The sequence below is a fragment of the Hyaena hyaena genome, unplaced genomic scaffold (assembly GCF_003009895.1).
Source record: "Hyaena hyaena isolate Hyena2069 unplaced genomic scaffold, ASM300989v1 scaffold_511, whole genome shotgun sequence".
Taxonomy (NCBI): Eukaryota; Metazoa; Chordata; class Mammalia; order Carnivora; family Hyaenidae; genus Hyaena; species Hyaena hyaena.
Window position 1 is genome coordinate 195,250 of NW_024081144.1, and position 65,225 is coordinate 260,474.

Here is a 65,225-nt window from a genome sequence, read left to right on the forward strand (position 1 = left end):
GACCATGGTCAAGACTAATTTGTTTGCAAACCGAGTCTGGTTTTCAATAAACTCGGCCTGATGACTGATGTAAGGGGAGTATTATTTAAGCAAGAAGAGTGACTGATCATACAGTCTCTTTTACATCTGCTTTGCCGGAACTTTCCAGAAGGAATCTCAGACTGGACTTGGAAAAGCCTCCGGAGGCCGGGAAGTCAAGTCAAGGATCCGTCCAGCTGTGTCCCCTTCTAGGAAGACAGATACTTCTTGGCCTCCAGCAGATCCATAAATTGTGATGAAGAATGAGAATACTAAGAGTTTCTGAGTGCTAGAGGGACCAGATAGGGAGAGAAAGATGAATGCTTTGACCTCCGTCAACGACTCGCTCTGCCAGCTGGCTGTGAGTTACAGAGGGAGGAGAGGGGGACCCGAGGTCCTTTAAACATGGAGGCAAAGTGCTGAGGAGCCAGTGACATTTAAATGAATCCCCTTCACAGAAACCGCAGGCTCCATGTCTGACCTGGACGTTCATGAGAAATCTCAGTATGTTGCGCAGGGGGCTACCTGCAACAGGGTCACCTGGGGAGGCCGCTGGAAGGGGTCCCTGGGCCTGGCCGGACTCTCCTAGTCAGAGCCCCTGGAGGTGCAGGAGAGTCTGTGTGTTTAATACCCTCCCCCTGCCCCAGGGGGGTCCTACAGCCTCTGCAGCCTGAGCCCACGACCTGGTCTAATCTCAGTTCACACTTGGGGGAAGGAGATCCAGCCCCCAGGGCTCTCCCGGGTGGGAACACAGCCAGCGCTCACCCCAGGGCATTCCTGCCTGGGGACTCCTCTGACCTTTGTAGGAAAGGGGACACTGAACCGCTCATCCCCGCCACCGAGGCTGCACAGCTCAACTCAGCTGCCCGGAGGAAAGGGTGCTGCCCTTGAGGATCCTGGCAACGCGCAGCCAGAGATGAACTCGCGTGCGTTCTGTCCATCTCTCCTGAGGCAAGCATGGCTGGCCCCTCGACCCCGGGTGAAGCCCCTCCTGTCTGTACCCGTCTGCCTGGGGGGGGGGGGTAGGTGTGCACACACGAGACAGCACACTAGCCCATCCCCGGCCCCCTGTGCACGCGCAGGCTGCTGGAGGTGAAGTGGGGTCAGGACATACTGTATTGAGTGGTTAGCACTGTCGTCTCTGGAGACAGCTGCTGTGTCTCTTCTAGGCGCTCAGCCTGGAGCTGGAGATCTCTCACATCTCTGTCTCCTGGGAGCCACGCAAGAGCCCCGTGGGCAGGGCCTCGCAGCCCCCACCTTGCGGAACCTGGGCTCAGGATGCTGCTAGGGCTTGTCCTGCATCAGCTGAGCCGGTAGGTAGGTGAGCCGGGAGCCCAGGTGTCCTCCCCTCCCTCCTGCAGGGGCGCTGACCGTGGTGCTGACACCCTCCTGCATGGCCGGGAGCCCAGGTGTCCTCCCTTCCCTCCGGCGGGGGCGCTGACCGTGGTGCTGACACCCTCCTGCATGGCGGGGAGCCCAGGTGTCCTCCCCTCCCTCCGGCAGGGGCGCTGACCGTGGTGCTGACACCCTCCTGCATGGCCGGGAGTCCAGGTGTCCTGCCTTCTCTCCGGCAGGGGCGCTGACCGTGGTGCTGACACCCTCCTGCATGGCCGGGAGCCCAGGTGTCCTCCCCTCCCTCCGGCAGGGGCGCTGACCGTGGTGCTGACACCCTCCTGCATGGCGGGGAGCCCAGGTGTCCTCCCCTCCCTCCGGCAGGGGCGCTGACCGTGGTGCTGACACCCTCCTGCATGGCCGGGAGCCCAGGTGTCCTCCCCTCCCTCCGGCAGGGGCGCTGACCGTGGTGCTGACACCCTCCTGCATGGCCGGGAGCCCAGGTGTCCTCCCCTCCCTCCGGCAGGGGCGCTGACCGTGGTGCTGACACCCTCCTGCATGGCCGGGAGCCCAGGTGTCCTCCCCTCCCTCCGGCAGGGGCGCTGACCGTGGTGCTGACACCCTCCTGCATGGAAGCTCGAGCTCTCCCGTCTGAACTTGACGTCTTTAACTTTCCACTTTTGCTAGTCCCCCTGCTAAGGAGGGAGCAGCCTTCAAAGGTGATCCGCAGAGCCCGGAGGGAGCCTGGGTTTCTCCCGCCTGACCCCGTCCCCCAGACCTGGCTGGCCCCACCTAGCCTTAGGCCCTGGTGGTGGTCTCAGCGGGCACAGTACCATGAGGTCGGAGTCACTGTGGCAAAGGCCATGCAGAAGGGGGAGGGTCAGAGGGAAGAGACAGTGATTCCAACACTGGATGGCAAACACAGCAGTGACAAGCCGGCTTTTGGTGGAAGGGGAGGGGAGACGGCCAGCGAAGAAGTAGGGCAGGGGTGCGGGAGGGGGAGGGGCCCACGGGCTGGGTGGCCTGGACCCTCAATCACAGGTTGTGCCTGGGCCACTGCGTCACTCTGCTTCCAAGGTCAGCTTCTCTGAGCCACAGACAGGAGCAGGGGCCTGACGTGCTCTGAGTCCAGAGAGGGGAGTGGAGGAGGGCCGGGGGGGGGCAGGAGAGGCGAGGGGGGGCCGTGGGGAGGCAAGTCCTGATGAATGGAGTGCACGCTCCATTGTGGAGGAGGGAGGGGAGGAGAAAGGAGCCTGGGCTGGCTGGAGCTCCTCCACTCACAGCACAAGAAGGGTGTTCTGCTCCGAGGATCAGCCCCAGGGGGTGTCATCAGGGCCATGGTGGGGGGGCCATGGAGGGTGTGGGGTCCAACCTCAAGATATGCCCCCCATGCAGATGAACCACCGGCTGCAGCTTCTGGGGATCTGCCTTCACAGCACCTGAAGCACCTAAGTCTTACACCTATACTGATTTATTTATTTATTTTTAAATATTTTATTTATCACTTTTGAGAGACAGAGCACGCATGGGGGAGGGGCAGAGAGAGAGGGAGACACAGAATCCGAAGCAGCCTCCAGGATCCGGGCTGTGAGCACAGAGCCCGATGCGGGGCTAGAACCCATGAACCGTGAGATCATGACCTGAGCCAAAGTCGGATGTTTCACTGACGGAGCCCCCCAGGCGCCCCTGCATGGCCTGGTTTATTAATTTAACAAACACGGAACCCCCTGGGCCAGCACTCAGTTGGTCCCTGCGCTTAGTCCGGGGAGTGGGGCACAGGGGGTGTCAGGGTGAGCTTTAGGGAGGACCTAAGCGGTTGCCGGAGGAGGCCTTGAATGTCTGCACCCATGGCCGAGGCTCCCCACCTCCCAGGTGCTTGCAGGAAGGCTCTTTCTGGGTCCCTGTGAGGGATCAGGCCATGTGACTGCTTCTGACCAATGAACTCTGAGTAGAAGAGGGTGTGGCATTCCATCGCAGGTGCAGGTGTGGGGCCCCGGCCTCCAGGACCAGCACTGCCCACGGGGCTTCCCAGGGGCCTGCACCGGGAGTGGGCGAGCCCTGGGGTGAACCTGGCGATACCTGTGCCTGTGCTGTTTTAGGCCCCTGTGACCTGGCCAGACCCCTCCTGACTGGCTCAGGCACTGAGGCCTAGTGGGACCGTGACTCCAACGGGGACTGCAGATGGAGATGTGTATTCCCCGCGGGGATCTCTGAGAATGGGTTTCAGGGACCCAAGACCCTCACCTACAGGAAGGATGGGAAGGGGCGGGGGTGCGACCGAGGCAGGGGCTCGTCTCCCCTGGGGAGGGTGGGGCCTCTCACAAGAACCCCAAGCCAGGGACGCAGACAAAACTAAAGGGCAAAGTGCAAGTGGCCAGAAAGGGGAGCACGGCAGCTCTGAGTGCCCACTGGGTGGGAGACTGGCGACCTTCCCTACGAGGGCGAGCAACGCAAGGGTGGGGCAGGGTGGGAGGACCCCGTGGATGCCCGTGGAGCTCACCAGTAGTCAGTTCTACTTGGAACAAGACATTCTTGTTTCCGATCTGAGGCTGTGTCTTTGGGCCACGTCTGAACATCAGAGGTCTGGGATTCAAGGAAGGCTCCCTGGAAGAAGAGGTGCATACGCTAGTAGCCAGCCTCAGTTTGCTGAAGGGAGGCAGTGGCGGTGGGGGTGGGGGAGCAGGTTCTGGCATCAGGGGGCTCGGGCTGGGACCCCGGCCCGCTCCGAGTGACAGGCCTGGCCCCACTGCTCCGCGGCCCGGTCCCTCCGCTGGGACTGGGGACCAGGCACCACTCGAGGGCGTGTCCTGATGTGACAGGAGACTTGAGAGCAGGGGGTTCAAAACAGGCGCCGTGGCCCTTCCCGCTGCCCCGCCTGGGCTGCCCCAGGAGCCCGCCCCGTCCCCACTGGCAGCACCCCCGAGGGGCGCAGTGCCGGGGGGGGCAGGTGGGCGTGGGCAGGGGCAAGGCCAGCCTGACCAGAGCTGGCGTCTGTCACCCGGCCAGAGGGCAGCAGGCGTGGGGGCCTCGGGAACCAGAGGAGGGGCTTGGGTTAGGCCCTGCCTCACGACCCCGGGGTCCCAGGCTCCCAGCAGGTACGTGGGCACGGTGGCCGCGGAGGGCGGGTGACAGGGCTCTGGTCGTCAGCGCCTCCCTGGCTGCGAGGGGTGAAGGTGTCTGTGCCCCATTAATCTGGGTGAGAAAGCACCGCGTGCTGCTGTAATTAAGCCGGTGCATCTGGTTGCCATGGCAGTGGGGCTCGTGCCGGGGCCCGTCAGCCGGCAGAAGTGGGTCACACGTTCACCTCCTCCTCGTTTTTGAACTTCTGTAAAATAATGATGAGTCCGATCCAAGCGTGCGCCCCGCCCGCTGCTGTGAACTTGCCCCTCGGCTGCCGCCTGAGCTGCCTTAACGAGCTGCCGGCCTGACGAGTGGCTGACACCCACCCGCAAGTCACCTATGGTGCCAGTTTACCTCTGTGCTCCCAGACCTGCTGGCGGTCCCCGAGGCGGAGGCCTGGGCACCTGCCACCCCCCGCCTGCGGGCCCTATGGGGAGCCTGACCTTTGCGCTCTCACACGGACAGAGGAGCCGCTGGGGGTGGCTCGGTCCAGTCCCCACCCTGGATTTCTGTGTGTCCGGAGCGGGGGTCCAGCAGGGACTGCTGCGCACCACCTACACCCCGCCTGGGATTCCTCGGAGCAAACCAGAAGCCTTTAGAGTGTCCGCCTGCACCAGGCACGGAGGATGATGAGACGGACGGATGGGGCACTGCCCTGGGAAGGAGGGGTTGAGGTGAAGCTTTTGCAGGTGCAGAGATGCTCAAAGATGGGAAAGACAAAGGACACACTCCACTGGGGTGAATGGTGGTCCCCAAAAGATATGCCTACTCAGATCTGTCCTTGTGACCTTCCTCAGAAAGAGTCTTTGTAGATATAATTAACTTAAGGATCAGGGGATGAGATCATCCCGGTTTCGGTGGGAACAAAATCCAAGGGCAAATATCCTTAGAAGAGAAGGAGAGAGGAGGCCAAGTGAGACCAGAGTGGCTCTTAGGGACGCTGGGGTCCCCGGGAGCTGGGGGCCCCAGGCCGAGGGACGCTGGGGTCCCCGGGAGCTGGGAGAGGCAGGAGGGACCCTCCCGAGGAGAGGGAGCACAGCCCTGTCCCACCTGGATCTCACACTCTGGCCTCCAGAGCTGGGGGAGAGCAAGTTCCCTGGTCATGGCCCCCCCTCCCGGGTATGGGCGTTGGTGCGGTGGCCTGGGACACTAATTCACGCTGGGCTGAAAGTGGTGGCCTGGGCACAGCGAGATGGACGAGGAGCCAGGAAGAATTTGCAATCGCGGGGGTCGCGGGCGACACTCGGCGACATCATGGGCTTGCTCAGGGCGTGGGGCGCGCCTGTCCCTGGGAAAGCTCAGATTCCAAGGGAGGGGGCGGTGAGTAGAGAAACAGGAAAGGTGGCAGCTTAGAGCAGGTGTGGGTCAGAGCAGGCAGGACGGAGAGGAGGCCGCGTGCGAGTGGGGTTCAGGGGTGCCGCGTCCCAGGCCGTGGCCTCAGGCTGAGGTTAAATGACAGGAGACAGGTCGCAGGGCGTTCAGCCAGGTGAACTTCCCACCTGAACCCCGGGGGGCAGGAAGGAGCTCTGTGGACAAAGCCAGTGAGTGGGCAGGAGCGGCGGGCGGGACGGAGGAGCCCACAGCCTGTCCAGCGACGGGTCACCGAGGCTGGGCGGTGGGGCAGCGGCAGGGGGCGGGCACCTGGGGGCATCTTCTCAGCCCCAGAAGGTGACGGTGGCTCCCGTGAAGGCGCGAGGACCTGCGGTGCTGACAGCTGCGTGTCCAGACACCTGTCGCCATTAGCCGGATATCGGGGGAGGGACGGCGGGGCCCACGGCTCATCCTGGGGTCCTGTCTGAACCGCTGGAGGAATGTGGTGGCACGTGGTGAACGGGGCGGCGTGGGGGCCCTGGGGGTGACGGGGACACACTGCGTGGACGTTTCCACCAGACGTCCGCGCGCGGGTGTCGGCGGGTGAGTCTGGAGTGAGGAGGAAGGGCCGGGGCCGGACCGGCCTCTGAGCGCACTGCACGCCCCGGCCTGGAAGGGCGCGGCTCAGAGCGGGTGCTCAGCGGATGCCAGTGTGCGTCTGGACTCTCTGCCCAGCCAGCGGGGGTGCGGGGGGCAGGGGCAGCCCGGGGGAGGCTCCGGAGAGGACGGCCGCCACGTGGAAGATTCGGGAGGGCGGCGGAGGCCTCCCGTGCCCGTCCTCCGGGTCCTGCTCGGAGCCTGGGGAGCCACGTGGAAGAGCCACACCGCCACCCGCCCAGGCCTTGGCAACCCTCCTCCCCCAGGGATGGGGAGTGACGTCAGCCTGCGGTCAAACTCGCCCCTGCGCACGGCCCGAGCCCCCGGCGCGGCTGCCCCCTGCCGGCGCTGACGGCCCCTCACCCTGCTCCCCAGACCCTGGGAGCCAGGAGGGAGGACAGGGCTTCTCGTGTCTTGACCTTGGGAAGCCAGGAGCGCGGAGAGGAGCCGCGGGCTCCCGAGAGCCTTCTTCTCGAGAAACACAAGAGATTTCGCTTCCAAAGCAACACCTGGCGCTCGGGGCTCCTGGCTCCGGGCAGGGCTGCTGGGGATCCGGAGGGACTCGGCCCAGGGTCGACTGTCTCCTGCGGTGGCGCGCTCCAGGCTGGCGCACCTGTGTCCGCCGGGTGGGGGGCACGCGTCCCCCCTCCTCCCTGACCTGTGGGTTCCTTGGGTTCCTGCTCTGTCACCCAGACAGGACCCCTGCCCTGGGCTGGACAATGGGGCTTTGCAGGGGCTTGGGCGTGGCTTCGGTGGAGGAGGAAACGTGCGCCACACATTCTGGAAGATTCCTGAGGGGCATCCGAGGCACTCCAGATGACCCAAGCGCTCCAGTTTTCAGGGGGTGGAGGGGAATATTTCCCAGTGTCGCCTGCGTGATAGCAGCTGTGTGACGAGGTACTGACCGATGGGATACACAGAAGTGTTATGTGGCAGCTGTGGGAACTGTCCCTAAATGGCAGTTGGGTGAGCCCCCTGTGACCTGCCTCTTCTTTGTCCTATCCTTCCTCCTGCTGCCTGGGACAGAGATGTGATGGCTTGAGCTCAGGCCACCATCTTGGGCCATGAAGACAAAGGGGAGGCAGAATGGAGGCCAAAAAGGTCTGGGTCCAGGAAGCTGAGCTGGCAAACCATCCCTGGCAGGCTGAGTCTAAGGGAACAGAGAGAGTGTCACTGTGACTATGACATTCGCCTGAGGCCTAGGACGAGGAGGCCACTTCCCGCAGAAGGAATGGCCGTCGAAAAGGCCTGGCTGTGAGGCAGGATGTGCGGGCCTGCAGTGGTTGGGACACGGCTGGGAGGGCATGAGGCTGGGAGCGTGTCGGGGGCAGAAAGCAGGGGCTGGGGGGCAGCGTGCTGTCCTGTGGTCCCGCTTGCCTCCTCCCTGCCCACCCGTCCTCAGGAAAGGATTCCAGACCGGTCCAGGGACCAATCCCTCCTCCCCAAACTGAACGAGGGCCTCTGTCCCCTGCTGAGGGGCTTCAGACCCTGAGCCTCATTACTGGCCAGGACCAGGGGAGTCCCAGGCCTGGGGGAGTCCAGCACAGCCTCTCAGAGACTTAGAGGGAGTCAGCCCCGCCTGACCCCGAGCCCCCGGATGACGTGGAGAAGCTCCACAATCAGCCTCCGCCACCTGCTTCTGGGGAGGACCTTCCAGGCACGCGGGGCTCCCAGCGACGGTGGCTGTGTCATCCCAGCGGAGACGGGGTGGAGGGCAGGGAGGACCTCAGGACCTGGGCCGGGCAGCGGGGGTCTGGCCCTGGTGTCCCCGACAGTGCTGATGACGAAGGCTGTGCGGTGAAGCCTGGAAGCCCGGCCGGACCGGGGAGCAGAGGACCCCGCTCCATGGCCCGACCCTGCATGGTAGCGTTCGAATGGGCACACGTCCCCTGGACTTGGGCTCCTTGGGGGCCGGCAAGGCTTGGTCGGTCCCTGTACCAGCGTGTCCCAGGACGGGCGTCCCCAAATGTTTGCTAAGTGAGCCACTCAGAGTCAAAGGCCGAGTCGTTTGCTCAGACCCGGGCTCCAACCATCCCCTCCTTCCCCCTGCAAATGGCTGCCCTCGCCCTCGGCAAATTCGCTTCCTTGGCACCGATAGCGGCCGGCCACCGGATGCTCGGCCCCGCTGTCCCCCACACAGGTCCTGGCACCCGGCTGTCAGCTCTGATAGCAGGGCTCGCTCAGGCTCTACCCAGCAGGGAGCGAGTGCTGGGGTGAGGGAAGAAGGGTGCATGTGGGGGGAGGGCTCTGGGGGTCTCATCTCCCCCCTCCAGGAGCCCACCCTGCAGGGCTCAAGGCGCACACACCCCAGCTTTCTCCTGCTCTCCCTCAGGGCGGGGGCGGGGCCAGCTGCTCCCACTGTCCCCTTCCTGCCCTGGCCCAGCCGCGGGGCGTCCTGCCGCGGGAGGGGGGACTCGGGGCTCTCTCTGAGCTGAGCAGGTTTTTTCCACTGCCTCCCCTGCTCCCTGACACTAACTTAATTAGCTCTCTGTTTTCCAAACAGGCAACGTGACTCAGCACTTTCACACGCACGGTCTAAATTTGTCCCTAACCCCCAGGTGTCTCTTAGCTCAGTCCTTCCGTCAGCTTCGATCACCGGGGTAGAGCCCACAGTGGAGGGTGGTTTCCAGCAGGTAGGGTCCTGCCAGGCAGCCCTTCTTCTGACCGCCCCCCCCCTGCAGCCGGGAGGGGGGGGGCACGGCCACATGGCCCAGGTTCCTTCCCTGGGTTTGCCCTTCCTCCTGGGGGGCGGGGGCTCAGTGCCTAGGAGTTGCTGGAAGTTAAAACGCAAGGTCACCCTCCGCTATCCCTCTGCAGGCATCAGGGCGGGAAAGCCGTGTAGACCTTTGCCCCAGCTGCTTGGGGTGAAGGGCACGAGTCTTCACCAAGGACGGCCAAGGGTCCGAGGCCAGGGAAGCCCCCTCCCGGCCCCTCTCCTGCTCCACTGCTCCATCTCCGGTCCCCTTCTCCCCCCTCCCCCTCCCCCTCCCCCTCCCTTCTCTCCTCTCCCTCTCCCCATGCCCTCCCCTCCATCTTTCCCTCCCCCCCCCTCTGTCTCCTTCAGTGCCAGGCTTTGCTTGTGCTGGGGGTGGGGACACTGTGGTTAGTGGTTGCACGTGGCCCTCCCCTTCATGGATGTTAGCAGGAGGCTGGGCACTGGGACCTGTGGCGGGGGGGAGAAGCCGTCTCCCGCCCACGGCCCCGCCCCCTCCCCCTGGGACAGGGGCGCAGCAGTGACCTCCCTTCCCCCGCTTGCTCTTGCAGGAGGTTTTCCCCAACAGCCAGACCCAAGCCCAGTGCCCTCTGCAGCACACATCCCCTTTCTCTGCACCCTGAGAGTCCCGGCAGGAGAGACAGCCCCTTCCTGGGGGCCCACCTATGGCTTGTTCTGGGCTGGCAGCACTTTTGTGCCTGTGGACAGGGCCCGCCATCCCGCCCCCCAGTCCACCCCCCGCAGGCTCCCTGAGACCCCCCCAGACCCGAGGGGCAGTGGGAGGCTCCGGGCAGCTCTTGGGGGCCCGTGGGGGCTCCCTGCTCTGAGGAGCCACGCAGGCTGGCCGCCTTCCAGTACCAGGCTGTAAGTCCCAGCACCCAGGCGCAGGGGTGCGGGGGCGGGTGCACTGCCCATGGAACCTCCCTTGCCCGTCCTGGTGCTGGCGGGGCCCCACGCCTCGATTCAGGCCTCTCTGGCTTCTTTAAAGCAGTGTCTTCTCCCCCCGACCCCAGCATCCCTCAGGTAAGGACCCCTTCACGACCCTGGCTCACCCCTCCTCCTCCAGAACCTTCTCTCATCTAGCGTCTCCAATGCTCTCCTGACCTGTGAGGTCACACGTCCGCAGGCTCTGGGGTCAGCACAGGTCATCCTTGGGGGCTGTGACTTTGTCTCCCGGCTCCTTTCCCTCCTTTCCCGTGTTCGTCTGACCCCGCCACCCTAGCTCCAGCCCCGCCTGAGAGAGCAGCCCCCTTGGGGCCCCAATAAACCTCCCGGCTGGGGCTGCAAGGGGGCCCGATCCTCGTTAGGGCTCGAGGCACCCGGCTGCCGCGGTCACATAAGCTGGGGCACGGCGCGCATTCATTACTGGCTGCAGACCATAATTACGGATGTAGAATAAATTACATGTTAACACGGATGATTACTCTCTGCTTTTCCTGCCATCATTAAGCAGCTAAATGATACGGCCAGATGCTCGAAACAGGCCACTGCTGTCAGTGTCAGCCCCGTCGAAACCCACCGAAGCAAGCAGGTGACAGACGAGCCCCTCGCTTCCCCCGGATCAGGGGCCCCTCCTGCTGGTTCTCGGGCTCTTCCCAGGGCACCAGCAGGCGCAGCTGCCCATCAGGGGCTTCCGCTGGGGCCCCAACTTGTCCCCAGGGTCTGAGCCTGGGCCCCCACCCCACAGCACACCTCCTTTGCCCTGGTCTGACTTCCCCAGAAAATGTGTTTGCTATTTTCTGGAGACACGGGAGTGGGACCCCACTCGCTTGGGCTGCAGGCTGCTGCGGGCACCGGGCTGAGTCCCTCCCCACCTCCTGGTCCAGCCGGGCCCACAGGGGAGACCCTAGCTCTGGCTCTGCTTAAACCCCTCTGTGTGACCCTGGGGACTCACAGAATTTCCATCCTCTGGGTGGAAGCGGAAGCGGTGACCTCGGGCTGGTGACTTCAGAGCCAGGCCTCATCTGCTCTGGATCTGTCATCTCAAAATCCGCCAGCGTGGCCTGTACTCTGCTCAGAGCCCTCCATGGGCCGCTCTGGGTCCCACTGCCTTACGGCCGGGCGCCCGGATGGGGGCCTGAATCACCCCCAAGTGCACTGGGTAAGCAGGGTCCCCGGCCACAGCCCGGTGGCAACGGAAGGGGCACAGCCAGCGTCCAGGGAGGTCCTCTCCTGCCAACAGGCAGCGTCCGTCAGACCTGGCCCCTCCGTGAGCTGGCTGTGTCCTGAAAAGGGCCCACGTGCTCTCTGCAAGGACCTCGCTGACCGATTTACCCATGTGTGTGTGCTGATTGGAGCTAGTCACCTGGCCAGCCCCGTCCTTGACAGAAGAAGGGATGCAGGGGGCAGCCCAGGATGCTGCAGGGGTGAGGACGGGATGTAGGGGGGTGAGGACGGGACGTACCGGCAGCACCAGTGCAGTGCGCTGCTGCTCTCGCTGGGCCGGGCGCTGCGTGCACGTTGTGTCCAGCCCTCGAGGCCCTGCCAGCCTGGGTGAGCCTCTCCACCGGGTGCCGAGGATGTGAGCTCAGGGAGGCTGAGGCACCCACCCGAGGTCGCCCAGCACTGCGGCCGGGCGTCTGTGCAGCTCTGCCCCGAGAGCTCCGCAGAAGTGTGCTGTTTATTTTCACCTCTTCGGAAGGTCTGGTCCCTTCGCTGGCTTCCCGCCTGCGCGTGTCCAGGAAACACCCACCCCCCCTCCCCCGCCCCCGGGTGTCCCCAGCACCCCCCCAACCCGGGGCCCCCGCGCGCTGCCTGGAGGAGAGGAGGAAGCCTAGTGCTCACTCACTGTTGCTCATGATGTGTCCCACGGACCACGGCCTGTCTGACAGCGGCCAGAGGCCCCGTGGGCACTCAGGAGGCCGGCACCAGGCCCCACAGCTCCCCCAGAGACGCGAGGGTCACACGTGGCCGCCATCCTCCGCCCCGGCAGGCGCCTTTTAGCACCTCCGTCCCCCCAGGGCGGGCCCCCTGCCCTCTGGCAGCCTCAGGGACAGCTTGGCTGGCTCCCCCCCAATTTCAAGGGAGACCATTTTATAACAGAAAGGGAGACCAAGGCTCCCCTGAAGCTCATGTCCCCAACGTCAGCGGTCCCAGCAGGGCGTGGGGGCCAGTGTGTGGCGCGGCCCTTTACAGGCACAAGGCACCGTGCGACTCGTGGAAGAAAGCGGCAGGAAAGTGCGTGCTGTCCCCTGCGCGGGGGTCCGACACGCCCAGCGTCTCCGATCAATAACATCGTATTTTGCTGACTTGGAGATGTCACCTGGGGGGTGCGCTCAGGCTGTGGGAGCGGGTGGGGCGTCTGGAGCGGATGCTGGGGCATGCAAGCCGGGCGGGCGCGGTGCCCGAGCAGATGGCCTGGGCGGGCGGGGCCGGTGCCCACCCTCCCTGCGGCCTGCGGATCCCCCGTTAAGGAGGGCCAGAGGGTGCAGGGAGACTCAGGCCTGCCCCCCATGGGGACCGGGGACAGAACGGGGGTCGCTGGATCCGGCCCCTCCCTTCACACAGCAGGCACCCCACCCGGGGTTTTCCTCTCCTCTGCTTGCATCTCGCCAGTGATGGGGAGCTCACCACCAAGGGAAAGTTCTTCCTGCTTCTGCTGAAAACCTTTCCCTGGACCTGCCCCCTTGGTGGCTCTGCCTGTTGAGATGGGACCCTTCTCATCCAGAAGGGAGGCCGCGCCTGACACCAAACAGGTGGCAGCACCAGAGACACCCGGCCTGGCGGGCCACCGCTCCCGGCTGCCTCCTGGAGTCTTGACCTAGGTGCCAACAAGTTTCTCCTGGTCTCTGCCCCACGCCTCCCTCATCCCACTCCATGCAGACCCTCGCCCCCACGTGAGCTCACCCCTGCCTCCCCGACACACTGTGAAGCCCCTGCATTCAGGGTCTGCCTCCCACAAACGCCTCCCTCCTCCCTCCTGCTGGGACACGGCTGGTACGCTGGGGGCTGGGACCTTGCTCCCCACAGCACCCCCCTCTCGCCAGTGGCGGGCTCTTTGTCCATGTTGCTCAAACCCTGTCTTCCCTCCCCTCTGTGCAGTCCCAGCCCTGTCTCCTGTGGAACCTTCCGGCAGCATTCTGTGTGCCGTCCTGTCCTAGCCGCCCCTCAGCCCCTTGGCTCCACTGGCCTGCTTGCCCCCCACGGGGGCCACCCTGGCAGTAAGTCATGGCCTTGACCCGGTCACCCCGATATCTCTTCCTCCCGAATCCTGGCTCCAGTCTCCCTCTCTCCAGCCTCCAGAGTTGTAACTCCTGAGATGGGGCCATGCTCCCATGACACGAGGGCCACCCGCCTGACCTGCAAGGTGACTCTGACCCCTCCCGGTCGCCCCACTCCCACTCGCTCTCTGTGGGGTCTCGGTGACCTTCTCACTGCTATTGACTGGCCTGGCATCCAAGTGGTTAACGCATCGATCCGTTGCTCTGTGTGCCTGTGGCCGCCCAGGGGCCTTCGAATTCCAGCTCGGCCTTGAGACCCGTGACTCTACTTCCCCTCGCCCCAGCCCCCCTCACCTTATGCTGACCTCCACTCACTGCACTGAGAACACAGGGGCAAAGAGAAGGGGGCCCCCATCCTCCCAGCGGGAGGGGCGCCCGGATCCACGGCGGGCCCCGTTTCCTTGAGTTTCTTTCTCCCCCTGGGGATTCGTGTCCTGCAACTTCCCACCGCCACCCTGGACGCCCCCAGCTCGCTCCGGTGTCCCCCTCTGTGCAGACCCGCCCTCGGCCCTGTGCCCCTCCCCAGCTGCCCCATCTTCCCAGCGGAACTTCTCAGAGAGCCTCCAGCGCCGGGCACCCCACCTTCTCCCACGACCCTCCCCTCCTCCCTCTGCACCCCTGTGCTTCCCTCCCTCGGGTTCCAGCCACACCTGCTGGTCACACGCCAGGCGTGCGTCCGTCCCGGGAAACTGGGTCCCGATAGACGGTGCCTCCCAGGAGAGGTGCTGACCAGTGGTCTGCATTCTCTCCCGTCCCTCAGCCCCCCTGCTGTCAGCGGCGTGGGCTTTCTGACCTCTAGCCGCCGCCTGCCCCCGCTCCCCGCCCCCCAACATGGTAGGCCTGCTGGGGGGGGTCTGCCTTCACTACCGCATTCCCAGTGCCCAAAGCAGCACCCGGCACATAGTAGGTGCTCAGGAGATTCTGGATGGGTGAATGGCTGAATGGCTATTTGGTTGCCCGAGCTCACAAGCCGATAGTTACGTCCCACACCAATGCGTCAAAGCAGCCCCAGACAAAGTGGGTCCCTTTGGCCATTTACGAGGCCCCGAGGTCCCTCACCTGTGCGGACACCTGGGTTCATGGGTCTCTGTGGTCCCCATCGCTGCAGGGCCCTCCACACAGCGGGCGCCCGTGCGTGGAGCCCCAGAACGTCAGGTTTGAGGAGACTTAGCTCTTTGAGCATCGAGTTCTGGTAGCTCAGAAAGGGAGGTGAGTAGGGGAGAGCCATAGCCTCACCCAGGCTCAGCGAACCTGGCAGGTCAGCCGTACCCGCAGCGCCCGCGCCGGCGGGACACCTGCCTCGCTCTTCTCGTGCTTGTGTGTCCCCCAGGAATCCCTGAGTGAGGCCCCCCCAGGCACAACGTTGCAGGTGACCTTGACGAGCAAGGTCCTTGTCCACGTCCCAGGGCTGCCAGCCCCAGTGCCCTTGCCACCAGGGAAAATTCTGGACCAGACCAGGTAGCCCCACCGCCATGTCTTGCCATCCGGGAAAATTCTAGAACCCCAAAGCTTTTGCCTGGTTTATTTGTTATCTGATGGTCTTAATGTCCACACAACAGCTCTGCTCCCACTTCTCCCACAGGGGCTGTTGCATCTTGGGCCAAACAAGCCTCACAGAGAAGCTTAAATGAGCAGCGTGTTTGGAGATGGTCTGAGGGGCCCCAGACCCGGAGCCAGCAGAGCCCGGTTTGTGATAATTTCACAATGAGGGGAATGGCGCCATTCCAAGGAGGCGTCCGTCCCACCGGCTTGAGGCCCATGGGGGACACAGGCGGCTGGCGCCAGTCCAGGTGGGTGGAGGTCACGGCTCAGGGACACCGTCTGGGCCCACAGTGGGGACGCACGTGAGGGGCTCAGGTGCAGACACACTAAACGGAGACGGAATAGGACAAATCCACTCCCTGGCGATCTGCCGCAGCCCTGCGCTGTGTGGGGGCCGGGCGGTGGCGAGTCCCAAGCCCCTGCCCCCCGGGAGCTCACGTGATAAAGCAGCGGAGGTCAGCGAACATCACGGGAAAGACCGGGGAGCGGCGCAGGCGGCCTGTTTGCAGAAGCACAGCTGATGGGGACTGCTCTCCAGGCAACTGGCCGCATCTCATCAAATAATGTTTCTGTAACTCACCGCTAATTGGTTTTCACCATCAACCGTATGCATCCTTTGGAGTAGGATCTATTTTCTGACTCTCCGTATCTGCACGCGGTGCCTCATTTCCTCATTTCCTTTCGGCTGCTCTGAATAATTCACACACACACAAAACTGCTTCTAGCTCCTTCCGCTGAGATGTCGGAGGGGGAGGCCACGCTGTCGGGCGGGCTGCGGGCTGTGGGCAGCCTCCCCTGATGAGGGGCCTGACAGCCGGGGCACGGACGGTGTGACCTCCACGCCCACAAAGGGACTGGGGCTCGCGGGCCTTCTCGCCCTTCCCGCGTCCGCACAAACTTGTCAGGTATGAGCAGCAGAGAGGCGGCCAGCAGTGCGGGAGGGCAGAGGCAGAGCCAGGCCGGGTCCTGTCCCAGAGGGACGGCGTGCCTGAGGGAGCGAACAACCTTGTCTCGGCACACGGCGGGCACCTCGGAGGAGGTCTGGAAAGGTTTGTTCCATTGGAATGGAGAAATGACCTCAGCCGGAGTTTGATTTGCGTTCCGAAGGCTGGCGCCCAGCCCGACCCGGCCTTCCTCCTAGACGCTCTCACGGGACAGCGCGCACGCCGTCAAGCATTGTTGGGCAGGTGTTTACTGAGCACCTGTCCCATGCAGGGGCGGAGCTGGGCCCTGGGGACACACGGAGGCTCGCTAGCGGGTGATGGCTGTGTTCCCGCAGGCCGGAGTTCGCCTGCGGGTGGAGAAGAAGTCGGCTCTGTGAGCGTCCGGGACAGCCGTGCTGGGCGGAGGGCACACAGGTCCCGCCACATGGCGTCCGAGACGAGCAGACCCAGCGTTTGCTGTGTGGCCCCCAGGAATCTCCTAGAGACCGTGTGGCCCTGTGGCTCCAGGAGGGGGTTGTCGCCATGGCTGCCCATCTGCGGGCTGCGAGGCTGCTCCGTGAGTGCGGCAAGGGGGTGGCCACGCCCAACCTGCCCCCGAGGGCGCTAGAGGTCACCCACTGCTCTGGCCTGGGCTTCCGGGCCCACGTGAGAGGATGGCCGTCAAGAAGAAATGTGTAATGAACTCCCGGGGCTCACCGGGAACCTAGCATGCTGTGCTCAGGAGTCAAGGGCACCGATGAGCCTCGAGCCGGACCCAGCCCTCTGTCCCGAAGCCCCAGCCTCCATGCTGTGCAAGGGTGGGCTCGGGGGGTGGGGTCCTCACAACGGTCCCAGTGGAATGCCTCCCGACAACTTTGGAAGCTACAGCTCTAGAGGGTCAGTTGAGGGGCGCCCGGGGCCCCACCCGCAGCAGGGGTCTGACCCGGTGACATGGCCTCCAGCACGCAGCACCTCCTCCTTGGTGTTGGATGCCTGCGTGTCCCTATGGCTTCCTTTGTGAAATGGCCTGAGAGCCCGTGCGGGGAGCCGGAGAAGGCAAGGGGCTCAGACCGGGTGTTTCTTACCAGAAAATCTCCTTTCAGATTACATGAAGCCTGTATTTATGGAATCATTCATGGCTCGAAGAGGCTGCCTATTTTTTTTGTTATTTTATTGCCTTTCTGTGGGCAAAATTAGCTGCTGGATTTGTAACAGAGAACTGGGGGCTGGCAAACACCTTCTGGAACTCTCTCCATCTCCTGACTCCTGACTTGGGAACTCCCTCCTGACTGAGAGCCCCTCGGCATCCAGTGTCACGTGTGGGCCTTCAGCACAGAGCTCGGCGCACGACACGCATATGCAGGCGATTTTCCCACCAGCCTTCCCGGGAGGCCAGTGGACAGACAGCCTCCTGGAGGCCAGACTCAAGGAAGCACATCCCGTCTGTCCCAGTCATTTCTTTATTTTTTTAAAACTTTTTAAAAATGTTTATTATTATTGTTGAGACAGAGACAGAGACAGAGCACGAGCAGGGGAGGTGCAGAGAGAGAAGGAGACACAAAACCCACAGCAGGCTCCAGGCTCCGAGCTGTCAGCACAGAGCCCGACGCGGGGCTCGAACTCACAAACTGCGAGATCGTGACCTGAGCCGAAGTCAGACGCTGGACTGACCGAGCCCCCCAGGCGCCCCCGTCCTCAGTCATTTCTGAAGCCCCTGAATGTGCGGCAGGGCCTGCAGCCTTGGAGCTGTAGTCAAACATTAATCGAATGTCTCCTTTCTGGGCCCTTCCTGGGCAAGCGTCGGCCCCTCCCCTGACCCGGTGCAGCCGCTGTTCGTCTTCTTTATTATGGCCTCTGCCACAGTCACTTTGCCGGGACAGCGGGCGCTGGCCTAAGTCAGACAGGCAGCCGGGAGCGGATAGCAGAGCCTCTCCCGATAATTAAAGGAGACAGAGGCGGCGGCCGAGGGCGCTCGAGTGGGGGGCGGGGGGGCGGGCACAGGGCACCTCCTCCTCGCCCATGTGGAGGGCCAGCCGTGTCCTTGTAGCAGGAGCTGCTGGAGGGAGAGAGAGGGGACGTCCCCCCAGGACGACATGGAATCCGATAAGCAGAAATGAAACAATGCAGAGCGTGAAGAACATCACTCTCGGAGACCTGATTTCCAAGCCCACAGCGGGCGGGAAGATCGATAAGGAAATTACTGTTTTTTTTCACGGTGTCAGCCCCCTGCCAGGCCTGACTCGGGGAGGAACGCGGCCCGGGGTCGGGATCGGGGCGCCGGCAGCTGACACCCTGGCGGTTAGGGGACATCTGGATGACACAGCTCTGCCTTCAGCGGAGGCCCGAGCCGGGGCAGCCTGTAACCAGCTGTGCCGGCAGGTTCAGGCATCGGCTGGGCTCTCTGCTGCTCAGCGTCTCTACCTGCTTCGTGAGGACAGCGGTGTCTCTGACGGATTCCCTGCCAGGACACAAGCTTCCCGGAGCAGGAAAGGGGGGCTGGAGAGGGCCAGAGGGCTCCTGGCCTGGAGGTCGCGTGGGGCCTGGCCACATAGCATCCCTTCCTAGAAAGCGGAAAGCGACGGGTGGAGCCCTGAAGTCGTCTCTGAGGCCTGGTGCTCTGGCCAGCTGGGCAGGGGTGCCGTGGAGCCACGGCCGCCTCCTGAGAATGGGGACCATCTGCCAGCGTCAGGTGGGACACTCCCCAGGACCCCTCCCCCGCGGCCCGTGGCAGGCCAGGAAGCTTAAGCCTGAGGGGGTGCGTGTGGTGGAGGCAGGGGGGAGCCTGTCCCTCGAGGCGATGGTGCAGGGCTGGGCCGGGCTGGGAGGCTTGGAAGGCGGCCAGTGGGATGAGGTCTTTGGGCTGGAGGGTCCCCCTGGACGTGGGCTGGGCGAACGGCCACTCCTGTTTTGCCAGAGTGGAGACGGGTCCTGGGCGCAGAGATGGGAACCTGCTAACCTGCAGGTGCTCTGGGCCAGGCCGGGGGCTTGGAATTAACCAGCGTGCGTGTGTACGTGAGCTTTGCACACCCGCGTGTGCACGCCGGCCATTGTGCTGTGCATACGTGTGTGTGCGTGCACGTGCTGGGGCCGCGGGACGGGGGGCACCCAGAGGATCGTCCTGCGGCCCCACCTGCCCGCCTCCCCCCAGCGAGGCCAGAGCAGGGCTGGACCCCTGGCCCCGGGATTCCAGGGCCTCACCTCCCCTGCCGCGCTGCTCCGGGCCCTGCCGCGGTGACTCACCGGCACCCGGGGCCGGAGGACCAGGCACGCCATTCTGGCACCTTCCGCTGCCTGCTGTGTGATGAATAAGCTTCCGGTGACTCACCAGCCGGAGGACATGCTGTGTGCGCCAACGGGCTAGCCGAGGGCGCGGAGAGCGGCCCCAGGGTCGGCGTCTGCGGAATGGGGATGGCGCCACAGCACACAGGGCGAGGGCTTTGCCTGAAGGTCCCTCAAAGACAGGCTCGCACGGCGCTCTTAGCGTCCTGGCAACACCTCTGGATTTAGGCGCTTTGTTTAGAGCAGCAAGTAACTGTTTCACAGACTATTACCCAGAAGCCACTTCAATCTTCGCTGATGCAGCGAAATGGGGAAAGGCAGAAATCCCACTCAGATGGAGGGACTAGGCGTCACTGCACACGGGCCTTTCAGAGACCCCTTCAGGGGCGCCGGGGGGCTCAGTCGGTTAAGGGTCCGACGTCGGCTCAGGTCATGAGCTCACATTCGTGAGTTCGAGCCCCGAGTCGGGCTCTGTGCTGACAGCTCGGAGCCTGGAGCCTGCTTCCCATTCTGTGTCTCCCTCTGTCTGTCCCTCCCCTGCCCCTGCTCATCCTCTCTCACTCTCTCTTTCTCTCAAAAATAAATAAAATTAAATACATTAAAAAAATAATAAAAGTCATACAGTGCCTGCCTGTGTCAGAGAAGTCAGAGACACCCCCACTACAGGCAAAACCCCACCCACACTATGGAAATAAACCTGGGGGCTTCGCGTAGAATTTCCAGTGACAGCATCAAACAAGGCTGAGCAAGAGAAGATTCTAGAAAGAGATCCAAGCACACAGACACTCAGTGTAGGATTCAATGGGGGACATAAATAAATTTAATAAATAGTGTTGGCAGAGCTGGTAGCCTTTGGGAAAAGATAAAAGTGGACCTCAAAGATAAATCCAGAAACCCCAAAGCACGGTGGGTGGCAGTGTCGGGGGGGCGCGCACGTACGAGGGGAAGAGGGCTGAGTACCGCATCACTGTCTTGTGCCTTGGAAGCCAAAGCATTTAGAAGAAGGATTGATGATTTTGACTATAAAACAAAAAGGGGCACCTGGGTGGCTCAGTCAGCTGAGCATCCAACTTCGGCTCAGGTCGCGCATGATCTCACGGTTCAGGAGTTCGAGCCCTGCGTCAGGCTCCGCATTGACCGTGTGGAGCCTGCTTGGGATCCTCTGTCTCCCTCTCTCTCCGCTCCCCCCTGCTCGCTCTCTTTCTCTCAAAAACAAAGAATAAAACAGAAGAAGAAAATCCTACTATTGCTCAAATCAAGGGACCCTGTTTACAACAGGCCAAGGCTGACTTCCTGCCCATAGGAAGGGCTCCTGATGTTTGTAGGGACGAAGGCCCCCCCGGCTGAGTAGGAAGAAGTGGGCAAAGCAGGAATGGAAAGATCACAGGTAAATACTGCCCGTGACCTTGAGGCGTCGGAAAAGATGCTGCCTGAGACTTAATACGAGAAATAAAAATTCAGCCAGCCAGCCCAGAAACACTGCATCTTACCTACCTGACTGGAAGACTCCCCAAACTTCCAAACGCTCACGGGGAAACACGCTCGAAAGAAAGCGAGCTGCGTAAACTCTGTGGACGGGAATTCAAAATATCAGGCAAAGTAGGAAACGCATCTGCCCTCACACCTTTATTCCAGACACAGACATGTGCAATCTCAGGTCCCTCACGCGGGACGGGGTCCAGGCACAGAGTACTGGACACACCCCGACAACCCCGAGGGACGCTGGTCCCACGTGCCGTGCCACAGCTGAACCGTGCGGCGCCACCCCGCAGGGCTCAGTACCAGCGCACGGCTCCAGGCTCCCAATGTCGCCTTCAGGAAAAGGCGCTACGTGAGGAAAGCAAGGTGCAGGGGAATGTACAAGTGGGGTGCCTTGTGTAGAAGAGTGGGGTGCGGCCATTGATCACCGCCTCTCCTTGCTATTGGCTTCAAAGGGACTCCCTGTGTCCCTCTCATAGCCTGTGAAAACAATCTCTAATAGTGGATTTATTAAAACAAAACCTTGCTATAGGAGACCCTTTTGGAAACAATTCACTCAGGAGACGGGGATTGTTCTCTCCAGATGGTCTCCTCTGGGCCACCAAGGGAGGGACACCTTACCCGATGGTGAGCAGATCTGCCGTGGCCCCTTCGCAACAAGAAAGCTCCGCGCTCTGCATCGGGTGGACCGTCTGGCTCCCGGCTCCGGCTCCGGGGCGGCCCCCTCCCGAGCACCTGGCAAATCCAGCCTCCTCCCTGTGGCTCGTAAGTTCCCTGGTCTTGCTTCTTCCAGTGAAAGGTGCCACGTCTCTCTGGGCCACGCCCACACAGGTGGCCAAGCGAGGACCTGACCCAAATCCTGCGCCGGCCTCTGGGAGCTGACTCTGGGGGTTCCTTTCCCCCAAATCTCTGCTCAGTCCCGCCCAGGCCTCCACTCACCGTCTCCAGGGACCTGCAAGAGTCTGGAACATTCTGCCTCTTCGCCGTCTTGTGCACGTGGACACCATTTCGCGGGTTGGAAGATCAGCTGCCCCGGGAGACAGCTGGGCCTCCCCGAGCCCGAGGTCGCTGATCTGGGGACAGGGAGTGTCACCTCATGTCCAGGGTGGCGTGAGGTCAGAGGGGGGCGGGGGGCAGGGCGGGGCTACCACTGCTTCTAACGTGGTCTGTGCTCAACCTCCAAACAGAGCGGAGTCAAACGACCCAGTAAGGGGCCGCCCCTGTCTCGTGTGCTCAGCAATCAGCGGCCACCACTGCCCGCATTTCTGCGCCTGCTCACGGACGTGGCCCGGTGTCTGCCCGGCGCCCCCGCCCCCCCCCCCCAGGAGCCGAGGTGACCGCTGCGCCCACAGCGGCATCCCTTGTCCAGCTGGCTTGCAGGAGCGTGGGCAGGCGTCCTCCCCTGGCCGTGGCTAGAGGACCCCGTGGCTCTCCGGGGCCACAGCTGATGGCATGGACAGCCACGTGGGGTCAACCATCACGGACTTGGGACGGGAAAGCCCCACGCCCACCACACTTAGAACCGAGCCTCCCCTGCCCCGGCCTCGAGCTCCCCGGAAGAGCTGTGGGTTTTGATTGCACACCAGACTTTTAATAAAGAAAATTCATCCACAGATGTTCTGCCATCAGCCAATATATTCGGTTATTGGGATCTGGGAGATTTAGTGGCCGGCCGGTTGTTTTATTTGCTCTCTGGATGGAGCCGTTTTTCTTGTGTATTTAATATCCTGGAGGAATATTTTCCCTAGCAAATACTCAGTCCGAGACAGCAAATCCATTCTGGACCTCTCGGTCATTATTTAGTTCCTGGAACTTAGAACAGGTATTTGTACATCTGATTCGGTCCCAAGAAGCCGGCCCATAATTGCAGCCATAATTATGCACCAGCCCCTGCCTGGGGTGCTTGGACATGGTCCTGTCACACCGGGCCTTGGAGGCTGAATTACTGCTTTCCTGAAACGTGGGGCTCTTACGTGAATGACCGGCTCCCACCTGTCACCGGGACCGCTTTGGATGCCACACTCCCAGGAAACTTGTAAAAACGTGGAAGTGTGACCCTGCCTCCCCTTGGACAAGTTTTCCCTGCAAGCGCGTCCTGAGGTGGTGTGACATCCCTGTCTTGCTCACGGGGGATGAGGCTCTAATTAAGGAGTGGGCATTCCCCCCTGCCTGCCCCTCCTCTCCCGAGGTCAGCGGTCAGGGCCTCTCTGAGCTCTGTGGCAGAAGGATGCTGCGGTGCCGGCAGCAACAAGAAAGCGGGAAAGGATCTGGGGTCGGGGGTCCCCCTCTGCATCGATGGGCACCTGTGAGTTGGCCTGGGCTCCTCGGATGCCCCTCACTGTGTCCAGAGCCGCCCAAGGAGGAGACCCCATGGGGGAGGTGCGACCCCGGATTCGGATTCACCCCAGGAGGCGTGGAGCCCCAGCCTGGTTCTCAGGCTTTCGGTGGGGTGGGGGACGGACGGGGGTTAGAGACCCGGCGGAGAGTACGTGTAGGGTGTGACCTCGCGGGAGGGGACCGGCCGGACTCTGGACTGCATCACAAGCGGCTGGAGTCTCTGTCACTTTCAAAGACTCAGAAATGACAAAGGAAGCAATATCTCCTACTATCTTTATTGTTCCTTAGATAACTGGACGGTACAAAGTTCCCCTCGTTTCTACTGAAAACCTGTACTTCCCGTGTTCTGTTACCCTCAGGAACGTTCCTTTCCCCGTGGAAACGGAGTTTCCCAACAAGCCCTTCCCACCCATGGTTACATTATTGACATAATTTAACAGGAGGAGAAGAATTCCTTTGATTACTATCAGCATGAACTCAATTACCTCTTTCTAAGGGTGAACACTGAATATTTTTTTTTCTTTTTGGAAACAAAAACCATCCACTTATTAACCCAAACTACAGCACTGCATTTACAACATTCACTGCATCAACTGAACACAGAGCTACCACCTCAAGGAAAGGACAGACAGACGTGGCACAATATATCTACGGGGGACACGAGCTCGAACAAGTGGGCGCTGCGGCTGTGCGCCCCACGCGGGTCCGTGGGGACGCGGAGCCTCGCTACGACAGGACACGCGGTGGAGAGAGGGCGGCCGTCTCGGAGGAGTCACACTAGCCTATGTCGGCCCCTGCGGATGCCCGGAGCAGCCCGGGGTGGGGGTGTGGGGGTCGGGGAGCCCTGGATGGGACATGGGGGGGGTCACGTCCGCCAGAGCTGGGCACGATCTCGGGCGAGGCCCGTGCGACCTGACGGTGGTTGTTCTCGGCCGAGCACCGGCCAACAGTCATCGCCTTGCTGCTGTGGCAGGTTGTTTGACCAGAAAGGGGGCCGGGCGGGGGGGACGGTGGTGGGGGGTGGGGGCCAAGGAGCCCTGGACTGCAGTTCCAGCTGCAAAGACGGGGTGGGGGGGTCTCTTCCCAAGGGTGTCGCCCTCTTGCTCGGACCAGAGGTGCACGGAGGTGACGCTGCTGCTGCTGGTCCGGAAGTTAGTATATTATTAGTATCGTCAGATTATCTTGGCAGCTACTTGGCGGAGACGTCCACGCGGGCGAGGATACGCCCCTCGGGCCCCCGGGCGGGGGCGACTACAACTCGTCAGACCGGATGACGTGGAAGAGGGTGACGTTGTAGAGAACCTGGTGGCCATTGTTCCAGGCGTAGAGGGCGCGGTCCTTGGGGTTGTAGTCCAGCATGGAGATGTGCGAGTACTTGTTCTGGAAGGGGATGTCGATATACTCGTAGGTGGAGGCGTTGGTCTGGTAGGCATAGTGCACCTTGGTGCCCCCGGAGTAGCCGTTGGTGACGTAGAGCGTGCCGCAGATGATGAAGGCCTCGCCGGCGCTGCGCTTGGGGTAGCTGGTGTTCCACGTCTGCAGCACCTGCAGGGATACAGGGTCCAGCTTGCTGATCACGATGTTGCCGGCGTTCTGGTTGGTGGCATAGACGGCCCACAGCCCGTTCTCGTCCACCATGAGGTCGATGTCCGAGTGGCCGCCCCAGGCGTAGTGGTACATGTTGTTGTAGCCGGCGTAGTCCAGGCTGCGCGTCTTCAGGATGGCCTCTGTCTTCAGGTCGAACCTGATGACGATGTGGCTCTGGAACTTGTTGAAGTAGATGGAGCCGTTGTAGACTACCTGGCCCGTGCCGGACCAGGGGTGCGGCAGGCGGTGCGACGTGAAATTGTCCGTGCTCATGAAGTCGGCCATGGACTTGTACTCACGGACGAAGCGGTTGTTGTGGTAGCCGTCCATGTACCAAACCTGTGGAGAAGACACAGGGGTCAGCGGCGGGGCGGGGAGTGTCCCCTCTCGGACTCGGGGTTCGATCCACCGGGCATCGGCCTGGCACCGAGAGCCAGGAGAGGATAATGAAGACCAAACGGCGCCCTGTCATGTCCTCCCTCCCAACCCGCGGGGCCCGCGTCAAAGGGGACAGGGCTGCAGCCGCTGGGAAAGAAGGGTCCGGTTCAGGGAGAGGTTGGGGGAACACACTCTGCACAGCGGGCCTGGGGGCCAGCGAGGCAGCGCTGGACGAGAAGGCTCACAGCCCCAGGCGGCTCCTGTGGCATGGGGGCCCATTGCCAAGGGCACCAGGAGGGGCCATCCCCGCGTGCAGGGGCCGCCCAACTTCGTGCCTCTCGCCCTTCCTGGCTGTCGCCTGGGTAACCCTGTCCGCTGGGCAGAAACACCCTCATTTGGCATCTGGGGCGCTGCGTGCGGGATCGCTGTGTCACACCCACAACCCGGGGATTTCTCTCCAGGGAGAACGTGGGCTTCGTGCAAGGGCCCCGGTGTCACAAGCCACCAAGATAACAAATCCAGTCGTGGCCCACATCTGGGGCTACGGCGGAAGAGATTTCCGATCATTGCTTAAATGCCAGTTGACTTGAAAACAGTCTAGACTTTGTACAAAATGCTTTAGTCATTTTCAACTGATATGGGAGCAAATTAGAAAGCAATGCAGTTAGTCAGAGGGAGTCTGCCGGGCGGACGCTGTTCCCAGTGAATCTGTGGGGCACCCAGACCACTGCGGCATCTGGCACGGGCTCTGCTGGGTGCGGGGGGCGAAGGACGCAGGGCTCTCAGACGCGGCGTTAACAAGCGTTAAAAATTTACAGAAAATCATAACCTTGCTCCTGAGGCGCATGCAGATGTTTAGAGGCAGGTGTGCTTTTGGTTTTTAATGAGATTTTTTAAAAAAACAACCTGGGTCTCATTTGGAGGCTTTTATTACCCTCGCCCCCTGCAGACCAGCCCACGCAATGTGGGTCTGGGATGAGAGGCAAGTGCCCTGCGTCAAGGGGTTTCGGAGGCCACGACCTCGCTGCTGAGCGGGGCCCCTCTGCTTCTGCTTGGCTCTCTCCTGGGACGGGGAGCTCAGTGCTTCTTCTAAGATGCGGCTCAAATGACACCCCCCAAACCCTCTCCGGACCCGTGCCTTCAGGAACTGGCTCTCTCCCTCCTGAATGTGCACAGGCATCTCCTCCCCGATGACCGGGCCTGTGAACCTAGAGGGTGCCCCCTTCCCGCGGGCAGAGATGGGGGCACTTGCTCAGGATTTGTAAATTGCCGTTTCTTCCTAGAAATTAGCAAGCTGGACGCAGGGCACCACGCTTTTGGAAAATGCAATTTAGGCTGGGAGGGAAAATCAGCACAAGGGGCTAAATACTTAACAACAGAGACCAGACACTCTGTGCAGAAAGAGGCCCACAGTCGCAGCCCCAAGGGCCCTGAGAGGAGGGGTCCCTTCCTTCACAGAGGCCACCTCTTCCTCACTCTCATCTCCTGATCAGAAGGCCTCTTCCCTCACCTCCTGTCCATGTCCTCGGGCTCACACAGAACCCCGACTCCCCGGCCTCGCCTGTAACGTGGCTGCCCTCCGAGCCCCGGACACGGCCACCCCCCAGAGTGATTGGACTCCGGGGACGGAGCAGGGCACGCATCCGGGTGAGGCCGGAGCCTTGAGCTTGGAGCCCGCTGCTTTGCCGCGGACCTGGCCCTTCCTGGCTCTGTCTGGGCTCTGCACACTTGCCCCCCGCCCCCCCCCCCGTTCCTATGTGACTAGTTTCAGCTGGGGCCCCGGCACCAGGATGTTTAAGACTTATTTCTGGATTATACAAACCAAGCGGGAAAATGGGACCCCAGCTCCACAGCAGAAATGTGGGGCCAGACGGTCTCCCTGTGTCCCCACCAGGGAAGCCCAGGGGCCAGTCCCGAGCAGATAAGCTCCTGACACACTGACTCCTCAAGAGTTCTTGCTCCCAGCCCAGGTCCAAGGCCAAGGTTCCCGCAAGGCTGAGCTTCTGCGCACCTGTAGGGGTGGTGGAGAAGGGTGGCCCAGGCCCCGGGTCCCAGCTGGAGGCCAGACCCCGCCTGGACAGGGGCTCCGTGCCTGCTGTTTCATCTCTGGGCACTCATGGTCTCCGGAAGGACCCCTCTTCTGTCAGACCCGCGGCCGGCCACCAGGTAAAAGCCGGGGCAGGCTCTGCCGGGTCTAGAAGCCCGGGCACTGGTCTGTCTCCACACGGGGCTCTGGCCGGGACGGGCCCCCGCTGTTTCCGATCTCACGTGCACCCGCATGCCTGTCACCCCCATTCAGACAGGAGGCCAGAGGGGTCTGGTGGGTCTGCCGGGGTGCAGAAGCTATGCAGGTGACCAGGCCCCGGGCTCCCAGCCAGGCGGGGCTCTGCCCCAGGGATGGGGGTGCCCCTGACATCTGGGGGTAGAGGCCAGGGAGCTGCTGGCCACCCTCTGCCATTCAGCGCAGCTCCGTCCCTGGTGTCAGCAGGCAAGGCTGACGAGCCACAGGGGTGCTGGCCCGGCCTGGGCGTTACTGCCCGCAGGGTGTCAGGTCTCTGCTTGGAGCCCTGAAATGGCCCTGGCTGAAGACCACCAAGACGCCCTTCCCCTCTTAAGAAGCCCTCAGGTGCAGCAGGGAGAGAGGAGAACGGGGGCGGGCGCGGACGGCCCTGGCATTGAGGCCCACACACCTGTGTGGTGTGTTTGCAAGCGGGTGTGGACAATGCGCATGCCTCTCCTGCGTTAGGAGCCCAGGGCGAGGCTGCTTTCCCAGGGCGAGGCTGAATTTAGAAACACACCACCCTTGACCTTTATAGGTGCCAGCGATCTTGAGGAAGACCCTATGGACGACCAGAGATTGTCCCAAATAAAGGCGTGGGCCCTTGGTTTCTGCCTGGCCTCGCTTTCCCTTTCACAGAACGGGGCATGGACAGCGTGGCCCCCAGGGCTCTCCACTGGCTTTCTATGTCAGAGGCTCAGAGGCAGCTGAGGCCACCCAGGCTGCTTCAGAGCGCATCTCACAATGGAAGCCATGGGCCGTGCCCATCGCTCCCTACTGGCCCTGGGGCCTGGTGCCTCCCTCCGGAGCTGCCGGCCAGACCACCAGTCCCCTGCAAATCTGATTCCTCAGCTCCAGGCTCCTCCCCCCAGCTCTGGCTGCCTCTGCACCTGCGAGGCCAAATCCCTGGCTCTTGGGGACCGAGGGCTGCTGCCACCGCGATGCCCTCTTCCCCACTGATCAAGTTCACCTCCCAGAGGGCATTTCCCACACCCCACACCCTGGATCCCCCAGGCAGGGAGGTGAATGGTGGCCTCCCAAAAGGTATGTCCACATTCAGGGACTTCTAAATGCGATCTTATTTGGAAAAGACAGTTTTGCAGACGTTGTTAAGGATCCCAGAAGAGAGCCTCTGGACTAGGGTGGGCCGTAAGTGCCATGACTGCTGTCCTAAGGAGACAGACATGGACACAGAGGGGCCGACGCCTGGGACGTCACGGCAGAAGCCAGCCAACAGGAGGGAAGGTGCTCTGGACTCTAGAAGGTGGTCCACAGAGTGGGCAACGGGTCTCAGATTCAGGGCAAGGGCTCTCCTGGGGCGGGAGACACAGCCCGGCGTCAGGGTGAGAGCTTCCGGAGTCCCGGTGCCACCTCCCGGTCACGGCCAAGAGAAGGCAGCATCTGGACTGGGCAGAAGAACACCAGAGGCCGGCATAGTGCCCGGCACACAGCTGGTGCTTAATAAAGGAGTCAAGGAAGGACACAAAGGTGCCCCCAGCTAACCTTGCTCTGGCAGCTCAGTGCAAGGGCGTCGGGAAGCAGCCAGCTGTGGCTTCTCCTCCACAGCCCCCCACGCCCCCCACTGCCTCCCGTCAAGGACCCCGTGTGCCGTCCCTGCCCCTGGCTCTGGCCGCACCCCTCTAGGGGCGCCTCCTCAGCAGCCTGCCCCCAGCACTAACGTGGATTCCCGTTTCCCTTTGCAGCACGTTACTGGTCTCCTGTGTGTGTGTGACATGCCAGACGGGAAAATGAAACAGATTACACAGAACAGCTCTCTCCCAGATCAACGGCAGGGCCCGGGGACGCTCGCGTGGCCGGGTGGCGGCTGGCGGTGGCTGCGCTAAGCACGCAGCTCAGAACAGCCCGATCCACCCAGGTGCGGGGCTCTGGGCTGCCCTCCGCGCCGCCCCCCGCTCCCCCCGAGCCAGCTCCGGCTCCTCCATTCCCCTTGCGGGGGGCTCCTGGCCAAAGCCTCCTCCCGCCGTCCCTCTCTGGCTGCCTCCGTCCATCACCAGGGCCTCCTTTCCTGGAGGGCGATCGAGTCATCAAGCAGAAAACAGATGTCTAATTAATCATCAGGAGGCATCTTCACCCCCACAGCCTCACGCACCCGCTTCCTCCCTGTTCAGGGTGAACAGCTGCCAGGAGCCCCGCCCCCGCCCCCAGGAGGTCCTCGGCCCAGTGCTCTTTGCAACAAAGGAACACGACTTCCAAAGGGGGGAGGGGCAGAGGCGCAAGGCTGCAATGTCAGATACGGGCTTACCCCCCCTCCCTGCCCTCCCCCCGTCGCGGGTGCGCTCTCCACAGCACCGAGGGCACTGGCTCTGGCTCCGGGCTCCCAAGGGCCTGTCTGGGGGGAGCGTGTCTGGGGTGGGGGGGAGGTGGACTGCAGGCCGGAGGTGGGGAGGGTGAGCTCTACGGAGACTGCCTGGAACCATGCCTGCTGCATGTTTGTTAAAAAACCCACAGACCAGCCTTTCCTGAGTGAGACCTTAGGCAAGTGAGCAGCAGACGTAAGGGTAGTGGCCACACTGCAGGCACGCAGCGCGGCGGCTGAGGGGCAGGCACACGTGGTGAGGCGCGAACATCACCTTCTCTTGCGTTAATGGATCTCCGCGCACACCTAGTGCGTGAGCGGAGCCACACGGGGCCCTGCCTGCACCTCCTCGTTTTTGTTTCCCAGGCGCCACACCAGAGCAGAGCTGGGCTTCGCCACGAGGGATGTGGGCCAGAAGGCCAATCGGGATGACAATTAGTCAGTGAAACTGTTAGAAAACATGCAAATACCAGCTAGCTGTCCCGACTCTGTACACAGAATGGAGCAGCCGCAAACACCTGTCTGCACCCATATCCCGGGTCTGCAGACACGGACAGGCCCCTCCGGAATTCTCTGCAGCAGAGGCTGGAATGCCCTCCAGGAATGCGCTCCAGGTGGGAGGGGGCGGAGACAAGTCTCGGGCTCCCAGAGAGCCCATGGTCACGGTCAGGGTCACTGTCCCCCACCGCCTTCCCCAGGACAAAGTGTACCAGCAGCACGGAGCCACCTCAGGTCCCAAATATAAGAGATGGTGCCTCATGCTTTCTGGCAGGCGTGTGAATGGGGGAGGGGAGCTGGGGGGGTCAGGAACCTCAGGGGAAAGAGAGTGACCCACCCCTTCCCATTAGAGTCCTCCATCCAAGGCTCAGAAGGTCTCAGATTTCTAAACCACCCTCTCAATCCTGTCTGAAGGAAGAGAAGAGTGATCAGTTTCTAAATGTTCTGCAAGTCCCTCAAAGCAAGGGGGCAGGAGGGTAGGAACCGCCCCCGACGCAGGCCTGTTCACAGGGGGCGGGGCGCATCGGCACAGGACAGTGGCCCAGACTGCGACCCTCTTCCCCTGGGAGCCCCAGCGACTCTTCCCTTGGTGGAGGCCATCACAACCCGGCTCAGCCGGTCAGCCCTCGCACCCTTGCACCCCAATGGGGCTCAAACACCGAAACCTACGCCCTGTGTTTCTCTCCTTTTCTGAGTTTCTACCCAGGGGGAAAAGTCTAGAAAAAAAGAACACGGCCTCTTCCCTAAATCAAAAAGGAACACGAGTTTCCATCAGTCTTGAAAAGAATAACAAATGAAATACAAATGAGATATCATTAAAGTAAGGAAGGCCAGACGGATTCTCCTCCTGGAGCCGAGATGGGGCTGGGAACGTCTGGGGAGGCTTCGGCCACAGAGAAGGACGCTGAGCACCCCTGCCCCCTCCCCTTTCTCATCTCCCTGGCTCCTCCCCCTCTCCCCTGCCCCTGCCCACCCCCCCCCTCCCCAGCCAAGGAGACAGAGTCAAGCCTGGGAGGCTCTGCAGGGGTGTGTCTGCTCTCACACATGACGACCCATCTCACACAGTGACCCACCCCTGCGGTCTGGGACGCTGGGTTAGCACAGGGACCTCGGGGAGGGAGCTGGGCCCCTCTGCAGAGTCGCCTGGGCCTGGGAACGCACCCCGGGGGGCACCAAGCTGCGCTCAATTCACGCCCCCTGGGGTGGTTTTCCAGGTAGGTGGGCACACAGGCATGGAGTGAGGGCCAGACACATGGGGGATGGGCAGAGGCGCACCAAACAACCCTCACCCCAGGCCTGACGGAGGAGGCACTTACCCTGTTGTCCCCTTCTGGGGCCAGAGGGTCTGTCATCCAGGACCCGAACCTCGAGCCAGAGGTCTTGATGGTCACGGGGTCACTGATGCCCGTCAGCTTGCCACAGGCTGGAAGAGAGTGTGCACAGCGCAGAAGGGTGAGTCCCCCGGCCCGACCCCGACCTCCTGCCGCGGGAGGACGCGGGTCCCCTCCCCCCCTCTCGGTCCTGGTGCCCGTCTGACGGCTGCCCTTGCCCTTGTTCCGCCTGGGCAGTGCGCTGGAGCATCTGCAGATGACTCCCTGCAAGGTGCATCTGTCTGGGAGGAGCCCGCAGCCCGGCGCCCCTGCACCAGTTAGAACCAGGCCAGGGGAGAGGCCCGCCGCGCCTTCACCGTGAGCCTGTGAGCCTCTCCTGCTGAGGGAGAAGCTCCCTTCTGCCTGCAGGGAGCCCCGTGGCCTGAGAGCAGGGACCCAGGAGGCACTGATGGAGCAGGGCAGAGGGACAGACGGGCCGGGACGGACTCAGGGCTGCAAGGCCACTCGGCACGCTGAGGCAGGGACCCAGTGCCCTTCCCACGCCCCTCGGGGCTCCCAGGCTGCACCCGATGGCCCAGCAAAGAGTCCGCTCCTGGCCGCACACCAGGCTGTGCACGCAGCCACTCAGATCTTCCAGAATCCCAGCCAACCTGGAGGGCAGGGCGCTCTTGGGCCACAGGACATGCAGACATGCGGTCTGCAAGGCCCCAGGAAGACCCGGGCGTTTTCAGAAGACGGTCAGTGACTTAACCCGGGGACTCAGTTTAGCCAGGATAATCCAGCAAAGCAGACCAGGCCCTAGAGGCTGGTCTCTCTCTATGAGCTGAAAGCGGGCTGAGTATACACATTAGCATCATCGCACAGACTGCAGAGACAGGCACCTGACATCCCGGCCTGGCGCCTCGCGGGAGCGCGAAGGCCACTGCGGGGGTAAGAGCCGCCGCAGGCAGCAGCAGGGCTGGCTTCGCACCCACATTCCCATCAGCGCTGCTGCCTTGAGTCCACACCTATTTTTACCCGCCCATCCCTTCCCCTTCTCCAGATTTCCTGTCTGTTCCACTTTCAGGAGCAATCGCGAGCTCTCCCACGTAAGTACTGGCCCCTCACAGATGGAGGCTTCCGGGAGTCACGGCTCTCAGGGCCGCAGACGGGCCAGGCCCCTGCCGAGAATCACGGCAAGCTTGCCGGGCTCGTCCTCCATCTGTGGGAGGAGTGAGGTTGGGCAAGGGACCTGGGCGGCGGTCAGGGTTAGCCAGCGCGCCCAGGGATGAGAAGTAGGAAAAAGCAGGTGGGTTTGGAACTCCTAGGAGAGCCCCAGACCAACTTTTCACCCCGCACGCCTCGAGGATTCGAGGGCTTTTGGTCTGGAGGAGGGGAACCTGGGAAAAGCAAGACTCAACGCTGGGGTCCCCCTGCCTGTAGGGTCCCTGTGACCTGGGGGCTCCGGGCTGCCAGGGGACGGCAGCAACTCTGACCTGGGTGGGAATCTGGAGGTGCTGACTAGCGGCCACCTGCAGCCTCCCCACCGCAGAGCCCGGGGACAGCGGGCCTGCCTGGAAGGAGGCGTCCAAAGGGGCCATCGGCCTCAAGGACGTCACGGCTCGGGAACCTAGTGGGCCTGTGGGTTTCTGTCCAACAGCACACCGTGGGACCGGGCACCGCACGTCGTGACGTGGACTCACACTGAGGTTCCGGCCAAGCCTGCGCAGCCATACCCCCTGCGCTGGATGATGGCCGCCCCGAAGAACAGATGTCTGCCCCCACGGCATACTCCGAAGGAGAAGAGGGCGGGCCAACGCCCCAGCTCAGCTCAGATGCCTGGCCCTTGCTGCCTCCGCACCTTCGCTGGGGCTGTTCCCTCTACCTGGAACACACCCCCCCCCCCGGCTCCCCCCCCTCCCCCTGCCCTCCAACGCGTCCTCTGTGGCTTGGCCCAAACCCATGCCTCTTCCCGAGACCTCTGCCTTCTGAACGCTGCCCGCCCTGTCCCCACTGACTCATGCTCACGACCACACGTTTCCTGGGGCTGTGGACCCAAGTGTCCCGGACTTAACGCCCCAGGCAGCAAGCCCGCCGCGCTCCCGCTATTTCTGCCAAGGCCCAGCCAGGGAGCTGTCCATGAACGAGTGAGTGAGTGCTGATCACTCAGGTACTTAGAGGTGACATTATTGATCTCAGAAAATCCTCATCAGTCTACTGCTTTGCTCCATGCCCAGCACAGGGGACAGCAGGTGAGGGCGGGTCACCCTCCCTGGAGTGAGGCACAGACATCTTCCTTTCCCATGAACGCGGAGGGGAGTAGAGGAGACTGAAGGGCTGACCAGGGGGATTCCAGGAGGGCGGCTGATGTGAATCAGTGTTCAGTGGAGGCAACAGCCATGATCGCGACTGTGACGTCAGACTAAGGATGTGGAGAAGGGGGGTTCGTCCCCAGTAGGGTCGGGGCCAGGGCTGCCCTGAACCACCCACCACACTGCGTCCTGCCCACGGTGAGCCTTCTGGGCTGGGCTGTGGGGCAGGGGTGCTGGCACTTCAGGAAACAGGTTGCAGGTCAGGGCTGGTCTGGAGAGGGTGCTCTCTCCACTCCACCCTCCCTGCACCACGGTCTGCACCCCCCATCACCCAGATGCGCCCTGGCTCCGTGCATGAAGCACCAGCCTCCCCAGCCCCTCGGAGGGAGCCCTGAGATCACGGATCTGAGCGTGCAGAGAAGGGTCCAGCTGGCCCGGGAGCCCTGCTCTTCCAACTGCTGGCTGCGGGCTCAGGCCTCCAGGGCCTACTGGCTGGAAGCTGCCTGCCTTGCTGGAGTCAGGGAGTTATTTTTGGTTTTCTGTCCAGACTGGTTCTGCCAAGACCTCGGGGGCTGACACGATCTAAAAATGCCCCACGGCAGAGTCTTGGCACATTCAGTTCAGGAAAGTGTCCCTTTCTGTCACGAGGGCTCAGGATGTGCGTAAGGGGGGGAGGCGGCTGGGGGAGCACCCCTGCGCAGGTGCAGCTCGGAGGAGGCGGAGCTGCTGGGCCCGCACGGGCGCCCTCGAGAGCCCAGGACAGGTCTCAGGAGGGAGGGTGCGCACAGAGCTGGGAGCCTGGACAAAGCAGCATCCTGAGGACGAAATCATTTGCTTCTTGCCATTCCTAGAAGGAATTCCCTTCTGACCACAGCCTGTACGGTCTCCATGAGGAGCCTTGCGCAGGTCGTGGCTGACATGCCCGCCAAGGAATCAGGCCAGAGACCAGACTGTGGGGTCGACGGCCCGCAGCAGGCAGGCCGGCCCCCCGGGGGCTTTTGGTCTCCCTTGCTCCCAGCTGAGGACTGGGGACAGTTCGCAAAGCCGGGGATCTGGGCATAGCCCTGTCCCCCCAGGTAGAAGAGCCTGAGGATGGGCGGCCCTCCTCAGGCCACTTTAGGCATCACCCTTGCCAGCAGCTTGCTCCCCCAGCCCTTCAGGCCCCTGGGAGCGGGTCAGGGCCGATCCCTCTGCCTCTCTGAACCCATCACATCTCCAGGGCTAGAGAACAGGAGGGAGGCTTCAGGCTTGCCTTCCCCGGGAGAGTGAGGCACAGCGCCATGCCCAACACCCCAAACTGGCAAAGACGTCTATGATCTGATGGCTATCAACATGCACACTGCTGGTGGGGACACTGAATCCCCTGGCGCTTCATTCAGATGTGTTCTCAGTGGAGGTGAGAAGATCAGCCCACCAAAGACTGTAGTGCTCTGGGTGTCTGGTATAATGGGGGAAGCCCTAAAATCAGCTATCCCTCTCCCCATCTTACAGACAGGAAAACTGAGGCCTGAAGCTAACAGGTGCGTGGCATGCTCAGGACGTGTGGACGTACGAACATTTTGCACTGGATCCTGAGTCTCTGGCTCAGCGGGTGAAGCTGCCGGGTCGTCATACTCTGCAGGCTGCCCCCGGGGGTGGTGAACTCTCACACCCCAGCTCCGGGGAGGGGGGTTCAGGGCCGCCGGGCAACTATGGCACTCGCCTGTCTGGGAACCAGGGGCCGCAGGCTGCCCCCCTTGGAGAGGATGCCCAGGGATGCTGAGCCCCACTCCCTCCAGTGTTAGAAAAGGAGTTTCCGAGTCATCTCTGGCTGGGCCGTTGGGAAAAACACACAATCCCCATGAGAGAGGAATCTTTACAAATAGAAATGAAACAAACGGAATCTTGTTTTCTTTTCTCCGGTGTTATGTTTTGGGGTCAGGAATCACCAGCATCGTCGGCTTAAAGAGAAGGCGGCCGCAAGGAGAGACCTGATGGAGAGCACTGCGCTGTCACACCAGGAAGAGGCGCTGTCACCAAGCCAAGGACCAACAGAAAGACTGGACACCAAGGAGCCAAGGCTCCGAGGGGGCGGGGGAGGGGCCCGGGAGCCGCGGGGAGGTGGGTCCTGCAGGGGCCCCAGCCCCCCGCCCCCATGAGGCGGAGGCCTGTGCTCAGCGCTCGCTGCCGCCTCCAAGCAAGCAAACAGGCCGCCAAGATGGGGCCCCTTTGCAAGGAGGAGAAATAAAGACCAAATCGGCAGCCGGAGGACACGAGTGCCGTCCTTAAGTTGCTGAGCCTAAGTGACAGCGCAGGGAAAGGGGACAGCCACTGCTCACTGTATCATCGCCCGTTTATCTATCCCCACACCTGCCCACCCACCTGTTCCTTCATCTATCCACTGACTGGATCGGTCTGATCGGTCTGTCTGCCTGCCTCCCTTCCTACCTGCCTGCCTGCCTGTCACCTACTACCTACTGCCTACCTATTCTCTACTACCTCCCTCCCTGCCTAGCCATCATCTACTACCTGCCTACCTCCCTACCTACCATCTACTACCAACCTGCCTATCACCTACCTCCCTACCTATTATTTATCGCCTGCCTATCTACCTACCTATGATTTACTACCTACCTGCCTATCTACCTATCACCTGCTACCTGTCTACCTAACTACCTACCATCTACTACCTACCTACATACCGATCACCTATTACCTATCTGTCTACCTAACTACCTAACACTGACACCATCTACCTACCTGCCTGCCTGCCTGTCCCCCCTACTCTGCCGGGTGTGGTGTGCGCATGATGGGAATGGTGTCCCTGGACTCCCAACACCAGCCCAGGGGACAGGGACTCCTACACCCTCACCGTACAGATAAAACAGGGGCCAGGGCCCTGGAGGGGTCACCGAGCCACAGAGCAGCGCTCGACTACTTTACAACACTGCCTTCCCCAGACCAGGGTCCTCCCGCCTTGGTGTTTACCTGAATCGCCCGGGTGCTGGTTAAACGCTGATCCCTGGGCCCCACCTGCAGACTCCCGACTCGGTGGGGCTATCTACAAGTCAAGGTGCTTCTGGAGAAAGAAACGCTGAGGCGAGACCACACGGCCGCAGTCCCAACACGAACAGAGCACAGCCCCGGGATTCATCCTCTCTCTTTGCTCCCACACCAACCGTTTCGGCAGCCCAAGGGTAACCATGTGAAAGCCCCAGGATCCGAAGTTGCAAGGAAAATTCACGCAGTTTCTAAAAATAGGCCAAGTATCTTTAGGGGGTGGTGCTCCCCTCAAAAAGGCCTGTGGCTTCTCTGCCTTGGTAACTTTCCACTCTGAATTCACGTTTCGCTCCTTGACCCCGGACTTGGAAAGCAAGGAGATTTCATCTCAGTTCCTCACTGGGATACAGAGTCTGTATCCTAGGGAGGGGAAAACATAGGCAATAAGCTCCCCCCACCCCCAGACTCCTCAGAGGCTGGGGCAGAACTCTTAGTGGGGGTGTTTGCAGGGTGTGGACAGAGATATACAATGATCAGCGTCGGGTAATTGTGGTTAGAAACCCGAAGTTGTACCCAATGCAAACAACCATATAGCCCATCATCCTAAATATAGTCCCGTCATCGTGAACATTTCAAACATCCACACGGACCCCTGTAGTGTCAGAATAGGTCCCTGGTCCCCCAGGCCCCGACACACCAGGACTGGGGTGCGGTGAACCACGTCACTGGAAAAATGCAGCAGATGGTCCCTCTGGTGACACGGCGGAAGTGCCCACATTAAACCCCCAACGCCTCTCGCCGTCCCCTCCAGGACTGGGGGACTTAACGAGCATCTGCCTTCGCTGAGGTGCCTAGAATGGCATTCGAGATACTCTGGATGTTTGGAGCGGCTCAAACGTGGGCCTGGCGACTCCTCCCCTCGCCCTTTGGACATTCCCTCCCTTTCACCTCACAGCACTAGGGATTTTAAAAAGCATTTGTTACTTTGGGATGCTGTCAGTTTATAGAGAGGCATTCGGGGTGTTTGTGTGCGTGGGGAGAGGGAATAAAAAGGGAACAAAGTTAGAATATCAGATAAAAACCTAAGGGAAACTTCTGCCAAAATGACCCTACATCACACTAAGGAGTATACGGTAGGGACATAAACAACCTCGGTGTCAAAAACCAGTAGGTGAGAAGGGCCAGGTAGCCTTCGTAAGAAAGCCCAAGAAGGAACTAGAAATATTGAAAAGAGAGTGGACGAATGAAGACTTGTGGAAACCATGAAAAAGAGAGTTGATAAGGCACGCGGGTACTCAATCTCAAGGATCTGAAGGGGTCCCCCCCAACGGAGGGGGTGCTTCCTGGAATATAACAACGGGCTGGAGAAGCCCGTGGGCTCGGAGGCTCTGCTCCGTCCAGGCTGTTAGGAGGGACGTATGCCTTTACTCCCTGTGAACGGCAAGTCCTACCATGGTGTGGCTGGATTTTCTTTGCTTTTGTTCAAACAACGCATGACGCGTTACCTTGGGAGTTTCCTCAGCCCCTTGTCCCCAACCCGGAGAGAATCTGAAATGTATGTTTCCAACCCTACGAGACTTGCGTCCTAAACTCACCCAACACACACACGTGACACACTCTCACGCGCGCGCACACACACATCCTGCAGGTGGTATGTGGCATCTAACGCTGTCTGCAGATGTGCGACTCCATGGGGTCTGTGAGCTGGCCTTCTCTGCACCGGGTGGGTGGGACGGTGCCCTAGCCTGAGTGTGGCCTGAGCGCCTGCGGGGAGCCCCGCCCGGGGCCTCCCTGGAGCCAGGCGGGCGCTGTCCGCTTCAGCACCACTCCCTACGCCTGTGTGTGAGCGAGGCGGGCGGGGCAGAGCCTTGCCCCGCTCAGGGTTCTGGTCCTACCTAGTTTTTGCATGCATGCACGGAGCCTTTCTTCAAGATTGGACACTCTGCTCTGAAGTTCATCGTAGTCATAGGCGCCAATTTCCTCTTGCAGCTCGTTAAGCACTGACGTCAGATTCTGGACCTCCTCTTTAAACTGCAATACCAATTTGGCATCGGCCTTGTACTCTTCCAACACAGGTATCAAAGGCCTAAGTTCATCCATTTTCGCTTTTATCGCCTGCAAGGTTAAAATAAGCTGGGTTCAGTGCTATGCGTGCAAAAACTTGCAACACCCCGCCTTGGCCTGGCTTCTCCCTGGGTGACGGAGGGTGTGCACACTCCTGCTTTTGTTACAGGCTTATGTATTCTGCTCCAAACGAGATAGAAGAGCATATTAAACAGTCTCCAGAACACCGACATATTTGGGAAAGGTCTTTATTGTCAGTTTTGAATGCAACATCTTAAGGTTACATGCTTTTAGTCACACACACAGAGTTTCTTTTTTTTTCTTTTTCAAAAAATGCATTGACAAGGGTTCAAACTATGCATGAAATGCATCTACAGTCGCATGCAAAAGAGGAAGGATCCTGGTTGTATTCAAGGTTCCTTAGTGATATGGTGCTAAGTATTGGAAAATAATAGTAAAAATGCATGGTGCAAAAGCTCTCTGACCCTCTTTCATGGTTACATGGGAGTGGGCTGCCTCTTCAGTCACTGCAGCATTGAAAAAACGCTTTTAAGTTAGCCCTGCAAGCAAGAAAATGAAATACTGTTGAAGAGCTGCCTCGCTAGCCTGCTTTAAACAGACAGCCATTAACAGACAAATAGTTCCATGGTCACTTAAAAAAATCACACTGGGATGCTAGATGGACTCCAAACCAAGTGCTCTAACAGTTACAGAAATTCCCTCACAATTCCTGTTGAGATTCTTAATGCGATGAAAGCACGGTAAGAGGCAAGGGCTGCCTTTCCTCCTCTGGGGCCACGTTGCCCCAAATTTTGGAACTGGGAGGGGGGTGCCTACATGCACAGTGCTACGGCTGTGCGGCTAGCCCTTGGCGGCTCAAGGTACCCTCGTCTTAAGAGGAATCTGGCTCTATCACGGGGAAGGGAGTGCTGTCCTTTCAGGGAAAGGCACAAACTCTTTCTGGTCAAGCAGGTCAAAATCTCTCTCTGAGATAATTCCCGATGACATGTCAGGAGCAAGGACATCGTGGTCACCTCCCTCCGACGTGAGCAATCGGCTCATTTCTCCTCAATAGGCTCAGGCCTGCTATTATTTTATTTATAATATAGATTTATTACTTCGTTAGCCTGCTATTTCAGTCTATATAACGTATCACTCTTAAAAGCGGATTAGTTCTTGCTTCATGCAGGGAGCACATCAAAGGAAAACATTAGCATAAAAAGGACAGGAAGACAGAGCATCAGCAATTTCTAGTCAAGCAGGGTTGTGTATAATTTGACCTGTTCATTTATATCTGGGCTAGATTGCTAATTAACATGCATGTATACCTTAATTAAGGTGCATATAATTTTTCAATTTGGACATTTTAAAGCTGAGTAAACTAGAGATGTATATATACATATTTCTACATATGTATATATAATTTTAGGTCAAACTCTGGCTTTAACGTCCAGAGTTACCCGGAGGGGGGAGAAAAACACTTACCAGGAAGTGAGAAAGATGTTGGTGTCTCTCTCCTTCTTCCCTGCAAATCTACACTGTGCCTTGTCAAAGCTAAATTAGGTCAGATGTGAAAAATTGCCCTGAGTGATCCCTGCTCAGAAATGGCTCTAATCAATTAAGCTAATCCCTGGCTAATGTGATTTACCTGCAGCAGCTGCAGGATGACAAGGAACAGTCATGTCCCTTTCCAGCTAATCTGTGACCTGGCTTGAGAAGCCAGGTCTGGGGTGCCCCGCCCCGGAAACTAACGGGGGTCTGAGCGCCGCTGCTCAATCCACCCCTTTCAAGATGTCATTCGCCAAACCAGGGCGAGGGCAGGCTGCCTCTCTATTTCCAAGGACAACGGCTCTTGCAAAGGGCAATTTTCACTGGGCCCCTCCCTGGGCTCCAAGTTCTATTCCTGGAGGGAAAGGGAAAAGCATGAAGGGAAACCAAGCCCAGTCTCGGAGGAGGAGAGGCACACATACCTTGAACTGCCTGGCCAGGTGTTGCTTATGGCTCTCTTCCACCTGTTTGAACTTGGACTCCAGCCCCTTCATTTGGTTTTCCATCTTCTCCACGTACTGCAAGTCTCTCTGAGTTCGCCTGTCCAGGACCTCTATGGATTGAGACATGTTTTGCACCTGTCAAAAAGGCAACAGGTTCAAGGAAGGAGCCATAGCAGGTGTCTGCCCATCTTATTTGTCTCCTAATACACGACCGTGACCTTTTCCGCACATCCAACACACTGGGAACCAGAAGCAGCCCATGCATTATTCACTAGTTAATCACCAACACCGGGGATTGTGATGACCCAGGACTCCCCAAACAGAGCAAATTGGTTTGGTAAACATTTCCTCCACCACGTTCCAGAATGTTTTTCTGCAAATCAGGGGTTCCAGAGCATCAGATCCTCCCTGGTCATGGCTCCAGGCATATGGCTTCGGGTGACTCTTTTTCTTCCTTGTGTCAGGGATTGTGTTTAAGTCTCTCTATTCTGCAGGATGAAACCAGTTAGGCCGGCACACATACCAAGAAAGATGAATAGTGCCATTGGACTTGCCCCACCTCAGGTAGAGGCTCCTTCCTCCTAAATCTCCCAGCCGCCCTGCTGCAAAGGCTGATCGCAGGAACGCGGAAACAAGGTACAAGGGAACTGTTCTGCCTGACTCTGCATCAACCCTCTTCCCCATCTTGCACGCCATCCATCACGCCCCGCAGGATCATAGGTAGATGACTGCTTTGCAAACACGTACATTCCGCACATAGAGTCAGGAATCAATCACCCAGCAAATGAAGAATCGCTGTTTTACATCTTTGCAGGCAGATCTGAATCGAGTCTAGCCTCAAGATGGAACTTTAATATTCAAGAGGATTCCAGAGAGCTTAAAAGAAGAACAGTTTCAGTGCAGCCACCTGCCAGTGCGTTTTATTTTCGGGAAAGCGGCTTGTGCTCTGGGGCACGGGCATTCGGGGCGGTGGGGAAGGAGGCAGCATGGAGCTCAGGACTGCTGCTGTGGTGGTCGGGTCATCTTCCCAGAGTCGGATCCAATTACGAGGGAGGAAGACACCTTTACAACCGGGAACCTTCAGCTCTGATATTCCGCTGCCTTTGAAAACACTCTCCCTTTTAGAACACAATCATTTGGGTATGACACCTAGCCTGACTTGGCCACAGTGAAAAGCTGGTAGTTCGGTTTCTGTGCCTTCTGGTGCTTCCTCCACCCCCACAAATAAAATAAAATAAAATAAAAGAGCACATCTAAAAGGCTTCTCAGTAGGAGAAAAATTGATATTACTCATTGCAGCATTTTGAAATGCCTGGAATTTTTACGGCCAGTTACTTAAAAGTAACACACAAATTCAGTTTAAAAATTCACGTTTGTAAAATACAGTATGTGGGTGACTCCGACTCTGATCCTTTCTCTTTAGACATTTTACGGGGACCTGGAATATATCTGCTCCCTCATCTTCTCTCTCCCTGCCCCCTCAGCTGTCTTACCTCCTCACATCGAATAATCGTAGCACTCCCTTTGAGAAGAGATGTGATTTTTGGTTTCCTTCCTACTTTAAAGCCCAGAGCGAACACCACCTCTTCTGGGGAGGCTTCTGGGATGTACCAGCTGGACAGGAAGTGCTGTGGGGGGGGGGTGGAGAGGGAGCTGGGCCTTATTCACTCCTGTAACCACAGCACGAGGCCCACGCCTCACCCCTGGAGTGTCTGCTGCAGCCACAATGCCGAGAGCAGGAACTCAAAACGGCCCCTCCAGTCAAGACCCCTCTCCCCTGTGCTCCTGGGACGTCCAATTCCTGACGGGATGGGCAGCAAAACCCGCAAGATCAAGGGCTTCCGGGTGTGTGTGCGCGGAGGGGAAGCCGCTGGGTGTGCGCCCTTGCAGTCCCTCCCCCGGGCCAGCAGGGGCCACACACAGCACAGCGGGAAGGAAGACTTTTAACCAATTTTAAACAAGATCAAATTTAAGATTTAGAAAACAGAATGTAAGGATGCCAACCTACTCAGTGGCCTTAAAACAAAATGCGACTCTCCCCCTGCCCAGACGGGCCCTCCTCTCTGGCGGGTCACAAAGCAGACAGGGGTGGAAGGGCACAACCAGGGACAGGGCCCTGGGCCATCCATCCTGTCTCCCTCGGGACGTGCCGAGAAGCAGACTGACCAGCTCAAGGTCACACAGCTACTAAATGACACCGACCCCCCCCCCCCCACCACGCTTTGGCCAGCGTGGCTGCAGGTGCTGGGAGGTGGGGAGGGGCGGGGGCAGGCAGCACACACCTGCCCTCCAGGGAACTGATAACTGCTAATATTTACCGAACCTCTTTAGCGGTCCACGCAATGGGCGGAGCCCGTGGGTCACTTACTCTGTTCAATCTTGAAAAACCCCCGGGAGGTGAACACTATTTCGAGTCCCACTTTATGCGCAGGGAGAGCCAGGCTCAGAGAAGCTGCGCGGCTGGTCTACCACCACACAGCGGCCGGCCAGGGGTCCAGGCCTGGGCTTCGCCGAAGCCACACTTCCAGATTCAGGGCTGGTGGCTTCTTCAAAGAGAGCAGAAACAGAGCCCGCGCCCCGCAGGCCTTTCCCAGTCTGTGGGTTCCCAGTGGCCCCCCAAGGCGAGCGGCCAGGGCCCCTCCCAGGGCTCCGGGCCTTTAGGGTCACAGTCCGGGCGGAAGCCCCTCGGCGGAGTTTCACGTGAAGCCCGGCTGCAGAGACACACAACTAGATGCGAGGTGAGCGGCCGGGACCTCGGCCCCACCGACCCGCACCCCTGGGTGGGGAAGGGGGGCGACGACCGGAGCGAGGCAGAACAGCGCCGCCCCCGCCCCACAAGGAGGAGCTGGAGCCCCAGGCCCTCACTCACAGCCAGAGCTGCTGCCCTCGTACCACACGGCGCCCACCGGGTATAAACTAGGGCTTTAAGTCTTTAAGCCGTGATGCTGTGGCCTATGGAGGCAGGAGGGAGGGCTTCAGGCCCGCACTCCAGGGGCTCTGAGAGCCTTCTGGAATCCAGAAAGCACCTCCCCCAAGAGCTCCGGGATCTTCCTCTCGGCCCCCAGCCCCGCCCCCCGACAAGCCCTCAGCCCCGCCCCCGCCCCGCCCCCAGCCCAGGCCCCCAGCGCAGCCCTGCGTCCCAGCCCAGGACCCCAGCCCCTAGCCCCGCCCCCAGCCCCGCCCCCCGACAAGCCCTCAGCCCCGCCCCCGCCCTGCCCCCAGCCCAGGCCCCCAGCGCAGCCCTGCGTCCCAGCCCAGGACCCCAGCCCCTAGCCCCGCCCCCAGACACGCCCCCCCCAGCCCCGACCCCTGGCCTGCACCTCCAGGCCGGCCCCCAAGCCCAGCTCAGCGTCCAATCCCAGGGCCCCACCCCCGGCCCGGCCCCCACCCCCCAAGCTCAGCCCCGGGCCCTAGGCCCTAGCTCAGGCCCCCAGCTTGGCCCCCTAGGCCAAGCCCCCAGCCCCCGTCCCCAGCCCTGTCCCCAGACAGGACCCCTCGGCCCAGCCCCCACCCCGTCCCCATCCCCCGCCTCAGCTGTCCCGGAGGCCCCTTCAAGCTCCACCTCCTGCCTCGGCAATTCTGAATAATTAAAGGCCCAATTAGGCTTTGGTCTAGTTTGGTGTTAATGAACGTTTGTGGAATGTGCTAAATGCGTTTTACATCAATTCTGTGTAAGTGACGTGCTGGGCGGGCTAGAGATGAAGGAGAAGGCCACGCAGCCCCTGAGCGGGGAGCAGGGGCGGGCGCTGCCCGGGGCCTCGGCCTCCCTGCCTCCCCCCACGCCCATCCGCGGGCCTGGGTCTGCTAGCAAAGCTGGGAGCCCCCAAATCCCTCCCCTGCCCCTTCCCTCCACACTGCGGGAGGGGTGGTGGCTGCACTGGGCCCGAACTCAAAGGTCCTCACAGCTCACAGCGCCAGCCGCCTCATGTCCCGACAAGGGCAGCTTATCTGTGTGTCTGTAGGACATGTGGTGTGTGTGTGTGTATTGTGTGTTTGTGTGCATGTATACGGTGTGCGTGGGGAGTGCGGTGTGTGTGTGTGTATGATGTGCATTGTGTGTGTGTGTGTATAGGGTGTGGGGTGTATATATGTGTATAGTATGAGGTGTGTATGTGGGGTGTGTGTGTGTGTGTGTATAGGGTGTGGGGTGTATGTATGTATATAGTATGAGGTGTGTATCTGGGGTGTGTGTGTATGTGTGTGTGGTGTGCAGTGTGTGTGTGTAGGGTGTGGGGTGTATATATGTGTATAGTATGTGGTGTGTGTGTGTGTGTGTGTAGGGTGTGGGGTGTATATATGTGTATAGTATGAGGTGTGTGTGGGGTGTGTGTGTGGTGTGCAGTGTGTGTGTAGGGTGTGGGGTGTATATACGTGTATAGTATGAGGCGTGTGTGTGGGGTGTGTGTGTGGTGTGCAGTGTGTGTGTAGGGTGTGGGGTGTATATACGTGTATAGTATGAGGCATGTATGTGGGGTGTGTGTGTGGTGTGCAGTTTGTGTGTGTGTAGGGTGTGGGGTGTATATATGTGTATAGTATGAGGCGTGTATGTGGGGGGTGTGTGTGTGGTGTGCAGTGTGTGTATGGGGTGTATATACATGTACAGTATGAGGGGTGTTGTGTGTGTGCTGTGAGGTATGTACATGGGTGTGTTTGTGGGGGTGTGGTGTGACTGTGTGGTAGGTGGTGCGTGTGTGGAGTGTGTAGGTGGTTGTGTGCGTGTGCATGCGGTGTCCATGTGTGTCTGTGGGTGGCATCCCTGTGTGTGCACAGCTCTGCGGGGGCGGGGACGTCGTGGGGGGGCGCTGGGGGCTTGAGTGCCAGACCCTCCACCCCAGCAGCTGTGAGGCTGGGGCATGTGGGCCCACCCCTCCGACTCCCACTTTTTGAAATGGGGTGAAAAATCTCACCAAGTTCACACGCCCCTTGTGGAGATTATTTGAAACGATGGATTCCAAGTGTGTGTGTGTGTGTGTGTGTGTGTGTGCGCGTGTGCGTGTGTGTGCGCGCGCGCCACACGCTGCTGTTCCCAGGGGCTGCGAAGGGGACACGGCGTGCTTTCGCTCCAGAAGTCCCGCTGCAGGGCCGACCCCTGCTCGGAGGCCGGGAAGAGCCCGGGGGCAAAATCCAAAGGGCTGCAAGTCTGCCCCCCAGGGAGCTGCCCCCAGGGAGATGGCCCCCAGGGAGCTGCCCCCAGCAACCCCCAGCCCTGGGTTTCAGGCACCCCTGGGAGGGACCGAGAGATGGTGGCAGCAAAAGCAGCCCACGTCCCCGCTCCCCACTCCCACATGGCTCTGCGGGGGAGCCTGCAGTGACCAGCGGGGTCGACTCCTCTTCTCCTGGGCCGGCCTCCAGGATTCTCCATCCACTCATTCATTCATTCATTCATTCATTCATTCATTCACAAACATTCTGAGCGTGGACATGCCAAGAAAGCGGGTGGGTCTTGAAGCCAGGACAGACCCCACAGGCTAGCCGAGCCTTGGTGCTGGTGTGGGTGTGCGTGCGTGCGCACACACACACGCACACGCACACGCCCCGCACAGACTCACCTTCTCCAGCAGCTGCCTGAGCTGTTTCGTGCGGGCATCCCGGGAACACATGGTCTGCTGGGGGGCGACCACTGTGCAGATACACCTGCCCTCGCTGTCTTGGGCGGAACTATACACCTGCCAGCTCTCCTCGGGGTTGGTGGGTAACACCTGGAGGGGGCGGGGGGGGGGTGAGGGCGACAGGGAGAGAAGTCAGACCGTAAGGCAGTGCAGCAGGAAAGACACCTGGGGGGGCTGTCGAAGTCCAACCCGGGGGGGGGCACAAAGGGTCCAAAGCCGTGTTTGTTCTGACCATGGGGAGGGGAAGGGGCCCCTGAGAACACACGGGCGGTCTCTCAGGGTCCCCAGGGTCAGAAGGAAGTCAGGCAGACACGACTCTTTTACATTTGTTTTTTGTTTTCCCCCAAATTTGGTGTTTTTTAAATTCCAGGGATGTCTGGAGTTCTGGCGTCTGACCAAACTGATAGGTTAGGAGGAAGGGAGGGGAAAGGCCGAAAGGCGGAGAGGAGCCAGGCAGGAAAGCAAGTGGCTGGTTGACTCACAGCAGCACGTAACTCAGAAATAAGATCTCCTCCCCGTAAGGCAAGCAGGGGAGGCTGGCGCAGCCTGGCGCTGCCGCCCCTGACGCGAAGGGATGAGGCACCATCGGCCCGGAGCCGCAAGGACCCGAGCCCCGACTGCCCCTGGCGCCCTGGCAGAGACCTCTGGAGGAAGCGCCAGCTTTCCGTCTCCGCTGTCGCCCACGAGTCCTTCGGTGGATGTCACCAAGTTTCTGGTGACATGTCGTGCCAGGTCACAGCCAACCTCGGTCCTGGGGTAGATGCCCAGGGACCCACCATGTAACCGGAGCTGTGTGTGGCCCGTGTCACCTTGCAGCCCAGCTCGGGACCTGAGCACCAGGTGCGTAGGGCGGCCACCGCTGGCGGAACCACTCCCTGAGCACAGACCCTCCCCAGCAGCCTGCCCAGGCGCTCGGGTCACCTCCCTGCTATTTTTAGCACGGGGCTGGGGAGGAGAATCTATAGTAGTGATACATTTGTTTCATTCATTGCCAACCCCAGAAGCTTAGGACCCAGACGCAGGAGCAAAGTCATTATGAGAAGCACTGGATGCAATTCTTGAAACAGCAGGTGAGGCGAACATGACAAGGGGCTTAGGAGGGGTCACGTGGAGACCTCCCCCCAGAGCACCGTGCCCTGGGCAGCAAAACCAGGCGGGAGAGGAGCCTCCTGCCCCCCTCCCCCCAGCCCGCCTTTCCCCCCAGAGGGAGCCCGCCTGGGGCCCTTCCTCACATCCCCCTCGGCTCGGGCTGCTTCCCGCTTACCCGGGCTCCTAGCAGCTCCAGCCAACATCCGGTCAGGCCTGCCCACAGGCGCCCTGGCCGCTCGCTCCCTCCCCCAAGGCCTTGAGGAGGGAGGAAAAGCCACCCGGGACGCAGGGCAGTGGGGTGACGGGGCAGGACGGGCCAGCTCCGTGCCCCCCAGGGCCCCGCCCCGGCCACTGCACCTTCCCCCGGCCACCACGGCGGGGACCCTGAGGGACCTGGCTTGGGGATGAACAGGGACGGGAGCCTCTGGGACTCGAAGCCACCAGCTGGCCGCCGCCGCTGGCCACTCGTGCAGTCGGGTCTGGCTTTGACAAAGTAGGGCGGGCTCAGCTCGAGCCCTGGCTGGACCAGCCCGAGAAGGGTGGAGCGCCGCCTCCCCACCCCTTACTTGCTCAGTGACCTTGGACAAGTCCCCAAGTCCCCTGCCTCAGTTTCCTGACCTTGTCAGCGAGGGACTTACTATTAGTTGATGCCGACCGACTTCAAGCTTCCGAGTCCCCAAGGCCCCCTGCCCAGAGAGGAAACCCCAGCAAAGGAAGGAGGCGTCGCCCCTGGGGGACCGCGGCGGGCTGGCGGCCCAGCGGGACGAGCGCGAGGGGGAGGAAGCACGGTCACCCCCGCGGCGGGGGTGGAGCGCCTGGGACCCCTGCCCGTGCCCTTGGCCTCGCGCCCTGCTCGGCGCCGCCCAGCCCGGGGTCGGGGTCAGACGGAGCGGGCGGGAGGGCCCGCGGGGTGGCGGCGGGGACTTACGCCGGTGCTGCGGTCGAGCGTCCCGCCGCTGGCCGCCGAGAGCTTGGTGGTGTTGAGGCCCACCAGCGAGGGCAGCGTCTGGGACATCCAGTTGGTGATCATGGCCATGGTGCTCAGCACAACCCCGATCTTGAGCAGCGGCACCGACATCGCGCCTCGAGTCGCCTCCTGCGCCCGCGCGCGCCGGCGCCGGCTCCGCGCCCCCGGGCAGCCTTCAGGCGGCGGGCACCGCGGCGGGCAGGGGCGCCCGGCCGAGTCCCCGCGCCCCTTCGGCCCGCCGCCGCCCGCCCGCCGCCGCCGCCGCCGCCCCGCGCGCCCAGGCCATGGCTGCGCCGCCCCGGGCGCCGGGGAGGGTGGCCGCTGCCCGCTGCCCGCTGCCCGGTGTCCGCGGCGCCGCCGCCCCTCCGCGCTCCGCGCCCTGCCCCCGGCTCGGGCTCCGGCTCGGGCTCGGGCTCGGGCTCCGGCTCCGGCTCCGGCTCCGGCTCCGGCTCCGGCTCGGGCTCTGAGCGCCGCGCTGGCTGCGCGCGGGGGCCGCGGCCGGGAGGCGGGGACACGGCCGGGCGGCGGCCGACGCAATCTGCCCAGGAAATGGGTGGATTTTTCCTCTCCGCTCCGGCTCCCCGCCGCCCCCTGGCTGCTGGCAGCGGGGCCTGCAAACCCCTGTCGCCAAGGGGTTGAGACGGGTGTTCAGGGAGGAAAGCGGACCACCGCCCCCAAGTCCGGAAATCCGCCTGCGGGCCTGCGGCGCGGTGGCCTTACCGTCCAGATTGGTGGCGCCGCGGCTCCCTCCCGGTGGACGCGCTCAGTGAGGCCTGGGCACCCCTCTGGGACCCCCCACCCATTGCGCGCTCAGCCATCGCTGCCCTGGACCTACTTGGGGGGGGGCCTCCATGCTCCTCGCCATCCCAGTCGGCCCCCTGAAGCCCAGCCAGGAAGGGGTCTCCAGCCCCAGCGCTGGGGGAGAGGGAAGGCTCTCTGGACTCTCCAGGGGTGGGTGCTGGGGGGCAGGTGCTCTAAGGCCTCTGGGAGGAAAGGAGCAGGTGTCCCTGGCAGGTGCTGCCCCGCCAGTGTGGGCTCCTGGGCTGGGGCGGAGGCGACTGCAGGCAGGAGCTGGGTCTAGGTTTGGGCTCGGGCATCAGGGCAGGAGGCCTGAAGGTGCCCAGCCCACGAGGAGTGCGGAGCTGGGTGGGGCCTTGGGGTCAGTGGCTGGGGGGCAAGAGTGGAACCCGAGTCCTGGTGCCCAAGTAGAGGGGCAGGGCAGCCTGGCACACGTCCCCGGACCTCTGCAGCATGGCACCAAGACACTCACACGTCTCCGAAGCACAGGGCTGACTGGGTCAAGCACCTTAACGGGGCTTTAGCATTTGCAGGAGGCTTCTGGAGGATGAGGGGTATGTTCCCCAGTCCCTCCCATTAAGCTTTCCCGCACATTTGGGAAGGGAAGAATTCTCCAGGTCTCTCACTACACTTTTTCCTGCCTGGGTGAAAATAAATCTCCCTTCCTGAGTGGGGATTAGAAGGAGCCAGCCTTGCTGGGGTCCACCAAAGATGGACGCCACCTTCCTAGGGCGTCTGTCTCTGCTCCATCCCCTTTGGGAGAGGGGACTCCTGGCCTGGGGGTGGGCTGTGAGACCTCTCTAAAGAGTTTCCGAATTTATTCCTCCCCCCACCCCCACCCCCGGAACACAGGGGAGTTCAGGTGGCCAGCTCCAACCGTTGGGGAAGGGCGCCATCTCCCAGTGCGAGCCGGTACTGCAGGCTCCGCTGAGTGCCAACCAGTTGAGGTTACACCAGGTCACACGCGCAGGCCCATGCTAGAGGCGGCATTCACGCCACTACCAATGCTCAGCCTCCTCCCCTGCCAGTGCGTGATGAACAGATTCAGGGCCACAAGCCATGCTGACCCAAATCACTCACGCTCAAATCCCACTGCAGACAGTGGCCACTTACTTGGTGGGAAGAATCTCAAAGCGAGCCCAACCCTACCTACAGAACTCTCAGGCCATGCATCTAGAGGCTGCAGGTATTTATGTACCACCTACCAGCGCAAGACCCGGGACACAGCGGGGACACAGCGTGCTGTACAGCCCGGGACAGAAGCAACACTAACACGGGACACTAACACGGGAGCGATTCCTGGGCCCTTGCCATGGGCGGGCACTGAGCGTGAATGAAAACTTTATTATTAGTGGCCAAGTACATGCCACTGCCAGAGAGAGTGACACCTCAGACGAGCTACTCAGCACAGAGAATGCAGACGCAGGGCAGACAGCCTGGGTTTGAGCCCTGGCTCTGCCACTCGCTGTGCCACTCTGCCTTGCTGGGCCTCAGCTTCCCCATCTGTAAAACAGGTCCACTAATAGTAAGAGTAACCTCTCTCTCTGGGATATTGTGAAGACTGAACCGGTTAGTGCCACCCAGTGACGGTGCCCTTCCCGGTCACCCTGCTCGGCAGGCAGTAGATAGCTCCCATTCGGGAGGCATCTCAGCTGAGCCACCAGGGCTTACGCGCGTGGCAAGGCTAGGACTCGTGCCCCTGGAGACCTCTGCCACGGCTCGCGACGGCTGCTGCTGTTGATACAGACACACAAACATTCGGGAGGTACTGCCGGACGCTAAGATAATCCCCACCAACCAGAGCCACATTCTGGAAAGAAGAAGGTCTGGAGGGGCAGATATAAAGAATTAAAAAAACAAAACAAAACAAAAAACCTCCGGAATTTGAAGAACATCTGACTTGATTTTATGTCAGTAACGTCCCATGAGGATTTACAGTTGGTACTTGAACTTTAAAGAGCGCCAAGTCGGTCAGGCTCCTCGACAGAGAAACCCAAGTCCAGGCAGCTTGTGACGATGGGGCTGCTGCTGCTCTGAGGAACCCCGGGGGGCAGCAGGACCCCAGGACCCACGAGCTGCTTCCGCTCCACTGCCGGGACTCCCCCTCCCAGGACTCCCCCTCCCAGGACTCCCCCTCGGCACACAGGCGTGGGAGGGGGAGAGGAGGGAGGCTGGGCTGGGGGAGTGAGCCGGCAGTCACCTGGGGAGTGTTTCCGGCATCCCCTGAGGCATGGCTGGGAGGTAGTCTTTATAAACATAAAGCTCTGGGCGACTCCCACAGGGTTTGCCAAATGTGGATGGTGCCTCGGAATTGCCACAGCTGCCTGGGAGCCGAGCTGACCCGGGGAGGTCAGAGAATTTGAGAGGGACATGGGGCGACAGCTGGCCACACCCAACCTGACACCTGTCAGTCCCTCCTCACCACGTCTTCATTCCTTGTCTGTGTTTATAAAGGAGCAAACAGGGGTACCATTCACATCCCTCCCTCCCAGAGGGCGTGTGTAGACAGAACAGGGGTGTGTGGTGTGCTCACGACCCATGGGGAGCCTGCACCCCTGCCACCCTGCCCTGCACCCCTGCATCATTGATGCCCTGCCCTGTGCCTCTATGTACCTGCCCTGCACCCCTGCTGACCTGCCCTGCACCCCTATGCCCTGCCCTGTACCCCTGCTCTGGTAAGCTAGAGGCTGGAGGTAAGTCACTTCTGACTCCTCTAATCCCAAACCAAAGTCCTCTCCAGGGACTGGAATCCATGAGTCAGTAGGAGAGTTTCCTGCTTTTAATGCATTTGAAAGGGTCATCCGAGAAGCCTCGAGCAAGTGTAATTTGATTTAGGAGGCTACATAGTATTTCCAAAAGCAAACTCTGAATCGTTGAAGAATGAGGCATTTGGATTAAAGGATCCTTGGCATCAGCCAACCCCAAATGTTCTGAGGAGGAATCTAAATCCTGGTTTCCACACGGCTTCCCTTGAAGCAAGGGCTCACTTATGTTCACAGCTCTGGACGGCCATGGTAATACGGACCGAGCAGGTGCTGTGCCCTAGACGCCCTCAACTAGCTGCATGATGTCCCTTAATCCTTGCGGACGCCCATGGGTGATGCTCTTGCCGCATCAGGCTCAGGAAGACGGCAAGCCCCGTCCAAGGTCATGTGGGAGTCAGCCATTCCCAGGACCGAGCTCAGAAACGTGGTGCACCTCCAGCTGTCAGACATCACGGCATCTGTCTGCTCTGGCTGCTATGACAAAATACTACCGACCGGTGGCTTATAACGACAGGCATTTGCCGCTCATGGCTGCAGGGCTGGAAGTCTGAGAGCAAAGCCCTGTGGCCAGTGAAGAGGCACCTCGGAGCATCTCCATCCCATAGACGGAACACAGGTCCACGGAGTAGGGACCCACTCAGGTGCATCCCTCGTGCTCCTTGGCTAAGGGACATCCCCAAAGAGCAAAGTTTGGATGCGCTTTTGCTGCACATTTTTCCGGGGCACCTGGGGGGCTCAGTGAGTTAAGCGGTGGACTCTTGGTTTTGGCTCAGGTCATGATCTCACGGTTCGTGGGATTGAACGCCATGTCAGGCTCTGTGCTGACAGCGAGGAGCCTGCTTCTGGTTTCCTCTCTCCCTCTCTCTTTCTCTCTGCCCCTCCCCAGCTTGTGCTTGCTCTCTCTCAAAATAAATAAGTAAACATTTTTTAAAAAGCATGCATATTTTTCTGAAGCTCTCTGCACAGAGAGCCGGGGAGGGGGCAGAGAAGGGAGGGCAGAAGGAAACGGGAGACGGTTAGGGGGCCACACGGAGCTGCTGTGCTCCTTCATCCTGTGTGTGCCCTTCCCTCACCTTCCTGCCGGAGAAGAACCTTCTGGCAGCAGGGAAAGGCCTGGTCTGGAGCCAGGCACCTTGGGAGCAGGTTTGGGAGCCCGGCTGCAGAGCAGAGAGCCGGCCCAGCCTGGTGCCGAGCCTCCTCCTGGGTCCCTTCCTTCTGCTGTCCATGCACAGGCTCGAGGTCCTGTGGAGGTGAGACTCGTGCTGTCTACTCCAGCCCCCTCGGGGGACAGTGCTCTGTGACCTCAGCTGTCACCAGGGCCCCTTCGTCCCTGAGCGACGATGCCGCCTTCCAGCCCTTAGTCCTGATTCTCCATCCCTCCAGAGAGCTCACTGCCCGTGGTCCCTCCCCATTCACCCCCCCCCCCCCCCCCCCCCCCCCCCCCCCCCCCCCCCCCCCCCCCGGCTCTGGAAAGTTCTACGCTGCTTTCATAAATGTTGCCTCAGACCGGCTGGTGTCCAGACCTGAGGCCATGGCTGCGTGCTGCCCGGCGGAAATGGGGTGCGCCTCTGGGAGTGATGCCTCGAAGAACCTGGAGGAGATGGCCCTGCAGGCACGTCGGCCTCCGAGCTGAGCTCGTGGATTTGAGGTCCCACAAACACAACTGGCTCCTATTGTGCATTAAGGGAAATTGCCATAACTGACTGAGAAGGTCTGCTGGTTTCTACTGAATGTAAGTCATTGATCCTGACATGCATTCACGGATTCCGACATGGCTCAGAAGGTGACAGAGCTTTAAAAACATCTGAGAGCCAGAGCTGGGGTCCAGGAGGCACCCAGGCAAGCCCCATCCGAGGCTCCCCACCCAGAGCACACGCTCCGCCCCCACCCCTCCCTCAGTCCCGCCCCCAGCTCTGCTCCATCTCCAACAGGTTAGGACCCTCCCTCCGCTGCCGCTGCCGCTGCCGCTGCCGCTGCCTTTGAGGGGCCTAGGCCTCAGAAACCTTCCTACCGGAGGGAGGTGCTGTGTCTGGTGAAATGGAGTTTTTCGAGGCCATGCCCCCCGATGCCCTCTCCCTGCTCCCTGCTCGCGCCTGACTCTGCCCCTGCGCCAACAGGACAGGACCTGGAGGCTGGGCTGCGGGAACCGAACTTTCCAGCACTTGGAGAGGCCGAGGTTCAGGGACTCCGGTGCGAGCGCGGTGGATTGTTTCTGGAAGCCTGGCTCCATTGCTTCCCCGGGTCCTGCTCGGCTGTCAGATTTAGCACCAACACTCTGGGGTGCTGAGTCCGCTATTCATAATATTTATAAATACACCTCGGTTTTTTTCTCCGACCCTCAGACACCCAGAGCATCACTTAGAGACAGAGGGAGTAACTTTCCTTCCAGAACCACCCGGGAGAGCCATTTTGCACAACTGGAGCCTTCTCTGCCGGGAAGTCCAAGTTCCCAGAGGACATGGCGTTGGCTCCCTAAGCCGCAGGACCCAGTGAACTGCTTTAGGTGAGGGCTACATCCGCGCAGCTGAATGCGGGCGGAGCCTGGAGTCTGTACCCTCCCGCTCTCCTCCTGACCGCCAGAGTGTAGACACCGTTAAGCTGTGCATTAGGAGCACACGGGCCAAATCCCTGTTGCCACGATCAGAGCAAGCGGATTGGAAAGCTCACATCTTTCAACACCACCCAAGAGCAAAGAATCAGCGTCATCCCCAGTCACCTGGCGGGTGTCCCCAGATGGAGCCTGGGCACAGAAGAAGGGGGGCCGTGTGTGCCGCAAGACCCCGAGCAGAGCCTGGCCCCTCTTCCTGTTGCTGTTTGAATCACGCCCAGAGGCACACGTAGCGGGACCAGAACCACACGCATGGCAGAGACTTGGAAGTGACATTAGCCCTGTGTGTGTGTGTGTGTGTGTGTGTGTGTGTGTCTGTGTGTCTGTGTGTCCCTGCCTGCTTCTTGGACTCAGTCCTCAAGCAGATGCAGAGCCTCCTCCCTGACCCTCATTTTATTCCCGAGAGACGGTGCCCTCCAGTGCCCAGTGGATGGGCACGGGGACTTGTCTGAGGCCCCCTGCCCTCCGTGGTGGGAAAGACAACCACAGGGCCGCGCCAAACACTCCCGGTGTCCTGCTGCCCCCCTTCTAAAAGCCGAGTTGGCAGGTCGGTCGGAGCAGGTGGCTCCCGGGGCCCGCAGCTGGAGACGCGGCCAACGGACTGCCCGGCGCCGCTCTGCGAAGCTCGGCGGGCCTGGCGCCTCCCTTCTGACTTGCTGCTCAGCAGCACTGAGCCTTTCCCTCCACTCTTCTGTTTTCTCTCCGTCTAAATAGAAACATGAGCTCGGGTGTCTCAGGCGTCAGACGGACCTGGGAGCACACCAAGGGGGCTGTCACTTGCACACTGGGCCGCCAGACAGGCTGCGTCATCTCCTCCAGCCTTGGTTTCCTAACTCTGAGAGTGGGGTACGGAGACACACCCCTGGCGGGCAGCGTGGCGCGGGAGCCCCCCAGCTGGTGTCAGCCGCTGTGCGTTAGGCTCCGGCACGTTCCTCGTGTGCATGCGTGTGTGTGTGTGTGTGTGTGTGTGTGTGTGTGAGATCCCCCGGAAGGTGAAGGGATGGGCATCTTCATGTCCCATCTGCGGCCCCCTCCCTCAGCCCCAGTGGGAGCCAGGCTGACCAGCAGAAGCAGCCTGCCGTGGCAATGACCCTCAGGCTGCCGGGCTCGGGGTACGCAGGGCTTCCTTGGTGCTTTCTCCAGGGCCCCCGGTCGGCTCCCGTCCCTGTCAGCCTGGCTCGAGGTTGCCATGTATCTAATTCAGTTTAGCTCGTAATTAGTTTTGTATTACTTTACACGGTGACGGTGACGTTAATACTGATTACAGGGTCTGATAACTTTAGTGATAAATACAACCTAGGGCAGAAAATTACCTTTCTTTTTATTGGGGAAGGCTGAAGTCAGTGCGGTGAGACACAAATTGCTTTCAGAGATGAGGCAGCTACCAGAGGGGGATTTACAGCTTAATGCCCCTTGGGTGCCAGAGCACTTCCTGGCCAGAGGCGGGCCACCTGGAATCGGGAGGGCTCCCCTCTGGTGGGCCGGCCCTAAGGCAGTGGCCTTCCAACCGCCCCCTCCCCGCACCCACCACCACCGTGCAAAGGGGAATAAATGCCATGCGTCGTGAACTAACTGGTTTGGACTAGACCCCGGTGCTCCGGAACCCCCACCCTACCTCCACTCGCACCCTTGTCCAGGGCGCATGTGGGGGAGACCAGGGGCAGGGGAGGGGGACAGGTCAGCGGGGTCATCAGCCCAAGGTTAGGGTCGAGCAGGTCACAGAACTGGGCTGTTTCATTCTTATTCCGTTGGCTCAGGGCAGCAGGTTGGAGAGAGGACGGAGCCCAGGACAGGACAGATTTGAAGTGATGGGTCCCGGCAGGGTCCTGGGGGACTAACCCCCACGCCAGCTGCTCTGTGATGCTGGCCCTGCCCGTCCACTGCACCCCCACCCTCCCCAAGGGGAGTGGGGTCTGCTCACGTCTGGGCTCCGGCTCCCGGCCCCCCCGCCGCGCCAGCCACAGCCACAGGGGGCCACACGGGCACCCTGCTCATTGTTCACGGCTGGAAGGCCGTCGCCGTGTGCACGTGGGGGCCTCACATCCTTAAGAAAGGCCCCGCCCGGCCCGGGGCTCGGGGTAACAACAGGCGCTCTGCTTCTCTGTTACAATAAATCCCACTCCTCCACGCGCCCTCCCTCCTGCCGAGGCCGGCCTCCATGTGGCCCTCTGCCCCTGCTCGCCGCCCGGCTCACCGCCCGGCTCATCGCCCGCCGCTCGGCCACCTCAGGACCGCTCACGCCACCTTCCCCATCGCTCAGCCCCGCTCCGCCCCAGAGCCCCGGAACCACACGGCCCCCTGCCCCTTACACAAACGAGCACCGCACAGCCTCGGGTCTTCCCACAAAGGCTGTCGGCCCAGACACCAGACCACAGGGCTAGGATGCGTCCACACCCTGAGCCCAGGTCTGACTGCGCTAAGCCCGGCCCGCTGGCGTCCAAGAACAGCCCGCGATAGGCAGGGTGAGTTAGCGGCTGAGCAGGATGGGGTCTGTGTGAGGCCACAGTCATCCAGTTATTAAGAGGTGGAAGTGCAGGCTGAGAAGTTAAGAGCCTCCCTCAAGGTCACCTCGATGGCACCGGGTGGGACTGGGGTACAAGTAGGGGCGGCTGGGGTCGAGGGCACTGCTACAGAGCCCCCACCCATTTCACCCCTTCACACGCAGGCAGCATGCTTCCTCAGTGGACCAGTGGGCCTGGAGCTCTGGTGGGCCCGCACCCCACCTCCCCCAAGACGGAGGGGTCAGCTCGCCCGTGTGCCAGCACAGAGGGGTTAGATCCCCGCACCCCACCCAAGATGGAACGGTCAGCCCCCCCCAAGACTGAGGGGTCAGCGCCTCGCACCCCACTGGGAAACTCCCAAAATCCTTCTCAAGAAGCATGAAGCGGCAGCCTTTCTTTGGAACTCACACAATAAGGCCAGTAAAGCGTTTCCTTCTGTCTGAGGACAAAGTTCATCTGGGCCCGCCAGCCTGGCACGTAGTAGGCCCTCCGTCACTGGTTGGCATTTGATCGAACGGCTCATCACCCGCGAGCTGGCTTGGAACAGATGGCTCAGCCATGTGCTCCCCTCCCCCGCCATCCGTGTGCGCCCTTCAAGCAACATTTGTGAAGCACAGGTCCGAGCCCCACGTTCCTGACTTGCTCCCACTTGAGCGCGTGCTGACCCGTGAACGCAGTGGCCTTGGACTCGTGTGCGTGTCCCTGGAAAGGCCTCGAAGGGGGGTGTGTGTGGCCATGGGAGCAACTTACAGAAAGTGGGAGAGAAACAGGGCGGGTGGGGGGGAGACACCTCACGGCTCAGCGGCCGGTGCTCAGCCCACCCTCCGTGTGCTTATCTTAGTCATTGACGAGCACACTTGGCATTACTCATGACACCGGGCACGTGGCTTCCTAGGGATGGATCACTGTGGAATCAAGAGAGCCAGGCTTGGGAGTGTAGATGTGCCATCTCAGATTGAGCCACCCAGCCCTGACCCACACCCGCTCCCCATTTTACCCCCCACCTCACAGGTTACTGCTGAAGGTGACAGGCACTGGGCCCCACCCGATGCGGCCACCTGGGCAGCACCTGGGATCTCTGCAGCTGGTGGCCACTCTCTGACCTTTCATAGACTGGGAACAATGGGGAGTGATTTTACCTGGTTGAGCCTTTGTTCTAAAATCCCACCACAATCCGCACAACCGGCCTCCCACAGAGAACTCTGGAAGCCTAAGCTCAGAGGCAGGGCCAGGGAGGGTGGGGCCTTGCCTCCTGGCTGCACCGAACCCAGGGCTCAGCCTCAGGAAACAACATCACGCCCCTGGCTGGCCCTGGGGGCCTGAGGGGCTGAGCTGGATGCGGGGGCAGGTGTGTGTGCACAGGGGCTGACGCGTCACTCCGGGGGCAGGAGCCGCCAGCACAGCCGGGGGGGGCACCTTCACCACCCAGACAAACCTTTCGGTTCAAGTTGGAGCGAAAGTTTCCTACAAGAACAGGGGAATCTTTAAACAGATGCGAGGAGCACGCCTTTCGAGGAAGAGCCTCTGGGGTTGGGAAACGGGGCCTCGGGGTGTCTGGAAGTGAGAAGGCCCTTAAGGCTTGGAGGGCGCTCAGGGCGGCCACGGCCGGGGCCACGGAGAACCAGCTGTCTCTTTCCCAGAATGTCTACATAAGCTCATCACCACCCGCCTGGCTCCTTGCTGCCCACGTGTGCTCCTGTGTGTGGAGTGTGCACGTGTGAGTGTGCGCGCGTGCATGTGCACGTGTGAGTGTGCCACTGTCCACCCACGGTACCCAAGCCCGGCCTCGGCCAGGCTCTCCCCATCGCCAAGGAAACTTCTCTCCCGGAAACCACACAGCGCCTCCCTCAGGGACCGATCGATCGTCCGAGGGCACTGGCGTGGGGGTCTCTGGGGGCAGCTGGGACGAGACCCTCCCGACGCCCGGGTTGGGGCCGCGTCTCCCGGGCAGAGCCAGGGAGCCGGCAAGGGCTTCATGGTACAACAAGGGAAGCCTGTTCCAGAGACTTCTCTCCTGTGATCCACCTCTTGCCCTCTCTTCTCTCTTTGTTTCCTCTTTCATCCTGAGATGGAGGGAGGGAGGAGGGCCGGGGGCCGCTGGGGGCTTCCGGCCAGGGTGCTGGCAGCCCCGCTGCACCCCGGACCCGTGGCTCCAAAGGGCCAGCGTCTTGCGGCTCTGAGCGCGGCACAGTGGCACCATCGAAAGGGCATTTTAATGTCACTCCTGAGCAGCCTGGCTCCTGAAGCCGGCAGCCTCTTCCCAGCACCCCGATGCCAAAGAAACACCCCCATTCCAGCGCTCCCAGACAGCCCTTCTCCTCCCAGACCTGCCAGCTCCGAAGTGGATTTTTAAAATGGAGAATACCAGCCAGAGACAGGCTTTCTATTGATAACTGCTCGGGGGACGGCCAGCAAGCCCGCGTCAAATGCCCAGCGGTCCCCACACGCGCACACGGCGCCTTGCCACTCACACTTCATGCGCGCATGTGGCCACAACCCCCCAAAGCCGGCACACGGAGTCCACAATGCCCCCAGCCTTGCTGGCACTGCCTGTCCTTCCCCGGCTGGCTTCCGAGGCACAATTGCCACCGCCTGCTTGGGGAGGGGGGGAGACCCAAGGGCAGCATTATCCCCAAAGGCAGAGATGCAGGATGCTCCAAAGCCCGGGTGGGGGGAGGACTCAGAGCTCCCGCTGGAAATGCCAGGAGCTTGGACCCCCTGCTCTGTCTCACCCCCCTCCCCTTGACAACATGCTGCCCTCCGAACTTCTCAGGGCGTGGGAGGCTGGGGGTCCTAGGAGAGAGGGGCACCTGCCCTCCTCCCTGCTGGCGATGCTGGGCCAGGGCTGGGGGCTCCTGGGCTGGGGGCCGGCGGCCTGCGCCCCTCCCTCCCAGCCGGGTGCGCGGCACTCGGGCCCCCTCCCCACCCAGGCACGGGGCGCGGGGCGCGGAGCCGCTCCCTACTTCCCCGGCCCCAGCCGGGCAGCCGCCGCGCTCCCTCGCTCACAGGGAGGAAGATGGCGTTGGACGCACGTACTTGAGTGAGTTCGGTGCCCATCAGGATGAGGAAGAGGAGGCTGAGGAGCTTCCGGGCCGGTTGCATGTCTCGCTGCCACGGCCGCCGTCCTGGCATGCAGGAGCCCTGGTGCTGGCGCCGGCGCTGCGTGGACGCGGACGCGCTCCCGGCTCTGCTGGCCCCGCGCCTTCAGCACCCGGCGCCTCCGCTCTGCATGGCGAGCGCGTCCTGCGCGCTGTCCCCGCGGCCCCCGGGCGGGGCGCGGCCCTCCGCGGCCCCTCCTCCCGCGCTCCCCCACGGGCGCGCCCGGGCGGGGGTGCCCAAAGTTTGCGAGGAAGGCGGCCGGGTGGCGCAGAGGGACCCGCGCGCCACGCTCACGCGCGGAGTGGGGAGGGCGGCGGCGGGGAAGCAGGCTGGGACAGGATGTGACATCAAAAAGGCGGGGGAAATTTAACTCGGATTGAGGAGTCCGTCCTGGCCGGAGGCAGCTGCAGGAGGGCGGGGCCCCTGGGGTCTGGGATGCAAAAGGTGGAGTGGGGGTGGGGTGGGGCGGCCGCCGCTGGGGGAGGGTCTGCATAAGGGTTTAGGGAGGAAAGGCTTCGCGTCTCCAGGAGGGACAGAGAAGGAAGCTGATCATGCCCTTAGGTGTCACCTTTTAATGAGGTAGACAGATGCCCAGACCCAGGAAGGGTGTCCCAAGGGGTGGGAGTGGGGGTTGGGGGCGAGCCCTCAAGCAGGGCTTCTGGTGCTCACACAGGCTTTCTTCCCGTCGTCCTGGGGCACCAGCATGGGGGTGCAAGGGAACAGAATGTGTGCCGAGGCCCCTGTCCTGTTGCAGGGTGTGTGGGTGAGGCTCTGTCCCTAAGTTCATGGTTGTTCGCGTCTGGGGGTAGGGGATGTACACACCCGGTAAGCGGCCAGGGGCGTCTTCACTGGGTCTTACTCCCTGTCCTTTTACAGGTCTTCCCCGGGAAGATACAATTCTCAGGCCAGGCTGGCTTGCCCTGGGGGCTGCATGTTCCGTGCATACACTCCCTTCTGGGGAGAAAAGTCTCCAAGCATCTCTGTTTTCTGGGAAGCGAAGGTGGCAACAGAAGTCTGGTTCCCGTCCGGTTGTTAAGCGGTCAGCCTTTGGAAAATGAACTCTGGGAAGAAGGCTCCAGGCCCGAGAATCCCAGAACGCAGAGCTGCTGGGGGTGATCCGCTCCAACCCTCCCAGGTCACAGATAGGGACGCTGGTGGGGGGTAACTGACGTGTCACCCAGGAAGGTCCAGAGCAAGGACGAGGGGCCGGCTCCCTGCCTGCCCCCCGTGCCGCCAGTGCTGGGGAGGCACCCTCGGGCGCTGGCTCAGATACAAGGGCGCGAGCACCTTGGGAAGAGGTGGGGGAAGGGGCTCTGCCATGGAGAAGCTGTGCTCTCTGGGCCCTGCTGAGAGCTCCCGGGGTGTGCCCCTCAGCAGGGTGGGCCCCGAGAGAGTCTGAGAGCCTGAGGGGAGGTGGCCCCGGGAGAGACTGAGCGGTGACACCCTGGCCACTCTTTCTCTCTGCCCCTCCTCTTTCGTTGACCTGAGAGTGAAAGCAAGCTGTTCGTGAGCCCCTGGCCTCTCTGCTCTGGGGAGAGGCTGGGAGAGGCTGCAGGGGCGTGGAGAGGGTGCTGCTCAAGGAGCTGGAGGGGCCCATATCTTGTCCTGGCCCTTCCAGGGAATGGCTCTCTGAGCCTCAGTTTCCACTCCTGTAGAACGGGAATGAAAGATGCCGGTACCAGGACCTCATAACTGTTGAGAAGACCAAATGCAGGAAAAACCTTTTGCAGGGGTGCCCGGGTGGCTCAGCGGGTTATGTGTCTGACTTCGGCTCAGGTCATGATCTCAAGGTTCATGGGTTTGAGCCCCGCGTTGGGCTCTGCACTGACAGCTCAGAGCCTGGAGCCTGCTTCGGATTCTGTGTCTCCCTCTCTTGCTCACACTCTGTCTCTCTCAAAAGCAAATAAACATTACAAATAAACCTTTTGTAAACTCAGAAGGACTAGGGGGGAGGTGCGGAGAGCTCACCGAGTGCCCTCAGTGCCCTGAGCGTCCCCTCCCCTTCAGCCTCCACATCGATGCACTGGGGCTGCTGCCCGTGGTCTGCGTGTGCAGACAAGGTCAGGGGCTCAGGGCGCGATGCAACATCGTCACAGGCCAGGGCTGTGAGCCCCAGTCCCAGGGCTTTCCTTCCTGTGGAACGGGGACGGGGGGGTGGGGGTGGCGCTAGGCTGTCGATTTCCTCAGGTCACCTGAGGTCGCAGATCCGACTGGAGCACGAATTGTTTTTATTTTCAGAATCACACAACTCTCACGACCTGGCCATTCCACTTTGGGGTGTGCACAAAGGAACAGAAAGCTGGGTCTGGAACATGTAATGTCTGCATGCATGCTCGTGACTGCATTATGTACGGTAGCCAAAAAATGGAGACAAGTCACCTATGGGATAAACAAGGTAGTGTATTTATAGACTGGAGCACTACTCAGCTTTACAAAGAGAGGGAGGGGTGCCTGGGGGCTCAGTCAGTTGAGTCTCCGACTCTTGCCTTTGGCTCAGGTGATGATCCCAGGATGCTGGGATCGAGCCCTGCGTCTGGCTCTGTGCTGGGCATGAAGCCTCCTTGAGATTCTCTCTCTCTCTCTCTCTCTCTCTCTCTCTTTTTCTGCCCCTCTCCCTCCCACTCACTCTCTCTCTCTGTCTACAACAAAAATTTTAAAAAGGGAGGGGATTCGGACACAGGCTTGTGGAGGACCCCAGAGGACATGGTGCCGAGAGAGCTAAGCCAGAGCCAGAATGACAGGCCCTCCCGCCAGGATCCACTCCCATGAGGCGCAAGAGGAATTGGGCCGTAGAGACAGAAGGCAGAGAGGAGGTCACCAGGGGCTGGGGAGGGCGGTGGGGAGCGACAACTTATGGGGACAGAACTTCAGAACGAGCTCTGGAACTCGAGAGAGGTAACGGCTGTTCAACGTTATGCATGTGACTAAGGTCACTGAGCTGGACATGTGACAACGGTGAAGATGTTACCGTTGATACACACATGAGTTTTTAAATCATAACGTGATATACCGGAAACCGTTGCATCATACGCTTACATGGGTGAAATGTACAGCGTGTGCATCGTGTCTCAGTAGAGCAGGGTTTTTAAAATGACACACTGATCAGAATAGCAGAAGGGGGAATAGCCAATGGTGTCACCGGGGGCGGCCATTCTCCTGTGCAGGTGTGCAGGGGAGGTTCAGTGTAGAAGCATAAGGCAGCGTCCCCTAAAACCAGGTCCCGCCCTGCCCGAGAGTTGCAGCCTGGGGGGGCCACAGCGCGGGGAGCGCCTGGGACCGTGCCGGGCACAAATGCACATGCTCGGAGCCCGCAAACAAGCAGGAAAGATGCGCAGGCAGTGGTGCGCGAGGAGGAGCCCATCCCCCACATGCTTTGCAGCCTGGAAGTATCAGTTGGGACTTGAACTTGACAGAAGGCTGGGAGACCAAAGTGAACCAGAAAAAACTGGGAGCTGGAGCTTGCTTATCTCCACCGTGCAGGCGCCATCTCCCGGAAGGACCTGCTAATCAGGAGAGAAAGAGAGGACCCGTTCGCTGTCAAATTGGATGTGTTTCTTTCTTTCTTTCTTTTTTTATAATGTTTTATTTATTTCTGACAGAGAGAGAGAGAGAGAGAGAGGGAGCGGGGGAGGGGCAGAGAGAGAAGGAGACACAGAATCTGAAGCAGCTCCAGGCTCTGAGCTGTCAGCACAGAGCCTGACGTGGGGCTCAAACCCACGAACTGTGAGATCGTGACCTGAGCCGAAGTCGGATGCTTAACTGACTGAGCCACCCAGGCGCTCCAAGTTGGACATGTTTCTATCCCACGTTTCCATTTTGACCCCATCAGACATGTCCTGGTTTGAAAGAAGGGTCAATTTTCATTTTCTCTTCTTTTGGCCTCCCCTCCTGGCTCTGCATTTTTAGAGCTTATAGTATTTTTATATTGTCAGGGTTTATAATATTTATATTTACCCTTGCATCAAAATCCCCTTGTGATCTGGTCCTAGTTCTATTTTTTAAAAATATTTATTTATTTATTTTATTAAGACAGAGAGAAAGAGAGCACGTGTGTGGGGGAGGGACAGAGAGAGAGGGAGAGGCAATCCCAAGCAGGCTCTGTGCTGTCAGTGCAGAGCCAGACCCGGGGCTTGAACCCATGAACGGTGAGATCAAGAGCCGGAATCAAGAGTCGACGCTTCACCGACTGAGCCCCCAGGCACCCTCCGTTCTGAATGGAAGGGGACCCAGCGCCTGCTCCCGTGCCACCAGCGGGCTCCCCCTGGGCTCCTCCCTCCGATTCACCCCTTCGGGCTGGCTGACGTCAGGTGCAGGGTGGCCACAGCCAGTGACGCTGACACACCTCTGTGCTGACCCATGTAGACTCTCATCTTTTTCAGACCCACGTGGGAAATGTCGGGAGCCTCAGAGCCGCAGCTCCACGTGGAGGTGGGTGCGGAGCCTGGCTCCCAGGGTCCTGCCTGCTCACAGAGCCCGGAGCCCGGGGTGGGGGTGCTGCGGGGTGCCACTGTGCTCTTCGGCGGGTGCGGTGGGATCGGGGTACCCCCCCGCTGTCCTCCCCCCCGCTGTCCTCCCCTCCCCCCGCTGACCTCCCCACCCCCCGCTGTCCTCCCCTCCCCCCGCTGTCCTCCCCCCCGCTGTCCTCCCCTCCCCCCTGCTGACCTCCCCTCCCGCCGCTGTCCTCCCCCCCCGCTGTCCTCCCCGTGGAACTGGCACCAGTGGGCGTCGGCCGAGCTCCTGCTGAGACCCGTCGGGAAGGCAGATCGATGCGCCTCGTGCTCCTTTAAGACAAGCCTCCTCCGCTGCCAGCCTCGTTACAGTGTGACAGAGTGGTTGCCAAGGCAACGGCGCTAACTCCCCTCTCCTCTCTGCAAATTTCCCAGCAAACAGGGCTGCACCCACGCTAGGTGTCGGCCGCCTGTGCTGGAGCCGGCAGGCTGCCCGGCGTCGCCGTCATCCAGGCGCCGCGCCGAGGGCCCCCCCCCGCCCCCGCCCGCTCCCCCCCCGCCCCCGCGCCGCCTGTGGCAAAACTTTTCAGAACATCCACCTGGATCCGGTCACTCTGACCCTCCGGCAGCAACTCCGCTGGCTACATCATTCACGCTGGTGTTTTCTGAGAGCCCACGGTGTGCCAGGCTGGGGCT

The 65,225-nt window shown here is 61.0% G+C and overlaps 1 protein-coding gene across 2 annotated transcripts; it reads right to left on the reverse strand.

The window, feature by feature from the left end:
- Window positions 1-23,187: 23,187 nt before the first annotated feature.
- On the reverse strand, window positions 23,188-60,224 carry OLFM1 (olfactomedin 1). 2 transcript variants are annotated; one of them, XM_039255183.1, is made up of 6 exons: window positions 60,019-60,224; window positions 46,195-46,344; window positions 40,625-40,780; window positions 38,486-38,705; window positions 31,306-31,412; window positions 23,188-24,857 (listed from the first exon to the last, which is right to left on the reverse strand). In XM_039255183.1, exons 1-6 carry the CDS (start codon window positions 60,112-60,114, stop codon window positions 24,183-24,185), a joined length of 1,404 nt encoding a protein of 467 aa, XP_039111114.1. In that variant the 5' UTR covers window positions 60,115-60,224; the 3' UTR covers window positions 23,188-24,182. The 2 variants fall into 2 exon arrangements, with proteins under 2 accessions (XP_039111114.1, XP_039111113.1); XM_039255182.1 differs by lacking the exon at window positions 60,019-60,224 and adding an exon at window positions 48,272-48,578.
- Between the last annotated feature and the right edge of the window lie 5,001 nt (window positions 60,225-65,225).

Bases quoted from the DNA above. Each gene is read 5' to 3' on its own strand.
- OLFM1 (XM_039255182.1), bottom strand. From the start codon at position 48,421: ATGTCGGTGCCGCTGCTCAAGATCGGGGTTGTGCTGAGCACCATGGCC. The intron at 46,345-48,271 runs GTAAGTCCCCGC...CGCCCCCTCCAG, and splicing joins CGCTCGACCGCAGCACCGGC to GTGTTACCCACCAACCCCGA. The intron at 38,706-40,624 runs GTATGTGTGCCT...TTAACCTTGCAG, and splicing joins ACCTGGCCAGGCAGTTCAAG to GCGATAAAAGCGAAAATGGA.